General features: G+C 32.9%; 4 protein-coding genes across 6 annotated transcripts; 1 reads left to right on the forward strand and 3 right to left on the reverse strand.

The window, feature by feature from the left end:
* Positions 1-26,519: 26,519 nt before the first annotated feature.
* LOC111384435 (trihelix transcription factor GT-3b-like) lies at positions 26,520-30,046 on the reverse strand. Its single transcript, XM_023008711.1, has 2 exons — positions 29,589-30,046; positions 26,520-28,991 (listed from the first exon to the last, which is right to left on the reverse strand). The coding sequence occupies exons 1-2, from the start codon at positions 29,853-29,855 to the stop codon at positions 28,461-28,463; spliced, it is 798 nt and encodes a 265-aa protein (XP_022864479.1). The 5' UTR covers positions 29,856-30,046; the 3' UTR covers positions 26,520-28,460.
* Positions 30,047-36,093: 6,047 nt separating this feature from the next.
* On the reverse strand, positions 36,094-38,163 carry LOC111384434 (PHD finger-like domain-containing protein 5B). Of its 2 annotated transcripts, XM_023008710.1 has the most exons (3): positions 38,018-38,150; positions 37,366-37,415; positions 36,094-36,675 (listed from the first exon to the last, which is right to left on the reverse strand). In XM_023008710.1, the coding sequence occupies exon 3, from the start codon at positions 36,643-36,645 to the stop codon at positions 36,313-36,315; it is 333 nt and encodes a 110-aa protein (XP_022864478.1). In that variant the 5' UTR covers positions 36,646-36,675; positions 37,366-37,415; positions 38,018-38,150; the 3' UTR covers positions 36,094-36,312. The 2 variants fall into 2 exon arrangements, 1 of the variants encoding a protein (XP_022864478.1); XR_002700905.1 differs by lacking the exon at positions 37,366-37,415 and having other exon boundaries at positions 38,018-38,163.
* A 22,642-nt stretch (positions 38,164-60,805) lies between these two features.
* On the forward strand, positions 60,806-62,299 carry LOC111384436 (rhodanese-like domain-containing protein 10). Of its 2 annotated transcripts, XM_023008712.1 has the most exons (3): positions 60,806-61,325; positions 61,800-61,939; positions 62,018-62,299. In XM_023008712.1, exons 1-3 carry the CDS (start codon positions 60,862-60,864, stop codon positions 62,152-62,154), a joined length of 741 nt encoding a protein of 246 aa, XP_022864480.1. In that variant the 5' UTR covers positions 60,806-60,861; the 3' UTR covers positions 62,155-62,299. The 2 variants fall into 2 exon arrangements, with proteins under 2 accessions (XP_022864480.1, XP_022864481.1); XM_023008713.1 differs by having other exon boundaries at positions 60,808-61,325; positions 61,800-62,299.
* Positions 62,300-64,376: 2,077 nt separating this feature from the next.
* LOC111384433 (phosphoinositide phospholipase C 2-like) lies at positions 64,377-68,087 on the reverse strand. The gene is made up of 7 exons (XM_023008709.1): positions 67,920-68,087; positions 67,585-67,833; positions 66,577-66,806; positions 65,805-65,922; positions 65,505-65,660; positions 65,326-65,412; positions 64,377-64,829 (listed from the first exon to the last, which is right to left on the reverse strand). Exons 2-7 carry the CDS (start codon positions 67,831-67,833, stop codon positions 64,536-64,538), a joined length of 1,134 nt encoding a protein of 377 aa, XP_022864477.1. The 5' UTR covers positions 67,920-68,087; the 3' UTR covers positions 64,377-64,535.
* Between the last annotated feature and the right edge of the window lie 139 nt (positions 68,088-68,226).

The raw sequence follows: 68,226 nt of genomic DNA on the forward strand, positions 1-68,226 counted from the left end.
AACATGTTAAACAATAACATTTGTTTATGTACCAATTATTGATAATTTAAAATTCTATAAACCCAAAAGATTGACAAGTGATTAAAAAAGAAATGTAAGATTTTATACAGTATGGAGACTTCAATATGACAAATAAGAAAAAAATTAAGCAAGATATATATACTTCACATAACATACTCGATACTTAATTGAGTTCCTATTGTTAGTCAACAACTCGCAGGATTAGCACTCCACAAACTGGAGATTATCTATCGTGTAGCATCCTTTAAACCATCTCTAATCGAAAACTGAATAAGAGAATGCCTAAACTTATTCCTCCCTAGTTATTTCAATTATTGCTAAATAATAAAACACACATGCCAAAATTTTGAGAGGACCAATATTAAAACCATGATCTAGTTGATATGTATGATTTGTTTAAACAATTGATAAAACTTTTAATTCTTTTTGCTATAATACTGGCGAGTATATTCTTAATTTATAAAACCAAACATATTTCAAATGTCATTCAAATTTTGTCCAGAGAAAGTTTCTTTAGGTTCTTTCAATAATTGACAGGAATAGATGGCACGTAGTATTAATTGCCTGAGTCAAAGTGACTTTAATATGCACAAAACCCTGTCGGGCACTCGTATGCATGCACAAGTTTTACAAGGAACTTGAACTTTTATGTTGGTAAAAAATCGAAGCACCAATTTCTACTTATTTTTGCTCTACTTATCTGTAAGTTGATTAATTATTTCAACTTATTAGTGTGTATGAAAATTAGTGTTTTTGTTGTTGTATTTTATTATTATTATTGTTGTTGTTGTTGTTGTTGTTGTTGTTGTTATTGTTGTTGTTGTTGTTATTATTATTTTGGTGCTAACACTTAATGGTTCAACCACAATGTTTACAATAGGTAATCAGACATATAACTTGATCATAATATAAATTTATTTATTTTTAATTAAAGTACTCTTAAGACTACTTATCGTAATCAACTTGTAATCTTACTTGACATAATAGAAAAAAATTAGAATCTATTCATATGTTTATGCAAGTCTGACATGAGCATAGGGAAGCCCTCTTATTCGATCAATTTCATGTCTTTTCTTTTAAAATAAAAGTGAATATCATAAAAGGAAAAAAAAATATTTACGAAATAATATAGGCTATATAGTTTCATTGGTTCATAATTTCATAAATATATTTAAAAAGAAAGAATAAATGAAAGTAATTATTTCTTTAATTGCCCATATAGACAGAAAAGTTATTAAGTACCACAAATCACGCCAAATAAAATTAGAAGCGACTCAACCAATGTGGATACTTTAGACAAATTGCTGAGACACTTTCAAGAATTATATAATAATAAAGTAAACACTACCAAAAAGATAGTTGATGGTACTATCATTGAAGATCCTTAGAGAAGACAATATACAGGTCAAAATTCCAATAGAATTAATAACAATCATATTATTGGTGATCACTAACGCACCTCCTCAAGTATTATCAACGATTTTAGGCTATATAATTTCCGATAAAGTTTTCTTGAACTAAGTTTTAGTTTTAAAGGAGTTTTTCAAAATATAATATTAATTAATGGAACAAATAATTGACAGAAAAGTTCACTGGTTACTACGGATAATATTATGATCGAAGATTCTAACACCAACTATTGATATTGGTCGCATTTATCAGTGGTCCTTCGGTTTACCGTTTAAGTCGGACAGTCCTCATTGAAGTTGGTGACTTTGTAATCTTAAATTAATTTCCTATTGTTAACTAATTTAGGTCTCTTTAACTAACATTTAGCCTCTATTTGGGCTCTATTTTAATTTTAATATATTTTTTTCTTCTTCTTTTGAACCACAATTTTTTCATTAGAATAATATTATATGTAAATCAAAAGCTTCTTCTTCTTCTTCTTTTTTTTTTTAACCACACTCTCCAAAAAATTACTATTCTACAATACATTTTTCTCAAAACTTCATTAAAATAGAGTCTAAACAAGGGCTTAAGTTTTTAAAATATTTGTGGTAACAACAAAAAATCCGTTAAATCAATTTTTTAGAAAAAAATAAAATCATTTTATTCGAATATCATTTCACACAAAAGGAGCAATAAATAACGGAATACAATCAATCCAATGATGTATAATATAAGTCGCAAGATTGTGAGCTACCATATTTCCGTTGCAGGGTATAAACCAACACATACCACATCCAACTTGTTTTAATAAAGCTAAAATATCTGAGTAGGCTGTTTTAAATTATTACCAATGCAAAACTTCACTGTTAATCTTAAATTATTATTTTTATAGCTAGTTTAAAGTTGTCAATAAAATTATTTCGAATAAAAATAGGGAATATTACATACATATGGGACCTTACGAGTCATAATTAGATTAGATGTTATGCTGAATTATTGGAAAGGAAAACATAAATGATACTCACAGAGACATGCCAAGTTCATGGGGAAAATCACCCTGGGAGTAAGGAGGATGGGATGGGGATGTTCTTGTACTTTTGTTTCCTTTGAGTGACAATTCATTTGTACTATGAGATGCAGAATTAGAGCTACAAGATTCAGTACTTTTTGCTTTTTGGCTATGGTATAGTGCTCACATCCCAAACCCTACAAAACTCTAAAAGGCTACTTATCATCCTTTTACTTGGCTGCTTCATAGTGCTCTTCTCGTCTTTCAATCTTTCACCTTTTTTTAACATCAATTCTCCAACCCATGTGATAATTGTCGGGAATTACGGTCAATTCCCTTTAATTTGCTTGCACGATCCTTGTTCAAAGAAAAATAATGAGATGGGAAACATATTAAAAAAATAAATAAAAATTACGAACTGTTAAAACTTCATTGTATGAATTTTTGTATAATCTGATAATCATATAATTTTTTTTAACTAACCAAACCTCCAAATTTCGGCTGCCTAAGTTAGAAATATTTCATTTTTCCATACAATACGTTAATAATATTTTATGACATCTATTGTTACAAGGAAAATCAAAATTCTATTATTATTATTATTATTATTATTATTATTATTATTATTATTATTATTATTATTATTATTATTATTATTATATTAAAATAAAAGAATTGATCATTTCCTTGAATTATTGGCACGTTTATGACAATTTCTAACAATAATAGTGTTGAGGAACTTTATGGAAATCAAAATAATGCTGTTAGAATATTTGAATTGAAATGGGAAATTACTGCTGCTGAGTAAGGAGATAAGTCACTCATTGAACACCTTGGTAATCTTAAGAAGATGTGGAACAAATTGAGTATGGATCGTCCACATACGATCGATGCAAAAATCTTACTAAAAAGGGCTGAAAAAGATAAGATCTTTTCTTTGTTGAGTAGTTTGAGACCAGAGTATGAGAATCTTTGGAGTCATATCCTTATGAGTCCTACGCTTCCATCCTTTTCGAGTGTGTGTGCAACTTTGCAAGGAGAAGAAACTCAAAAACAAGGCAATGAATTCAGAATTAAAGAATATACCCGAGTCTTCTCCTTTTACCGTTAAAAGAGATGAAAAATGGAAAAAAATTTAGAACAAGAAAAGACGAGAAGCTCCCAAACGTGATCCATTATCAGAAGCTAGGACACTCTAAGGATCGTTGTTGGGAACTTCATCCTCATCTTAAGCCATCTACTATGAAAGGAGAAAAAAGGGAAGGTGCTGCTGTTGCTGATACTACAATTTCAATGAATCAATTGGCCCAAATTCTACAACAACTCAGTCATCCTGGTCCTTCTACTCCAAAAGATTAAACTCCTTCTAGCACTCATGTCTCCGATAACCTTGAAGCTTATTTCTCTTCGTGTAAATCTAAACATTTGAATACTTGGATTATTGATTCGGGTGCTACAGATCATATGGCAAATGATGTAGCATCTTTGAGAGATTTCTCAAAAAAATCATTTAAACATGTTGTTTCAATTGCTAATGGTAGGTACATCAGTTCTTGTTTGTGGATCTAAAAAAATTAAATTTTTCCTGGTGTTCCTAGTTCGGATGTACTTGTGATTCCTTCATTTCCAACTCAACTTCTTTCCGTTTGAAAAATAACTAACTCCTTAAATTGCAATGTTATCTTTTCTCCTAGACTTTTCTGTTGAAACCATTCGGTGCCACTTCTCTTAATAGTGCTATGCTAAAAAATCATATTGTGCATCAAAGATTTCGACATCCTTCTGGTCGTGTTTTATCTTTTTTGTTTCCATTTATGTCTTTTGAAACACATGTTTGTGACATTTGTCAGTTTTCCAAACAAGTTCGTTTACCATTTAATAATTCGCCATCTATGTCTGTTAAACCTTTTGATTTAATTCATTCTGATTTATGGGGCCCATGTCGAATTGATTCATATGATGGTTTTAAAGATTTTGTGCTGTTTATTGATGATTATTCTCGTGCTACTTGGATTTATTTATTAAAATCTAAGAATGAAGTCTACCCTATTTTTAAGGATTTTCATAGCATGGTGGCCACTCAATTTGATAGTAAAATCAAAGTTTTTTGTTCGGACAATGGAACTAAACTTGGAATGGGTTCCCTTCCTGCCTTCCTTCGCGATAAGGGCATTATTCATCAGACTAGTTGTATTGGTACACCCCAACAAAATGGAGTAGTCGAAAGAAAAAATAGACATATTTTGGAGACTACGAGAGCTTTCATGCTTCAAATGAATATTTCGAAAAAAATTTGGTCGCATGGAGTTCTAACAGCAGTTTACTTGATAAATAAGCTCCCAAGTCGTGTTATCCATTTTCAGTCACCATTGGAAGTCTTGAAAGGGAGAAAACCTGACGTGTCTCACCTTTGAGTATTTGGTTGTGTTTGTTATGTGCACCACCACGCTCTGCATCACGATAAACTTGATCCTCGTTCCATTCGATGCGTCTTCTTTGAATATTGTTCGACAAAAAAAGGATATGTACGCTGTGATCCTCAATCTCAGAAGCTATTTGTATCACGGGATGTGCAGTTTTTTGAGAATGAACCTTATTTTACAGTGCAAAGTTTGAATAAGAATATACCTCAGAGGGAGAGTTTGAATGATCTGCTTTCGCTTCCCACTATATGGACATCTTCTTTCAACATTGCAAGCCCTAACCGAAATGAAACTATGGTACAGAATGGAGATATAGAAAGAACTGAACAAGATGGAAACAGTAGGGACACCGGATGTTTTTTGTCACTAGAACATATACCAGATGCTCCAGAAGAGGTTCCTAAAAGGTCAAATAGAATATCCAAGGCTCTAGAAAATTATAGGACTTTGTTACTTACGAAGCCGTAAATCATCCTATACATGCTCATCTATCATACTCCAATATTTCTGCATCTCATTCAGCGTTTCTAACTTTGCTAGCTTCAACTCAAGAGCCGAATAACTTTGGACAAGCAAATTCTAGTCCTATTTGGAAACAAACAATACAAAAAGACTTACAAGCCCTTGATGATAACAACACTTGGTCGATTGTGAAACTCCCTCCAAGAAAGAAGGCAGTAGGATGTCGTTGGATTTATAAAACGAAGTTTCGAGGTGATGGATCTATTGAATGACATAAAGCACGTCTTGTTTCCGAGGGTTTTACTCAAACTTATGGAGTTGACTACAATGAGATAAAATTTAGTTTTTCATGAACGAACAAAACACATTAAAGTTGATTGTCATTTTATAGGAGAACGAGTCCAAGCTAAGGTTATTTGTACTCCCTTCGTTCATAGTAGTGAACAATTAGCTGACATTTTCACCAAAGGCTTGTCCACTGCTAGATTTCATGAGATATTGTCCAAGTTGGGCTCCATCAATGTTTTCGCACTAACTTGAGGGGTAGTGTTGGAGAAGAGAGATATTTGATGATATTTGAAGGATTTGCTAATATTGGAGAATATTATGGCACAATCACGTTTTGGAAGATTTCCATAATTTGTTATTCTCTTTCCTTGATTGCCTCATCCTTAATAAGGCAACCTTGATGTAATGCGATTATATATGTTTCATTGTAAGCTCCAAACATAAATGAATAATATACAAGCTATCTCTTCTCCCGTAGATGTAGGTTGCTACACTGGCGTCGAATCACGTAATTCTTTGTGTTCTTTTTTAGTTTATTGAATTCTTCATGGTATCAAAGCCTATTAAACTCCAACGAGCGATTCGATCCGATTAAAACTCAATAAATGAGCATACGAATTTCAAGATTGGTCTGTTCAAAAAAAGAGCCACCATCTTGCAGGAGTCTGTTAAGGAATATAATCCCACATCAAATAAAGATGAAAATATAGACCAATTTATAAGGGTTTGGACAACTCCTCTTAACGAGGTTGACCTTTTAAGATGGAACCCCCAAGTCTTAACAAATAGCAATTATAGGAATCTAAATAATTTTGAAAATAGAGCATGTTTGACTAATCTTAAAGGCTGGTTACCCTTAAAGCTTAGCCAAACGTGCTAATAAAAAAGTTATTAGACAGTATAAGACTAAACAATACCTAGCTTATGTTTAGCTTACGCTTATAAATACAGATACATTAAGTCATTTTTTTTCCTTGATAGGTAAATGTAAAATCTATTAATAAAAAAATCATTTACAAGAACACAGGCATACCCGAGCAATCAAGGATCAAATACGTATACATATACATCAAGCTTCCCGAGCAAAACAAACACAAAATACATACAACCAATAAAAATCTATAAACTCAATGCTAGAGACTCAAAATGAACAAAAACATCAGTATACAAAGAAAACATAACTTTGTATACATATGTTTTAATTCGTCTCACAATGCTATGAACACATGGTTTAAGATCATCAAAAATCATCCTATTCCTCGCCATCCAAATTTGGTAGACCGTGCAAGCAAGTGCAATTATCTTGCCTTTAGCTTGCCAAGATGTGCCTCGAGCTTCTTTCTTCATCAACTTTAATGCACTAAGTATTGTCGTCATAAACCTTTTAATTCCCAACCAATCTTTAATATGACCCCAGATATTTGAAGTGATGAGACATTGGAAAAATAAATATTTCCCATCTTCTAGGTTTGAATCACAAAAGACACATATTCTATCAATTTTAAGGTACATCAACTTATCCTTCGTAAGAAGTTTTGATTGTGTAGCCAACCACATTATGAAAGAGTGTTTTGGAGTAATGTAGGGTCTCCAAATATCCCCAGGGATACACTAATATTATTCACCATTTATTTCTATTTATTTATTATTCAAATTGCTTATAAATATTTCCCAAACATGCTAATACAAATATCATGTACCTTTCTTACTTCTTTCATTATGTAATATCTCACTTGCACATTTTTCTTTATAATGGTGGCTTGATAATAAGTTGCAAATTCGTCACACTATCCAAATTTGAAAATGTATATATAGTTCAACCCTCTAATAAAATGTATTTTAAACTCGATAATAATGTGCAATATCACATGGTCACCATCAACACTAATGACATAGAAAATGGCCCCTAGATTTGGGTTGTTATAGAGGAAAATGTGTAGTTAAGTAGATAAAAGATCTCACTTTTTGATAGGTCTAAATAAAGAATCTTGACATTTAGTCAACATAAGAGTGTATGACTTGGCAATAAAAAAAAAATGTTGGTTTCAAGTAATTTTTTATTTGGGAAAACAACACAACTGCCACAATTTAAGAATCACATTTCAAAACGCACAATCTTGTTAAATTATTTCATAATTCAGGTGTTAAGTCAAATTTTTAATATTAATAAGTAATATAAAATTAAAATAATCTACCTACCCATCCCCATCGGCCCATCCCGCTCTACCTTACCAAATATCACTTTGAAATTGTAATTACTTATTTCATTTCTATCTTCTCTCTCATCTCATTCTCTCTCTTACATGTGGAAAACACCATCGATAAATCACCGCTGGAAGAGGAAGAGTTGCTGGAAGACGTTGTGGAGCCTCATGGGCGAAGTCACTGCAGCTATTACGCTGTGCATCGGTCTCTACGAGCTACAGTAGTCGCTGCAGCAGCAGCTCTGTGTGCAAGGAGCCGCGCGCTACAGCCGCATCGCGACGCTATAGTTGCCACCTCGTCGGCCTGATTTTGTAATGTCGTAAAAGAAATTTCGGCTCTGGTTTTATAAAGTTGTAAAAGAAATCAAGTTCCTAGATTTTAAAAACGTTGTTAACCTTGCTAAATTGCATCCCTATGCTAGAAGTGCAGAACAGTAGCTAGCTTGAAAGTTGAACCCACCGTGAACAGCTTTTGAGAGCATTTGGTCGTGTGCTTGGTATAATTTTTGCATCAAGCACTGTAGCCTGTAGGCACCCCAAGTTTTGTTGTCAATAGATTTATCTGGTAGGTAAAATGGAGTTGACGTGATTGTGATGAAGGAAATGGTGGTGAGAGTTGTTTAACGTTGCAGTGTTAGTGATAGTGGTGATAATTTTGTTGTTGGTGGTTTGCTTATTTTCAGCTTGGTGGTGCGACATTTTGGTTGGGGTGGGATCGGGGAATAGGTTAAATGGGGTAAAGAGTGTCCAATATGAATAATTTGATAATTTGTGACTGATTAAATTGATAACCATGATCAATAAATGATGTCACCTGAAAAATGTGAAATTGTGACTCGCAATTTATTAAGCTGTGGTCAAATAATTTGATAATTTGTGATCGAAAAATAACTTGTAACCAATTAATTTGATAATTTGTAATCGTAAAATAAGTTGTGACCTGTAAAATTTACGACTTGTGACTCAAAAGTAACACACTGCCTATTAATTTGATAATTTATGACCGATAAAGAAATTGTGACCTATAAAATTTGTGATTTGTAACGACTTATTTCAATATTTTTCTTTCCTCATTTTAATGCACTCAACATTCTCTTATTTCCAAATTAACCACGCACTCAAAATATCTCCTTTATTATAATCCAAAAAACACAAATCTTACAAAAATTGTAGTTCGAACATCAATATTTAAATAATAATAATAATAATAATAATAATAATAATAATAATAATAATAATAATAATAAGAAATGTGTTCTTTTTTTATATATTAAAATATACTTATCATAGAGACTCACGTTAATATATAAATAGTCACGACCACCAACACCACCATTGATACCACCACTCCCCTACCACCACCACCAACACAACACCACCACCTCTAACCCATTATTCCATCATTTGCACCTGTCCAGCTACACCTAATGGCTCAGAAAGAGGCATAATCACAAGATGTGACTAATTGTGACCAAATATAACTTTAATGTGACTGCTTGTAACCAAATTTGTCTTCAATGTGACTATTTGTGGCCAAGTCAATCTTAACGGTGATCAGGTCATAATCGGTCACAATTAACACAAAGTGGTCACAACCAGTCACAATTAACACGGAATGGTCACAACCTTAACTGTGATGGTATCTAATCAAGTCACAATTGGTCACAACTAACACAAAATGGTCACAGTAAGTACAAATTTGGTAAGGTCACCACAAAGAAATTTGCACACTCCTCAAACTAGCTCTACAATTCACCACTGGTCACCCCACCATCACCTCCAATGCACCACCACTACCACCTTCAACTCAAATTCACGACCATAAATGGGCTAGCAGATTTTAAATATGTCCTCTTGACACAATAAACTCTCTCAGATTGAACATGACCATATTGACTACATAAGAACACATATTTCATTTTTGTCCACAATTTTGGTTGTCCAGCAACCATCACAGCAAAATGTTGCGGAGCAACTCTTTTATTATTCTGGCCTTTGACTATCATTAATTACCTTAACCACCAATGTACCACAACTCTACTCCCAAATTTTTGTGTCACTATCAGTACTAACACATTCAGAAACAAAAATGGGAAAAAGAAACTTTTTTTTCCTATTTGCTCAATGGATAATTCAATCGTCCCTTTTGCTGCTTACAATCAGATATCTAACAAGGGAATTTTCACATGAACATAAACAAGAATGCAAAAGAAGTAAGTAGTCAAAAGACGCGAAAAAAAATAAAAATAAAACTACAACAGTCGGGTCTACAAAAATTGTATCATCAACCTCCTAAAGCACGCTTAGATTGCTCGGGTCTCATAGAGAACTTGACTTCAAACATGAGCTTCAAATCACCTCAGTTCCCCAGCTCCTTGGTGATTGGCATACCTTCTTGGGAAACCAATAGCTCTTAACTCGGGCTCTCAATGATGTTCGCTGGGATAAAAAATATTATGTGGCTTATCATCAATTACAAACACGAGGTCCGCAACCTGGCTTTACATCGATAGTCAATATCTCCATTTTCGGCCTTAAACGTCCTCAACAAATCCATTCAAATAAGGAATTTTTGAGACTTTAACTCCTTGACTTATGCTCCACTATCAGTACTAATACATTCAGAAACAAAATTAGGAAAATAGAAATTTTTTACAACCAACAGAACAAAGTAACTGGAAAGCTCCAAAACACCATACATAGACAAAGTGTAATCAATCATAGCAGGGGGTCCAAGGTAGAAGAAGATGATTGTAGAAATGGGGCTAGTGTTACTTTTTTGGGATGAGGGATGAAGATGATACAGGGATTAACGTGTGTTCAAATGACCAAACGGTGGAGAAAAGATCAAACAATTGTGAATACGGAGTACCTGAAAATGGAGTGGTGATTCCGGATCGTAGATCTGAAAATTCGAAGAAGTTGAGCTACGAATTGCAGACAGCGGTGCTTTCGATGGAAAATTCCCTCGGTGGATCCATTCACCGGAACTACTACCAACAATCGTTCATGCGAGCGTTGCTGTGGCGAAATCCGGTGATGGTAACTAGAGAGGAAGAGAAGCTGATGGAGAAGGTAGAGGAGAGAAAAAAGACTAATTAGCGTGGGCGCGTGGGTGGCTAGGGTACATAAACGCTTTTTATTAATAAATCTTTATTAATTCATTAAATAATTTTTAATTACCACCCGACTTTTGAAATGAAAGTTAATCTCCTTTATTCTTGAAAACTAGTCTTTAAACCTAGGTTTCTAGGTAATTTTCCCTTTTTATTTTCTTATATTTTTAGATATAATACTCTCTTTTTTTCTTTTATTTAAAAAAAAAGTAACTTATTTTAAATGATAGTAACTATTTTATTTCATAATTGACTAATTAAATTATATATATTTCAAACTTACTATCTAAAACATTACATTGTGTATCATCTAATAAATGTTGTAACAAATTCAATTCCCAGTCGGTATGAGCAAGGAGAAAAAGTTTCAACTAGCGCATGTTTGAGTTTTTTTGAAAATACTTTGTTTTGAAGCTTTAGTTTGTTAAACTTAATTTTCAAAAAGTAATTTTAATAGTTGAAATGATTACCTTTTTGTAAAGAGTAGAAAATTTATTTTGCATCAAGTTGAACCAAACTTTCACTATAAACTCAAAGACTACCGAAAAAGGCAGTATATTCAAACACTACGTAAAGAAACCAAATTTTTATATGGATTTTATGACAAATTGGAGCCCAACAATTTTTTACAGAAAGAATATAGCATACGGCCCACAAAGTAGAGGAAATCAGGCAAAATAAAATTAAGGGTTTTGAGAGATTTTGAATTCTAGTAAGAATAAAAAATGTGAATAAGTAATCATAAAAGTGACCAGTTATTATGGAATGTGACTGCATACACTCTCTCTGGGATCTAAAACCCTACGACGTGATTTAAAAAATCATTTCCATGACTATCATAATATTGGTGATACCGATTATCTTCAACATGCCACAAACATATGTTCTTAACCAAAAAAAATAATAATAATAAATAAATAATTCTAGTTTACATAAAGTATTATTGAAGTTCAATGTAGCGTCTTTGAAAAATATTGCAATCTTGCATTTTTATAAGCAAGTAGTCCATTTCTGCAATTAAATATTTGTCATGTTTTGATGTTGAGAGTGTGACTCCAAAGTGCCTGACATTCATTTGAGATATGAGAAGACAAACTTCGGTATCTTGTGTCAATAATATGATCGATTTGTGCCTAACATTTATAGATTAATTACAATCTTATTTTCACCCTCTCGTCTAAACTCCTAAAAGATTGACCATTTATGTCTATGGCTAACATAGCCAAGAAATTGCTCTAAATAATTCTTGCCACATATATTTGATGATCTTGTTTGTCTTTAACATGCCAGGATAAAAAAGTCTTATCCAAAATATAATCCATCAGTTAACAACAATTGCAGGACTAAGAATCTAATGTGACTGATTAATTCCTCTTGTTAGAATGGTCGAAGCTATGTCAATTAGAGCTTGACTTCAAATTAAAAAACAAAAATGTTGTTGCAATTGAACACATGATTGAATTGTATCGATGAGGAGAATTAGAGAACCATAAAACGGAATTGGAAGCCCTTCATGTACTACATATTGGGAAAATGTGTGATTTAGTATGACATTTCTACTGTGTAGGAAGGTTATCGTAGTCTATTTATGTTTAATAATTAATATAATATTTTTCCTTAAACATATGTGATTTGCGATCTATGGTGTAACTGAATTCATCAGAGATGTGTATGGTGAGGGTATAATCTTCGAGTCACAATTCTCTTCTAAATTATAAAAGTTGGATTCATTTGTGACGTGGATGAAGTTTTATGTCATAGAATATAGAAAGATGCACAACATAAAAATATTAATCCAACAAAATATTCCATTATCAAGAATTAAATTTTGATAAATTGCATATTTGGTACCCAATATATGCTCAGAGTATCAATCCGTTTCTAAGCCATCTATAAACTAGAAGAGTCCATCTGGAAAGTCTACTAAGGTGGAATAAAGTTCAATCTTACCTATAGCTTAGAATAAACAAAAGATAAATGGCAATGTTCTAGGCGTAATGCGTAGCAATGTATAGAGACCAAGTTATGAGCTACGCGAACTTAGATGAGACATAAGAATAAAAAAGCGTTAAAAGGCGTTTATTATTTTAATATTATTTTAATTTTTAATCAATCATAAAATTATTTAATAATTAAAAATAATATCTACCTAACATCTAAAACAAATTTATAGGAATTTTATACATTTTTTAAAGTTTCCAATAAAAAGGCAAGTTTCAAATGTAAATATTATATAGTAAAAAAATGGGAATTTTTAGGAGTTTTCTTTTGTTCAAGATTTCAAGCAGTTGCTTTGAGTTTAGAACAAACGAGGTGAAGAAATCAACACTTGAATTTTAAACTAAAAAAATTATAATAATGTGTGCCTAGGAGCGTTAGGCGTCAAGCCAAGTTCCACAACGTATCAAGGCATCGTCTAGACGTGCATTTTAGAGCACTATTAAATAGATATAAAAAATATTTTAAAACTTAAAAGATTAAAAGAATTAAAAGTTAGTTTCTTGATTCTTCAATAATTCGGCCCAACCCTAACTCATCCAACAAAATCATCCTCGATAAAATTAGATGTAGACAACGTGAATTCTTTTTCTTCAATCTGTTTAGAAATACTGATACAATTAATCCTTATACCACATAAAAAATTATTCCATTGCCACTTATTGCTAGTGGTATCATAAAAAACAAATACCGTTTGTTGCATCGTAGAATGTAATACTTTAACTAACTAAAAGAAAAGTCAAACAAAATACCATTCTACTGTACGACTTTTTTTCCCCCTCCCTTTTCACTTCACGCAACCATCCTTGCACGTATTTCTCCATTTTCATACACAACTTCACCATCTCTAACGCCATAACCTTGCTTCCACTCTCTTTCTTACTGTATTGAGGGTGTAATTGTCCTCAACCCTTAGTTTCTCTCTTGATGGAGGCGAAAGAAAACCATCAGGAAAATCAATCAACCACTACACCTACTATCTTCATACTTCTGCGATTTGGGTCGACACTCCTTCATGTGGGTATGATCTGGTGCATGTTTTCATATTTATACCCTCAAATATTTTTCTAATTATTGCCCTTTATTGGTATGAATATTATTTCTTTTGCAAATTGTTTCAAATATTCGAAGTGAGTTTTTGATTTATGGATTTGATTGGTTTTATTTGTTAATTTTTTGTTGTAATGGCAGTTTTGTGTCCCTTTATTACTATTACCAGAAGTATTAGTAAATTATTGTTTGCTGGGATTGTTCACCGCTTCTGTTACTTTAATGGTGGGCGTGACTTGTGCATTCACCAGTGGTAAATGATTCTGTCTTCCATTCATTTATTTATTTCATGTCTTCTTCTATAGAAAATTGCTAATTGAGATAGGGGTTTTTGATATCATCTTGTTATCGTAGTTATAAATTGTTGATTGGAGTATGAGTTGCAAAGAAATTCAGGAATCCTTCTTTTACTAGAAATGAACTTTAAGTTGTGGCTTTAGGACAGAATTTCACCTTGTCATCTTTTGGTGTCTTGAACTGTCTTTGTTTTTTAACTATTACAAATTCTCTTCAAATAATGCATAGGTTAATCATATTTCCTCAGATGATATTTCTAAGCTATGTTGTACTTTGCGTGAAGTGAAAATAAAAAAGCAGAAAAAAAGGAAGACAAAATGAGTAAGAATGCCTCACCGAGTCTATTGGAGTCAGTTATTTGAGTGTGTGCAGGATGTAGTTTAGTGTGACGCCGTGGCAAGTTAGATTAATAATATTAAAGAGGAAAAAGAAAAAAGAAAAAAAACTAATAAACAATCAATGGAGGAAAACAAAAAGTTCTACTCCGCACTGTGCAGAGATTACTAATGCCAAAAAAAAAAAAAAAAAAAAAAAAAAATTGCAACTTGTGCAGAGTCCCAACACAAAATGTGCGGAGTCTTCGCACACTACAAGTGTGGAGACTCTGCACATTTGAAAATAAAAAAAAAAAAAAAAAAAAAAAAAAAAAAAAAAGTTGCACATTTTGTGCAGAGTCCCAACACAAAATGTGCGGAGTCTTCGCACACTACAAGTGTGGAGACTCTGCACATTTTCTGCGGAGTGTGCGGAGTCTTCGCACATGAGGAGAGTTGAGAAAACTCTTTGCCTAGTGCGGAGAGTTGGAGAAAACTTTTCACACAACGTAGAGAGTTTATTTATTTATTTATTTTATATTGAAATTCTAAATTACTGTATAAAAAAATAAAGAAAATTGAATATTGTAATTTTATATCATATCATAATAGTAATCTTTCACTTTAATGCATCTTTTTAAGCTAATAAAATAACAAACTAAAAAATTGTAGAAGGCAAATTTCAATTATTATAGACAAATATTAAGTTGCATGATTTCTAGCGCAAAAAAAAAAAAGGTTGCACATTGTGCGAAGTCTCTACTTTCTCCACACATAGGGAGACTGTGTACGGAGTCTCCGCACATGGGGAGAGTTCTCCGCACAGTGCGGAGGGTTGGAGAAAAGTCTCCGCACATGGGGAGAGTTCTCCGCACAGTGCGGAGGGTTGGAGAAAACTCTCCGCACAGCGCGGAGAGTGTTTTTTTTTTTTTTTTAAAGCTAGCATCTACAATAGAATGCTTGCATATGAAAGTACCAATGAAAAAAAAAAGTTATATCACATTTATAAAACAATAAACATGAACCAACCATAAAATTAGCAAGACTAAATGCTCGGTATTCCAAAATAAACAAATTCACCATATTAACATTAATTTAACCATGTATGAGGAGAAACATTCCTAAACACTGCTTCATGTACACTTCCAATATGACAACAAGACATGACACTAAGACACAACACCTGCTCCGGTTAATCTCGACCCAACAGAAAAACAAAACATGGATTCAAGGATAGAAGTGAAGGTCCATCAAAGATGATCAAGTGTATCAGATGTTAACTCGATGTGGTGGAACGCTAAAGGGCTTGGAAGCAATGACATAAAACATATGGTTAGATCCATAGCATAAATGGTTCGTTTATCCTTAGCTTGACTAACAAGGAACTTCTCTTCAGGTTGCGCACTGCTCCATACCACACCACACTTTGTGCGGAGCAACTCCGCACACATTTTTTTTCCTCGAACAATTTTTTTTTTAAAAGTAAAAATATGAAATTGCTGGTAGAAATTTCGTGACCTCAAGCATAATGCTTGAAATGTAGATGGAGAAATTGATTAAAAAAAATTGAATATAAAAAGCTCTGGACTCTGAACGCGGAATCACTTTTCCAATTTCCCTCCGATCAGTCAAATTACATCGGAGTGGATTCAACTGATTAATTTAGGTTTCTATTCTTTTATTATTATTATTTAAATTTGTTGAAATTGCGTGATTATTGTCAAGCATGGCGGACTAAGGTTGTTCAATTTCGAATTCTCTGTTGTTCAATTTCGTTTTGACTAGGAATCGATCTCTATCTATTTTTGGAGCATTAAAAACTTGCTTTTTTTTTTTGGGCATTTCCATATGATATGTTTTATGTATCATATTAGTTCGGTGTGATTGACTTTTTGTTCAAATTTTGAGAAATTTTTTGTGAATTGAAGAATTTCAAATATCTGAAAGTGTCAGAATTAATTTAAGTTACAACATGTTGATTATGATATTATTAAAAATAATTAGCCACATGTGATGCTCAACTTTTGTATGGTAACTTATTTGTTTCTTTGTGAGCTAAATGCAGAAAAGAGCCCATTCTAAAGAACATATGCCGCTTAGGTTTGTTTAGTTCATCTTTCTCCTCGTGCATTCTAATGGTAAATTCTTTGAAAACAGTAATTTTTGTACAATTAGTGATATTTTAATTTTGATGCGTAGTAAACTGTTCATTTTGCTTTAAATTTAATGGAGTCTTGGTGGAATGTTTTACTGAGTTTCTTGCTTCCTCAGTACCTTCAATACTCATACTTTTCCCTATTTAAATTACAATGCTAGACAAATTGTAGTAGATGCACATGTAGCATCTTTCATTGCCAAGATCTGGCTTATTGTAGAAGAGGATTATACTCGGTAATATACTCGGATAATCATGCATGGTGCAATCTCTTTACTGACCCCCAAATCGGTCCATCTTATTCCAAATGCATAATGGTGTTAGGCAAAGATGACCAAACTTGAACTTTTTTTACACAGATGGGTTAGGTTTTAGCTTAAATCAAGTTGTATTGTATTAGAGTATTAGGCAAATATGGTAGTGTATTAATTGATATCGTGGTAATTGTGTGTATTTTCACATTTCTTCTATCTTGGATTTTTCGTTAATTGCAAATTGCAATTTTACCTTACAGGTTGTTGATCCTAATGTGGAGAATCAAGACACATTGGGCCAACATATCATGGAAGGTTTTCTATCTAACTTAGCAAATGCTGTTGTTGGAATTGATATCAACTATAATTTCCACTCTAACCTTTGGCACTGTTCTTTCTAGACAAGAGTCACAATTCTTTGTCGTCAACTATACCAACGTCATTTAAGATTTTCCCCATTTCTTTTCATTCAACATCTCCATTGAATTGGAAAGAAAAAGAAATTAATAAATCTTAAAATTTTTCGTTTACAAATTACTTTTTAACTTGATTTCAGGACTATGGAAGGAGTTCTCTACTGCAGATTTAACTACATAGGTGATTTTTTTTAATCGTTAAGATTTATCTGTTAATATAATGTATATGTTTTAATTGGTTAATGTCACTTTTAGTCTTATTTCCTATTTTAATAGCATATATATGGTTGTGTCTATTCTTTGATTGTTTAATAACTTCATCTTCGGTCAATGGAAAAATAATAAAAGATGAAGAGGGAACACACGAGTTTTGGTCAGTAAAATTGTCAAAAAGCGCAGTACAATTAGTAGTTTGTTGATGGGCTTCCGAATGACTATACTGAACAGAAATAGGTTGTATCATTGCTATTGTACTGTGGTTAATGTTTATCCTAGTCTCGTTATATTATTTTTTAGGTTTTGTTTATGTAAGTAATAAAGATCTACCTATAAAAAAAAATGATAAAGATCAAGTGTTCCATTAGGTTGGTTTTATTCTCTGGTTTTTGGACTTGTTTATTTGGAAGAAGAATTCCATGAAGTTGTTCTTGGTACGTTTGTAAGATCAAACTTTCCCGTGTGGTTGTAATGTTCTCTCCTAATAGTTAGTTGAAAACAACGTTTTGAGGGATTTTTTTTTTTTTGCAACCAGAATCTTGTATAAGCTTCTACTTTTCCTTTATGTTTAATTTAACACAGGACTCTACGATGTGAATATAGGTTCAGTATTGATGTTCTTTGTCTATACATTTCAAGTGGAAGGACAAATCACTTTAGTATTCCACTTGCTGGCATCAATATTTCCTTAAATTTTGCTTTGAACAAAATGTGTAGTTGTTCAAACTCAGCTAAATGGTTCTAAATTGTTCACCCCACATGTAACTTTTGCAGGAGTGACAAAATGTATTGTTCTTGTAGCTTTTATTCTGTTCATCTTATGTAGATCAGCAAAGTTCCTTGCCTATTTCACAAAATTGTTTATTATCTTCGTGTTTCATGGGATGCATTTCTTTAAATAAATGGGTTTATTTATATTTGCAGAGGTTCAAAAATTTCGAGAAATTGGAAAGGAAAATGCTCAGATGAATTATTCAATTCAAGACTTCCCTTCAAAGTGCACTCTCCACATAATGGAGAGTGTAGTAGCTGCCAATTCTGACTAGAATGGGATGGTTGAGGAAGAAGAGATTGAACCAATGATAGATGCTAATTATATACAAGTAGGGAATTTTGATATTTTCATGATTGTAGATTTTCTTAATAGTTTTTCATTTATGATGATTCATTTGAATTAAAAGATGTATCTTAGTGAGATTTATTTGTGGTTTCTTATCTTAGTGAGATTTTTGCTATTTTTGGTTGCAATTCACTTCCTCGCAAGGGACTTGCTAATAATTTCTTGGGTTTTCCTAGGAACGATATTTGGGTACCTTATCAATAGAGATATTGTATGTATCATTTGTGTAGTTTTCCTTTTGAGTTGCAAGTTCAACTTGTTGTTTTTTTATAGTCTCTTGCAGCAATTTCACATTTGCTCCCTTGTGCCTTTTTATTCTTTCCACTTTGTTCTCTTCAACCTAGGAAGAAAATAGTACATTATATACACACTGTTTTAGTAAATGACGCAGAAAAGAGTAGTGACATTGATCCACAGGTAGCTCAACAAACTCTTGAAATAGCCATACTAAATCAATTTGTAATTTAGATCTCTTTGCCTAACAATATGCTCTAGATGCGTGGCTTGGTTTAATAGTTTCTAGTGCAGTACTATGTTTTTTTCACTTGACTTCTTCCCAATTTTCTCTTAAAAGAAATTGTTGATGGAAATCTCATGTTTGTGAATGATTTCCATCTCGATGTGGTGTAGATTTTTGTTTTCCCCTTTCTATCGTCCATTTTGCATTAAGCAACCTAATTCATCCAGAGATCGTAGTTAACACAAAAAAATCGATAAAGTTTGAGTTAGAAAAAAACCTTTTTTTGTTAAATTGAAGGATAAACCTTGAGAAATGGTACTGAAGGAAGTATTCCACTAGATACGCTCTTTTCAGGCCTTGCATTGTTTGGGAAGGTATATTTTGTTTACAACTAAATCTATTCTTGAACAATTGGACATGATTAGTTATATTGTCATGGTACAGGAAGCTATGCAGAGGAGATTAGTTACTTCCGCAGCTACAGACGAAGCTATAGAAGAGGTATTACAACAATGTCTGTTGTGAAGAGCCTAAGGTGATAATTCATTTCTTTCAGTCTCTCTCTCTCTGAACACAAAGATATTCTTGGATCAAATGTTTAAAAGTGTTGTACATATAGTTATTCATAGGAAATCAAATGCAGATCATAATTGAATTTGGTTTTAGACTCTGGTTAAATTAATATGCTCTCACCTCTGCTACTATATGCAACTCCATTGACCTGTGAACTAACTTGCTCAATTTCATTAGCACAATTTTATTTTATTTTCTATTGATTCCAAGGTCCTATTAGAAAGTGTTGAGTTTATAACTGAAAGAGCATCAAATCAACTGTAAAAGAATAGAATTCCTTCCCAGCTATAAATTTAGTTGATAGTGTTGTTTCTAATTACAGATATAACAAGTCATAACATATGATTCATTTCACAAGTCATAATAGATGTTTCTATTATCATGAACTGTCATGTTCTACATACACATGATGTCTTCAATTTTATTTTTTGGTGAGTTTCTTTAAGCAATAATATCATCTTTTGAAATGATCACTTTGTTGGATAGGGCATTAGCGATGCCCAAGCCTCTTGAATAATGTAATAAATCTTCAACTTTTTTTTTCCTTTAGCATCTACAATTTCTACACTAATAAAAACACAATAAATACAACATTCGTGCAGCACACGTTCACCGACTAGTAATATGTATATCCGCCAAACTCAAACAAATCTATTACACAACAAATCTATCCAAATCCATTTCTTACACACACGAACAACCACAACCGAGAGAAGCCGAAGCAAAGAGAAAAAGGGAAAAGAAAAAAGAAAGGAGAAGAAGAAAAGAAGAAGAAAGAAAAAAATAGAAAAACTTCTCCAACATGTTAGAAAATAAGTTATTCTACTATTAGGCTCGAATTCTTCAAAGTAAAGATAAGTAAAAAGTTAGGGTTGTCAAATGCTTAGTTTAAATTCAATTTTATTGATAGGGAATTGTTGAATTAAGGATAATAAGATTTGTAGTTGAGTTAAATGGAAGAAAAAATAGTTTAAGTGATTAATGAAGCTCTAGAAATCGCTTAAACGTGGAAGGATTAAGTTTTGGTATAGCCTATATAATTATTGAAATTACTTAAAATAGTTAATTGTTAACTTAAAAATTATATCATATTTCAGGTAGCAATACAGATATCGAGACAGTTTATCATTCGAGTTGATTTTACGTATGAAGTTCTGTGAGTGGAAAAATTTATATATTTTTAAATATTAATAAGGTACTTATTCTATTATATTACGTACGATTATGTGAATTATTTGTTCAATTACATGATTAATATGGAAAGGTTCTTTCACTATGATATGTGCAGAATTTAAAGTTTGGATATGGATTATTTGTGAATTGGAATGCGAGACAAATGTGATATTGAGATCTACCAAAAAAGTACTCATGACTATATATTTCTTCTAGTTCACTGAAGGGTCTTGACTGTATTCTATATTACACTGAGGGGTTTTGGACTGTTGATGAAGGGGTCTCAACCGTGTACATGTAGTTCACTGAGGGGCATTGACCCTATTCTAGAATTGATTACTAGAGGTCATAAGACAGTCTTTAGTTCATGTAGGGGGCTAAAGGTCCATGTCGAAAGTTCTTAGTTCGAGGGGCGAATTAAAGATTTCGGTCATAGTGTATATTTTTGGTGGATTTTCCAATATATTTGATGTGATGAGATTATAGTATGATTACTGGCTTATGTTCATATTATGAATTGAGATGATATTTTACAACGTTATGTGAATGTCTCACTTTTTTTGCTATAATTATATGATATTATCTTGTGAATTATTAAATGATATGAGCTTGATTTTCGATAAAAATGTATAAATGAAAAAGTATATTTATTTTTAACTTCTCACTCACTGAGTTATCTACTCATATATTTTTCTATGTTTTTTTTATCAGGCAACAGTTGAGTATCTATGCATCTTTTGGAGTTGAATCTTTGATTTTGGAATCAGAATCACACGGTAGAATTTGTTAGTATCACTCACTTCATAGAGCATGTAGTCAATGTTTTTGGACGTATATTTATATTTAGATGTGATTTTGCATCACTTGTAAGTAGTTAGGGGTCTCACTATATATTTTGTATCTATATATACATTTCATGTTATTTTCTTGGTAAAAGTTGAGATTTTGGCTTATCTCCATTGTATTGTGTTATAATTTGAGATTTGTGTGTAATTGATCATAGGTTGGTTAGTCCTGTTTACATGGGAGATAATGTCGAAATTCTGTATTAAAAAAAAGATTTATAAAAAGTGACATATTGTCTTTGTAGTAGTCTTGATAGTGGATCCGACTTCGAATTGATATCTATTATCGGTGCACATCACATGGGACGGGGGCAGGGCGTGTCATAGAACTTGTCTAAAATTTGAATACGTGCATAAATCTAATCTGGATTACAAAAATCTTCATATATGAGCACTAATAAGTGTACATATTACACTTATCTTGACCATAAAAAACAAATACTGTTTGTTGCATCATACAACTTGCATAAAATCTGAATACCTACATAAATCTCATCTCGGTTATAAAAATCTTCACATATAAGCATTTACAAGTGTAAATATTACACTTACCTTGATCGTCAAAACATGACTTTTGAGAGTAATTTTATAAATTAGATACTAAACTTTATATGTTTTTTGATTATTTTGGGAGAAAACTCAGGATTGGACGAAAACGGATGAAAATGACCAATAACTAATAAAAAAGGAGTACAGTTGAACATAGTTTGGACATTGGGGTCAAGAAGTTACATTTGAAAGTTGAAGGACCTTAGTTGTAAAATTTAAGGACTCAATATGAATTAAAATATGAAACAAAGACCCAATCACACAAGGAAAATTTAAATTTCAACAATTCAAGATATCCTACTTGAACTCAAATGGTGCTTCTCTATCCTCATAGACTCCATTTTAGACCTAAATTAAGTCTATAAATAGGAATCTTTCACTCCAAAATAAGGATAGTCTAGAAATACAATCTTGAGACATAATTATATATCCAAATACATTGAATCCTCAAGATTTGTATCTAAATTTGGAATTTGAAGATTGAAGAGCACACTTGACTGTGAGCTATACAACCAATCAATGAAGACTTGAATATCATTGTTGGAATTTGGATGCCAAAGAACAACAATTGCTTGGATTAAATTCTTTATTCATTGTATAGAATCAAGTGATGTTTTTCATTCTTTTGTTATTTAATTTAGCAATTATGATTGAAACGGTATAATTTAGGTTTAATATTTATTTCATTCTAAAGATTTCATGCAAGTTGATTATGTGTTTATTATTTATTGTGTGTTTAATGCTTCAATTGTTTGATTACCAATTGGTTGATTTAGGGATAGTATTGAGATCGAGGGGTCATATATGATTCTTGCTCATACAATAAATAACATATGTATTATAAGAGATAATTATAGCAATGCAATCTATATAGAATCCCTGTAGGTTAAAGTGTTCTTATGTGTGTGAATACATGAACAGGATTAGTGTTATTCGAGAGAGATGACTAGCTACAATAGGTTAATTTGATTGTTGGCACTTATGAAAAGGGATTGAATAAATTTGAATGGAATGAATGTTAAATTGACCTAAGTGAAATCGAAATTCCCAACTACTTAATCCCAATAGTTCTCCACAAATTAGGTTGGTTAGATTAATTTAGTTTAGGTTACTATGACTTAGTTAAAACATAAACCTTTGATTTGTTAATTGGTTAATACATCAATTTAGATTGAAACGATGTTGGAACAAAAATTGATAATAATATTAGTATTTGTGGTAACGATATTTGGACTTAAGAATTTCACTTTATTACTTACCATGATCCATCAAAAAAGCACAAACTAGCTACTAGATCGAAAGAAACATTTCAAGGAAGAAACTTCTTAGAATAGTCAAACGTGTCATAAAGTCTTATGATCTGTACCATTATTGTTGACCTCGTTATTTGTACCGTTGACGTGGACAACAAAGCACAGCTCCACTCACGTCCACACAAGCTTGTTCCTATATACTTGGACAAATCTTTAGTTACAAGTGGCCTACTCCAATAGTGGGGGAGGCGACCTCGAACACTCTGATGGTCAAGTCAGTCAATGAAGTAGGTGTGGAACATGCTTTAAACATGAGCCACTTATGCGTTTGGAGATCAATGACATATATAGATGTATGAGGAAATGAGACAGTGTGATCTTACAATCTTTGGTATTCAAAGTTATTTCCTGCAATGGATGTAGGTTGTGAGTTTTTATAATTATTTGGATGAAGTGGCAATCGTTAAATGAAGTATGTTGCTTCATCCTTACGGTTGAGGCATCGCCTCTCAAACGTCAGGTCAAGTATCCTAAGATTTGTGTCATTTAATGTTGTCTAAAAAGTAACCATCTTGTGGTCTATGTCTGTGCACCAATGCAAGAGACTGACAATCTTAACATTATGTTGCTGCAAGAATTCACATCAATCACCTTCACTAGATCTTTTGTGCAGAAGATCTTTGGGAAAATGTGGTTGCAAGAGATGCTCTTCATTGGCTAGGAGATATCCGTCTCGACATTGTAAGCTTCGGGCTTTACATTGCACTTCGGATGAAGCGGTGGTTGCATCTCTGAGTAGCTTGCAACAAAAGGTGTCTTCATTTCAGTTGAAACGCATCCACTTTGGCTAAAGTGCCTCTGTTTCGTCACCTTTGATGACGATGTGTGGGCCTTTGTTAAGTTGAAGTAATCACAAATCAGCTTTCAAATGTCCTGGGTATGCATTAATTTGTTTGCATCTGTTGCTAAATTATGAAGCATATTCAAGTGTATTAATATGCTAATAACCATAGAAGATTGCAGATTCTTCAACTCTATTATACACACAATGTACATGCAAGAGCACAATGAAAGGGAATTTATAGTTGGAAATTGAGGTCAATTTTCTTTAATGTTGAAGAAAAATAATGAGATAGAAAAAAATAAAAAGATAGATAAAATTTAGGATTTTAAAGTTTTCCACCATATCACTACTAAAAAATAGCTTTTCATTTACAGAAAATTACAAACGGATTCAATCCGTTGGTAATTAGAAACGGATTATCCGTTGGTAAAAGTTATTCGCATTCAGCTATGATAATCAGCAATGGATTTTTCGTTGGTAACGATGATATCTCTTTACCAACGGATATTCCATGACTCATGTAACCGTTTAACTTTTGTATTTTTCACCTACGGAACATCTGAAGGTGATGTACCGAATATTACCAACGGATTCAATTCGTTGGTAAGTAGAAACGGATTATCCGTTGGTAAAAGTAATTCACTTTCAACTACGATAATCAAAAACGAATTTTCCGTTGGTAACGATGATATCTCTTTACCAACAAATATTCCGTGCCTCATATAATCGTTTAATATTTGAATCTTTCACCTACGAATATTCCGTTGGTAAAAGTAATTCACTTATCCCACATCGAAAGTTCACAACAAAATCTTTGGAGTTGTCCTTTATAAATTAGTTTGTGGTTCAATAAGTGGTTAAACAATATTTTGGCCTTTAATTTGGTTGGCTAAAAGTTAAAAAAAAATTAGAATTATTAAATAAATAATAATAACAATAATAAATTTATTTATTTTTTTTTTATTTTACCATGTCTCATACCTATGCGACTATTTATAACACTGATTTTTACCAATTGTAATGATAGACAATCACCAACGAGAAGCCGGTTGGTATTGATTAAGATTTTTACTAACGACAATTTCGTTGGTAAAATGTTTACTCTTTACCTACGACAGGATTCGTTGATAACTATTAGCGACCCTCAAATTAGCAACATATTTGTGGTTACAAATATTTCGTTGGTAAAGCGTAATAATAACGGATATTAAGGTTTCAGGAACGAAAAATCCGTGCCTAAAGCCATGTTTTTTAATAGTGTATGAAAAAATGTAAAATCGTATCGAATTTTCACCCACCAAATCCTTCAAGCATTGTAGAAAAAATAACTGAAAATTTACCTCATCCACCAATTTCTACTTACAAAAGAACAAGAAAAATCTGAATGCTAAATTTACAGTTTTCTTCTCAAATCAAGTTTCGGAGAAAAATAAACCACGTCAATTTATAGTATACACATACTAAAATTTGACTTGTTTTTCTTCTTCATTTTAGCTGCCCAAGGCGTGTCTGACTTCGGAATCTCAATCAATTTTGATCACCAATGTTAAGGGTTGTTTGACAAAGTTTTTATAAAGTAAATTTTGATAAAATTTGATATAATATGTAGTTTAAAAAATTGATAAAAATTACGTGTTTCATGAAATATGTGATTAAAAATGCAGTTGAACCAATTGAAAAATAAATAAAGTTGTAACAAAGTTTCATCAAACAAGCACTTACAATAATATATGGCATCCTTGTTTCAAAAAAGAACGAAAGGCACGTATAAATTTCACAAACTAAGAAATAATATTTATTTCCTATTTGCAATTGATGCCCTTCTGGTTTCCTTTCTTTTTTAATTTGAGGCAACAATTCCAACTCCCACAGTACATACTATTATATGACCGTTCTCGTACAAAGGTTGTTCTTCAGTGACAACCAAGGGGTTGTCCAAGGGGTTTAGCCCCTCGTACAACACTTGATGAAGCCTACAACATAGTTAACAAAGTATGAAAGCAAATGTCAACACGACAAAGTATCTCAAAGAAGAATTATTCTACTTGTATATTCATTATGTATATCATGGTTGACATTGTGTGATGTATAAAAATCAATGTCATTAATTATTTTAAGTGTTGTTAAAATCAATGGAAAATAATGTACTACATCTCAAAATATTAAAAAAAAAATTGTCAACCATAATGTACACCAAACAAAATTGCTCAACGAATTAGTCGGGTCCTCTTAACTAAGTGAAGACCTAATACCATCATCAACGGTATTACCTCGGCACAAGCTCGAACTCCAAAGATTTCCTCCCTATGGAGGAAAGCTATTTTCATCCTTGGGAATGCATGCTAGCACATGTGATACGAACGTGAGAAATGTACTTATTCACCAATAAAAAATTATGAAAAAACTTGGGGGACAGTAGGATTATGATGAAAATGTGACTCGCATGTTTCGAAAAATTTTGACAACCGTCCAATTCAATGAATAAGAATCGAAAGGAAAGACCGAAGTATCAAATTCGAGAGCAATAAATGCAAATCTTAACATGACATAGAATGGCTCAATGAACAACTTGGTCATCTCAGAAGTAAAATACTAAAATCTACTTATCCAAAAGCCTGTTGAAATCATCTCAAACATTTTTTCTGACTCTTCGGCTGTTGCATTCAAGCAACTTAATCGAACAAAGTTGTACTTGTATTACGCGACATTAGACTTCATATCAACAATATAAAACATCAATAAAAGGGAAAACTCTCTCTCTCTCTCTCTCTCTCTCTCTCTCTCTCTCTCTACATGTATGGGGTGGCTCTTTGGCAAGCTACTTACTTATAAGCGAAATCAATATGACAAATTACTCCATGTTGTTTAATGATTTTTGAATAACTAATTTTTTTTATACAATTTGCCTGTATTTGGGTAAAATTAATTAGTAACTTAGAAGGAGGAATAACAACAAATCCTATGAAGTGAATGGATAATAAAAAAAAGTAGTAGTAACGAATATGTGGTTGAGATTAGCGTTTGAATTTCACTGAAAATTATAAGTTACTAATAATTTCAGTCAAATCATACCATGGTACTTATGTTTGAGAGCTTGTTTTCTACCTTTTGGCTAAAATAAGTGTTAAGGGAATAAATTTCAAATCGGTTAAATACCAAAATATTGGTCAACTTAAATAGATCTTGAGTCACTCCTCTTAATAAGGTTGACCTTATTAATATGGATCTCAAATCTTAACATAATATCAAAGCCTAATAAGCTCTAACGAGCTATTCGATCCGGTTAAGTCTCAAAAATGAGTACACGAATTTCAAGATTAATCTGCTCAAAAAGAGCCACCATCTTGTGGGGGCATGTTAAAGGAATATATCTCACATCGGTTAAATACCGAAATATTGACCAACTTAAATAGATTTTGGATCATTCCTTTTAATAAAGTTGACCTTATTAAGATGGACCACAAATCTAAACAATAAGCTTGCTATTATTAAGAAATAAGACCAACATGTCAGCAATGTTTGGAAAACATGCTAGTAAGTGACAACAATTGCATTATCTGCTTACGAAACCTAAAGCTCTAAATCATAATAAAAAATAAGCCAAATAGTATGAACCATGGTACTTATTTTCTGCCTCTTGGCTAAAATATGCTTGCTATTTTTTAAGACCGACGTGTTTAGGAATGCTTGGAACTTGTAAGCCACCCCCATACCAGCTAATAAATGATAACAGTTTCACTATCTGCTATGTAAACCTAAAGTTCTAAATCATAATAAAAAAAATGGGACAGCAAAACTAGAAATTATTTCAATAAAACATGAAATTGGAGTACTAGTCAATATTTCAAAATTAGAGTTCCAAGCCAAACCTCTTTAAAGTCTTTTCCCCTCTTGCATGCAGAATTTGAAATTTTGTTCATTATATCGTCGGCAATATTAAAAATAAAAAATAAAAAGAAAAAACCTGAAATTTTGTTCGTCATACTGTCTTCCAATTTTGTGTAACACTTACTGATACCAAATGTGCACTACAAGTCTTCTCTTGTTAGCTTGTTTAGGATAGTTGTAATAAGAAAATCCATCTTTGTAGCTCTTGTCTCCTCTCTAATCCTCCTTTGTTCTTCTATCTCTCTCCATCTACTGTCCATCATTATTCTCTCGTTTTCCAAATCTTCCATTGTTTGTCTCCACTCCATCTCCTTTATCCTTCTCTCTTCTTCTCTTTCCTCGTAGGCTTTAATCCACTGATTCTCCATTTGTATTTGTTGCTTCATGAAATTCTCCAATATTTCTTTTATATTAGTTATATTCAATTTCCCAGTACTACTTGAAGAACCACTTGGATTTGCATTGCCTTTAATCTTTCTCTTCTTCTTTGCCCCATCGCTATTGTTTTCTTCATCTGAAGAAATTTCTTGGACTGCTTTCTTCTTTGAATTTGACCCGTCTTCTGCCTCAAAACTTACCATCCTTTGCATCCTTGCAACAAATATAGCATGAAGTTCATTGTAAAACGGAAACTGTTGTCTCATATCTTCTGCTTCCATGGTTGCATATCCCTAAATTTTTAGAACATAATTTAAATAATTACCCTTTAGACGTACGCTGCAATTCAATTTAGTATTAGAGATCCAAACTTCAAGCCATCTATCTATACTAAAATTATGCATGTTCTGCAAATTTGATTTAATAAAAAAAAAAAAAAAGATTCAAACATGCAAGCGAGGTGAGTATTAGACACATATTTATAGAGTGTTTGTCTCATGTTTATAAACGGTTTACAAAAACTCAAGTCACTTTTTGTATATATATTTCAAAGGATTTATAAATACTACTCACTTATTCATCGTTCTATTCTATCTATTCTTAATTTAAAACTGTTTATAAACACTTCTAAAGCATTCTCTCATAAGTTTGTCCTCTCTAGCTTAAGCTTCCACCTAAGAGGTGATTTAGGGTTTTGATATATGTGCATTTAATATTTAAATCCCATTACATGAAAATAAAACATTAATAGATTTAAATTATTAAGAAAAGGGGGCAAACTGAGAATTAAAATACCAGAAATTAATTTGAGAGTTAACAAATTTATCTGAGAAAGAAAAATCTGAAAAACTTCTATTTTTCTGCTGTTGTATGTATATTTGTGTCTATACCTTGTATCGAGTGACTAGGTTTTTCCATTTGCACTTGCACTGCTCAGAGCTTTTATTGTAACCTTTTTCTTTCATTTTCATAGAAATCAATTCCCATAAAAGCTTGTTGCGTTTGGTTTCCATGAAGTTTTGGTCGAGCTCGCCACGAATCATCAAGAAATTCAGGGTTTCTTGAATACTCCATTGAGGGAACCTGTCGCCGGCGGTGGCGGAGGCAGTATCTATATTCACGGTGTAGTGATGACGATATTGTGCATATCCCTCCATTTAAAAGGGATTCAATTAACAGAAGCTGCTAAAAATCTAAGGGTTTTATATGAGAAGTGTATGGTGTGAAAAGAAGCTGTAAATCAGTGAATTTTCAAAGGAAAAGAATGATTTCATGGCTTAGGTGTCAAAGATAGGGTTTTATCTGTCTTCTTCATGCAGAGTCTTTCCCAGTCTCATCTCTTTACGCGGAAACTGATTTCTCTCTCTAACTATCTCTGTAGTGTTTGTATTTGAACATCCACATTTGTTCATATTGCGTTTCACTTTCGTCATGCTTACCAGGAAGAAGAGAGGTGAGGCTTTAATTCCTGGGACCAGATGTATTAATATATTTGCTGGACAAGGTTTTTATTCTATTGAGTTGGGGAAATTCGCACAATAGTCCCAAACCTAAGGGCTTCATGCGAAATCAGTCTTGATTTTGTACATTTTGTGCCAAAATAGTCCTTGCAGACGGATTATGTCATATTGAATTTTGCCTATGTTTGATACAGATTCTTTAAAACTCAATTTTCCTCAAACTCATTGCCAATCAAATATTATGTTGGGTTTTTTTTTTTATCCAAAATATGAAATGATACAAAAAAAACTTTTCAGGTTTACACAAGAAAGCAGTAAAAACACCATAAAATGTTCACTCTGGTCAACGTAAAGGCCTAATCTGGGAGGCTCATAGGCTAACTCGTCACTATGTACAAAGATGACCTCACAAGAGAGTACAACGATAAGAGCCAAAATCAGAAACAAGATTCGGTCACTAATCTAGAAGGATCTACCAAATCATAACCCTAATCTACACAGCAACCATAACCCACAACTTTACCAATCCTATAGATCAGATAGCCAATATTACAAGCCTAATAACACGGAAGCAGAGCACTTTCTCAAGGGTTATACAATGATTAGGATCTCATGGGAGATCAAATAATCAGATGAGGAATAGGAAAGAAAACGAAGATTGTAGAGAGAAAGAGACCTGAAAACTCAAAAGCCAAGAATGAAAATCGACTCGTCTCTCCATAGTCTCCCAAGTCCCAAGCACTATATTAAATTGGGATTAGTCTCGACCTTTGACCAATAAAAGAACGGTCCATATTTCAACTCAACTAGCACAATCCGTGTCAAGATAGAACGGTCAATTGAAGGTTTCTATGTGGCCATCCACATCCAAATGACCAACATATCCTTATTAAGGAGTGATTTCATAAACACGTTATACATATTATCCCAATAACATAATTTTGCATGTAAACCCTCTTTTTTTTTTCTTTTTTTTTTTTAAGCCACGTATTTTGGAAAAAATAGTCAGTTTACTCAAAACCTATTCTGAAAAGATCAACATCAAACTGCCCCTTTATATTTTTTTCGTTATCGAAGTTTGCTTAATCATACAAATCTTTCAACACTTATGAAGGAATAATACTATTTACCATAACTATTTTTCAATTGAGCTTATGTAATATGAATGTTCATAATTTTTTTTTAATTTCTTCATATATTTGAAATATCTTATTCAACTTAAAACAATTTAATTACACGATACGTCAATAACAAAAATTACAAAGAAATAATGATAATACGAATAAATAAATGAAAATTAAATGATGATAATATAAAAACACGAAACCAAACTCTTTCGGTGTTGTTATGTGTACCCAATGTATAGGCTCCCTCACAATGGAGGGCTCGCGACTTTTTTATTGGACGTGACCTCCTAATTATGAGAAGACCATAGATCAAGGTGTCAATTTCTGTATATATATAATTATATATAGCAAAACCCAAATTCTTTTTCATGAATCTGCAACGGCCAAAACCGTAAAACAACTCCAGTGCGTACGCGGCAGTCTATCATGTCCCACGTTTAGCCTCCAACCTTGTCAATGCACGTGGCATAAAAGGACCCAAAGGACACGGATGTGTGGGACCCGCATCTTGCTTGTTCACACCATAGCCGACAACATAAACATACCTAGGCGACGGCTTTAGAACCCTGATTTGATATCGGTGTTTGGTGGACCAGGTACACGAGGAAAGGACAGTGGACTAGTGGAGGTATAGAATTTGATTCAAATGGTTGAGTATGATTTCTTTTTTTCTTTTTTCTTTAATTTTCTGTTTGGGAATATAAATATTATAGTGGAGGTTCCCCAATTTTTTAGCATTGTTAAAGTTGGTCCCAAACCTCGGGCAATTGCAAATACATTATTAGGGGTGGCAAACAAGGCTTTTCCGTGAACGGTTCGGACTCGTTTTGGGATAGCCATGGATCAAGCTGGTCACCCTTTTTTTCACAAATTGATTGGGGTCATCTTGCAAAAATCATGAGCCAACTTGCAGATTCATGAATGGGTCGGCTTGGCCCAAGAGGTTAACGATCGAAGGTCGAATCGAGTCAAATTTTTGGACATGAGCCGAGCTTGGGTGTCCAAGGGCTGAGCAAGCTCGACTCAACCCATTACCACCTTTATACGTCCTATAATCTTTTGAGTTTGTAGCACTTTGATTCTTGCAAAACGAAGTTTCAAGGTTGGGATAGAATATAAGAGACATAAATCGCTGTTCAAGACCATCTCACATAGGTGAAAGTTCCTCCATAATTTTATTATTTTTAATAGTTAAATATGTAATGTGTGTGTATATTTGCAGAAGGCCTTGTACAAAGTGGGTCTTCGAACTTTCCAAGTCGATCTGACAAATTTGTTATTGTACAGATTATGAATGGATTTTGCGTTTGATTAAAATGGTAGAACAATCGTTTAAGAAAAAAATTATTGTTGGAACTACATGAAACCTAATATTTAGTATATTTTTTGTAAAATAATAACAACTAAATAAATTTAATTTTTGTACAGTCAATTATATAAGTAAACAAGTTGAATAACTTTATATGAATATAAAAACTGAAGAACTCATACAATTGTTGACAAGATTTTGTTCCCTGGATTTTTTTATTTTATTTTTTTATTATTATTATTTTTTTTATATTAGCAACTAGTATTGACTTTTGAAGTTTTCACAAAACCATAATTACCACTACATTCTATAATCACGCCACATGCTTTGGCCCTGTTTGCCCCTATTTTTTGAAATGAAAATGAGTGAAATAGTATTTTTTGAAAAATGAATAGTTAAAAAAAAGTTTTTAATTTACGTATACCATTATTTTATGGAAGATTGTATGGTTGAAAATAGGATAAAAAAAAATGAAATGTAATTTAATAGGACCAAATCGGGGCTTGTTAACTACACACATTTTAGGGAAATATTATTTTTTAAAATAAATGATAATGGTTAAATGGATGACGTTTTACCCTTTTAAATAATGTTATCTGTGAAGCACGCACGCACCTATTTAATAGAACAAATGGATGATAAGCGACAGAAAGGGAAAAAATAAAAGAAGCAAATAAAATTCAAAAACCATCTTCTTTTTCAAATTCCCACACCCAACCCACCACCTCTTTGGAGAAAGATGGTTTTTGGAATTTTAACTTACTCTTTTATTTTTTATTATTTCTATTAAATTTAAATTATAAGAGTAAAATGAAATGACATTTTTACCCCTCTAAATCATATTATTTATAGGGTACATGCTTATTTTCGAAACAAATGGATGACAATTGATTGAAAGGATCTTTTGCATAAGAATATATTGATCTGAGGTGTAAATGTCAAAATTATAAAAATAAGAACTTCTGTGTCGATTACTCTTTTAATTGGCACAAAAGTTAAATATGCTGAATGTTAAAGTTGTCAGTACTCCCTAGGCTGTCCATTTCAAATTATCATCTGGATTGTATCCTCAATCAGATGAAGACATTGACTATATGTATCGGGTTCCTTAATCCAATGCAATTGGTTGCTTGTGTATATTGTGGTTTGTATAAGATCAGATTTGTCACATGCAATTAGTGCAGTTAATAGGTACATAGCAAATCCGAACAAGAAACATTGAAAAGCAGTGTAATGAATATTCAGATACTTGAGGGGCTCTACTAATGCTTGTTTGCATTTTGATAAAAATACAGATAGAGTCCTTAGATATGTGAATTCAGATTATGTAGGGGATCTTGATAAGAAGAGATCACTTACAAGGTATGTGTTTATCTTTGGAGGCTATGCTATTAGTTGAAAAGCTATTTTACAAAATACAGTAACTTTATCTATAATAGAGGTAGAGTACATGACCATTATAGAGGCATGTTAGGAGTCCATGTGGTTGAAGGGGATTAATTGGTAAAATCAGTAAAGACTTGCAGATTTCTACAGTATATTGTGATCGGCAAAGAGTTATTTTCTGATTAAGGATCAGATGTTCCATGAGATGACTAAGCACATTGATGTAAGTTATCATTTAGTAAGCAAGGTTGATAAATAATCTAATGAGTTAAGCATTGGTGACATGACACACCAATTAATTAGTAAATCATTAAATTCATGAGACTTGCCATTAACATATTTACCAATTAACTGGTGTGTCATATTATCGGTGCTTAACATTTAATATTATAAACATAATTACTATTGATTATAGCGAATTTTTCCTTCTCTATCTATGATTTTTCCCATCTTGAGTTTCCACATAAATTTTGATGTTTTTATTTTGTTCTCATTTATTTCATTATTGTGATTATCTTACGATCGATTTATAATAGTTTTTAATAGGACAAAGAATTTTAAAACTTTTCTAAAGCTTTTATTTTTATTACGTTTGGTCAATCCTATTAAATTTAAAAGTTTAAAAAGTCGAATAGAAATAATGTCTTTAATGAAATATGAAAAGTTTCATTATTGCATGTATAATGGTCGTAGGAGATTTTCCAATGCAGCCAGTAGAAATCGTAAAATACTCATAATAGGAATATAAAAATATGATATAAAGAAGAAAGAAGGAAAAGGGTAAAAACATTCCCCTTTCCCCAGCAGAACTTTCGACTATAGTTATCAAATTTGACTCCGACATCGATCCGAATAAGGAAGTGAAATATCGGGTTATTGATTCAACCATCGGTCCAGACCAATTCGAATTTTATATATCTTTACTTATTTTTAAATATATGATGAAACAATATTATTAATCTATTCAATACAGTCGTGAATTACTTTGTGGCAATGGTACCTTAGCTGACTTTCTGGTGGCAAAGGTTAGTAAGAATATTTTCAGACTTTTCCTAGAAGAAGGGCATTATTGATATTCACGGGGTGACCGCACCTTGAGCATATTTTGCTAAGCTTAAAAAAGAGGAAAATTTGCTTTTTTAAGTAACTTTTTGTTTTTTAAGAAGATTTAGGTAAGTTGTTTTTTCTCAATTAAAAATAGATGTTTATTTTGAAAGTAATTTTTAACTTACTAGTCACTTATAAGTAAATCTTTTAAACTCAGCCAAACATGCACCTAATCCTAGGACTTACAGTTTGAAGTACTGTAGAGTCTTGACTTTGAACTAGGTTCTTTCTTACAATCTTTTGGAACTTACTCTTAATTTTTATTTATTTATTTATTTGGTGGTTTGGAGCCTATCTACACATAAGAAGGTAGATATGACATCAACTCCGGAAGTCATCAATTCAAGCCTTGTTACCCTTAAAACCAATGTGAGTTCTTCTATTTGGATTTGCTATTTTAAGCCCGCTGCTCCGAGCAATAGGAGCCATCTGTAAAATTACACTCGAGAACTCATTTTCAGAATTATGTTTCACGTTGGCTGGTAGACTAACATGTAAAAGTTATCGCAGAATTTTAAAATAAACAGAAATGGGATTCTTATAAAATATTTGGTCAAGAAACATGAGTTGGGTACTTGATGTTGTATAGTTCGAAACAAATTGAAATAAACAATATATCGGGGTTTGATTTGTTTTTAGTCAGAGAAATTGCAGTTATATGCCTACCAATTTCTCAATTCAAAGCACTATAAGGGAACCTAAGAGATGAATATTTCCACTTCAAATCACAATGTGCAAACCTAAGCAGAGCTATTTAACCACAATAAGCGAACCTATTTCAATAACGGAAACTAGGACCTGTTAGGAATGACTTTTGAAAAGTCAGATGGCTTTAGAGATAAAGAAGATGCTTTTAGACCTAGTTGAATGATTTCATGACTGCTTTGTTTCATTAGAATAGCTGATCCAAGGTAACTTCCATAAGAAACTTTCCTACATGAGGCAAAAGCAAGAGCTATCTCAATAAGCCCATAAAAATAAGTAGAAAGTAATATGTACTGCGAAATAGAGAAAAAGTAGACTCCCATTCAAATAAGACTTCAGTATGGTGATCGATGAAGATTAGGAAGAATATCTCACTCAAGTACAGAACTGAAATTCAACAAGCACAAGCATAACTTCAATCACATGAATCTGACAAAATTCAGTGTTTATACATATACTAGAATGTGATCTAACACGATAACAAGACCTAATCCTCGCCCAAAAATCCTATTGAAAGGCATCATCTTTTCTTGAATCCATATTTCTTTCGTTCATAGAACAAATCAGTTTTGGCACTTCCCAAATTGACGATTTTGGGACATCCGTCCCGATCTTTTTCCTGCTGAGTACATTCTTTGCAATAGTAGGCATCAGAAATCCCCACCCCTCCACAGATAACACAACGTCCTTGGAACGATCCATAATTGCACTCATCACATACCCGCACAAGGGTGCAAGGACGCACATAGGAATCACATATCACGCACTTACCATCGCATTTCTCACAAAGCCTTCCTATGGCTATCCCTGGTTGCTTCCGACACATAATCAAGTCTGGATGATGCTTAGCCATACACTCTTTGACACTTTCTTGGAATATTCACTGCATAATATTACAGATTTTGAGTCAATTTGGAATCTCTGAGAGATCGAAATCTCAGTTTCATTGATAAAAGCACAGGATAAGTTAGCATTTCCTCCACAAATGAATTTTTAAGCTGCAAAAAGCATAACAAAACTTGGCATTGTAGTTAACTAATATTCACCTTATGCACCAAGTTTGCAGCCTAAAATGACATCTCATCTAGTTTGCTTTCCTACAAAATCTAATTTTGTAGACAGATGCAACCAAGAAACTAAAAATAATTACATGCAATTAAAAGGGACAGCTCAACAGTAAAAAATAACATGCAAAAAATAAGAGAAGAATCTTTAAAAAAATATATAGATAAAAGCACTTACAAGCTTATTTGGACTTCTGTTCTTAGTTCCAAAGTAACAATCCAATATAAATTTTGTCCCCTAAATAGAAATTTTGGTAACAACTATTTGATCTCCCTTAAAATTTATTTAGGGTGCTATTTCTATTTATCATGATATTCGTACTTCTCTAATAATTGATCATGAAAAGAAGACCTCCTGAAATTGGAAGCTGTCTAAAGTTAGCATGTTTGGTGACTTTCATCTTGCAAGCTTGAAAATGAGGTTACCGGAAAATTATTGTGGTATTTTCTCCATCAAATTAAACCTTCAGGTTTGTACGGTGCCAATCATGTAAAATTAGAGATCTTACCAAATGAAAAGATGACTGCAATAATTCAGCGTCTTCTCATCCTGTCTTCTCTGTAAAAGAGAATAAATTACTTGTTTTCATTTTAGTTGTCGTCAACCCAACCTATATTAGCATCACCTAAATAGTTGTAAAGTAACACAAGCTTCCATTCCATTTGATGACACGGAACTACTGGGAGTTGGGATCGGATTACTTCAAAAACACTTTGAATTGAAGGAAACTACTTTTAATTTCAATTCCAAAACCCCAAGCCCATGCTCCAAGAACTCAAAACTTCAATAAAATCTATTAAGCAAAACACAAATTCATAGCCTTGAGATTCATGTTAATACATCCTCAACAAGTCTATTACCAGCAACATATAGTTTCACTCATTATGTACCCAATATCAGGGGCGGAACCACCTGGGGTCTGGTGGGCCAACTGGATTTTGGTCCTGGATTTCACCTATTATACTTGAGGGGCGGCCAGGCAAGGAGAAAATCATAAACAACCGCATCAAAAATTCAAGAGAAATGTTGACTTAGATAACCATCAGGAAACAACAATTTTGGAAAAATAAATAAATAATAAGGAGTTGAGCTGAAATTAAATCATTCACAACAATCAGATCAAAAGCGATTTCAACAAAACTAATAAACTCCAATATTACCTTCCAATTTCTTTGATGAAGAAGATGAGTAGAAACCAGTGCAATGGCTCCCAGTTTGCCTCTCCCCCAATTTTTAGCGCAATACAGAAAAAGAAGACCTTAACCACTTGTCCCCTTTGCTCTTGATTAAGAATTAAACAGGCCTGAGATAGTTGGATATGTCTAGCTTTTAATTGGGCTTTACAAGATTTATTCCCATTGTAATCCATTTTTCAGATGAGCCTCGATATGTAATAAATAGAAGAGTAGAGTTTATTTTATTCATTTTTAAGAACCAGGGTCAGGTGATAAATAATCTATTTAATATATAGTATTATATATATTAAATTAGATTCTAATTCCTAAAATCAAACATTCAGTTACACATGTTTCCATTCCAAACACGACTCTCCATTTTAACAGTGACTATCGAACAAAAAGAGAATCTACAATGAACTAGTTGGAGCAAATAACTTTGATTCCTACTATCGAAATCTGGTTAATTAAAACCCGTAAGACGATTGAGGTTATAAGTTGAAATTTTCGGCACTGTGTATCATAATTTTTTAAGGCAACAGTCACAAACTGAGGTTAAATTAGAGTAGCAAATTGAGATTGGTGATCATCTAGAAGTAGATTTGAAGGATTTTAAAGTCACAGTTGGTTGTGTATAACATTATATTGTTGTTGGATCTTTCGATTTTTGAATTTGCAAAATCGTGTTGAAGTTCCGATCGTGAATTGTTGTAATGAAAATTGAAAAATCTATTGACTTGTAAATTGTGATATGGAAAAGATTTATTAACTTATAAACTGAGAGTCGTTATGAAAATTGAAAAGATACATTTGTTACCCGTGATGGTCTTGACCAGTTCTCTATGATATGAAACTTAGTAATATGGATCTATGAATTATGCACTATGACATGTGACATGTGAACTGTAAGATGTGACGTATGAACATAAATTAGTAATCTATGACCAGTTCTATTTGATATGTGGTATGTGGACATTGACATGTGACCCTTAACACGTGATATATAACAAATATATATTGAACTTTGATAACTAAATTATATCTTGTAACAATGGACATGTCACTAGTAACATTTAACATTATACTCTATGAATATGTGACAATCATCACTACCACTCAAACTATGATCAAAATAAAGGGAGAAGTAGCGATTTTAATTTCTACTACCAACCACCAACAAAAATCACAGCAAAACTCCAACTAATTAGTCATCTCTATCGACCACCTAAGATAAAAATACTACAAACAAGATCGATTCCGTCGAATTGTACACAATGGCCCCCAATTGATTTTGCCAGTTTGTGGTATTTAGAGATTAAAAGAAGATCGATTGAGAGAATGGAGAAGATAGAAGATAGATAGAGAGAGTATTTAATAATATTATTATTAAATATTAAAAATTAAATTATGACATGATTTTTGAATAAACAAACCTTAAACTAAATTTTTGAAGTGTAATCTTCAGAAACCTCCCTTCATGTAATTTGTACATAAAAAATTAGACCAATTGAACATTTTTACTTTTGACAAACTAAGCTATTAATAAAATAAATCTTAAATGATATATTTAGGAATTTAATTAATTCAATTTTTTCATGATTTCGATTATAATTTTTTTTTTTTTACATAATTAATATTTCTTGTAGCTGTATTTATGGAAGGCCGCAAGGCTCTCTCATTGAGTTAGAGATTTATTTTGATAGACAAAGGAAGAAAGGAAGAGAATCATACCATACGAAGTAGGTGAGTCTGATTGCTTAAAAAGCTCTATTTAGGATAAAAGACGCCGTTTCCAAAATTATGATAATTTAAGCGATATGTTCTATTTCTTATCATGATATAGAAGGAGAATAAATTGTTCATTTGATTTATACCATGAAAAGAGAACTATGATTTTTCCATTTAGGGATAATAATCCAAATGTACATTGCCAGTAGAACTTTAAAAATCACTCAATTAACTAAACATTGTAATATGTAATCCCATCCATCACTGTTTGAACCGCCGTTCAAAAAATCGATGAAAATGTTGACGTGACTGACGGAATTGCGTAAGTGGCACAATGTTTCCACTGGTGGACAACAAATCAGTAAGTTGCTACTCACGTGGAGAGGTGTTATTCCAAAAACGTTTTTTCAGAATAAAAATAAAAAATAAAAACACTATTTTCTATATTGTAGGGATATATTTAAAAGAAATAAACTGTTTTATATATATATATACATACTCATTCTCAAAATGTAATGTTAATTATAGGAATTATCAATTTTTCCTTATAAATATTTATCTATTTCATTATGGTTCGATATCTAATACAGTAAGTGACACTATTATAATAAAATAATTGTTCAAAAATACGTTTTGACATAAGCTTTATTAGAAAATCGCTAATAATTATACTAATCCGCACCAAATATATAATATATGTTCATTTGGAGGGGAAAAAAGGACTAACAAAGGTAATTAGAAATGAAATATAAGAGGGATTGGAGGAGAGAGCTTTGAAAAGTTGAAATCGGTAGGATGAAATAATATCGAAAATGTGATACTAACACAACAGGCTCTAATCCAATCCGTCTCCACCATAAGAACTAGGGAAAGAAAATGTATGAATGTAAACAAGTTAAAATTAAGTGATTCTCATGTTTTCTCCATCAATTTTGCCCATATACTCAATTAATATTGAATTAATTGTGTCATCGTGAAATTTTTAAAAAAAAATTATGTTAAAAGAAATGCTAATTCCTTTTTTCATATGATTATTGTGAATTTTCAAACAAACCAACTTGATTCAAAAGTGGTTACTTTGAATATTAAATGAATCAAATTGAATCGATAGTTTGTGGTTTTTTTTTTTATGATAATAATTATTTAATCATAATTTAAATCTTTAACATTATATTTTATTAAATTATTCTAAAAGAAAGAAGAGAGATCAAGGAAATTCGTAACTGAATATTTCATTTAACAAGATATAAGAAACTTGCAATGGTTGAATAAAAGTTATTAGAAAACATATGAAAAATTATCTAGAGAAAAAATATGAACCATAAAATAAAAATTAATCTACATTGTTCATTTAATAAAGTGAACTAGAAAAGGTCAAAGAGACCTCATTTCTAATCAATCAAATTAGAACTCAAGTAACCGTTAAATTTTGAAAGCAAGAGTTTTAAAGGTACATTATGATTCAAATACGAAGCAACATAAAATAAACCAAAAATGTAATCATGCGTTTTAGATTCAAATTAGGTAATTATATTTTATGTCCCACTACCAAATTGCTGGCCCTCCCCTACCCAATATCGAAAAATCTCATAGCCTCTAAAAAAGTGAGGAACGTCTTGGTATATAATATGCAATAGGATCAAAGTTAAAATTAGCTAACAATGTACGCACTCGACTTATATATTTGAGAAACCCTTTGAAAGATTTGTGGAAAGCTTTAGAAATATCGAGAAATTTTGTTTGAGTATTCTAGAATAAAGAAGAGAGATCAAAAGGATTTTGTAACTAAATATCCAATTTAATAATTTATAAGAAACTTGTAATAGTTGAATAAAAGTTTTTGAAAACATATCTACAAAAAATAATATAAAGAAAAAAATATGAACCATAAAATAAAAATCAATCTTCGTCGTTCAATGTAACGGAGTGAATCTATAAAAGGAAAGGATGCCTCATTTATAACCAACCAAACTAGAAGTAAGAGCAAAATACTAAAAGTAAGATTTTTAAAAATAATATTTTTAGGACTCTGCCTTTTTCCAATATTGAAAAATCTCAAAGCCTTCAAAAATATTAAAGGTAGTTCCATACAATGGCATTATTTTTTTAATTAGGTAAAGGAGGAGAAATAAACATTGGAAAAAATATAGGAAAAAAAAACTAAAATTTTAGTAATTTACGAAGCAACAAGAAACCTAATTTCTATCTACAGCAATATTAATAATATAGAAATTAAATGTCTTCATCCTTATTTTCTTCTAATCATTTACTAATCAAAAAGATAAAACATATATAACGATAATCATACACATCAAAAAACAAATTCACATAAATGGTGTGTGAGTGTGTATGAGAGAGAATAATTTTGCCACGCCGCAGGATTGGGTTGTATAGAGAAAATGTACACTTAAATGTAGAGAATTATTGTCGAGACTTGAGATGAAACTTTAGGGTGGAGGCAAAGCGATAAATCTTGTGGCCCAATTATGATTAGAAGTGCAAATTGGACCACCATTTTAGTAATATTGTTTAAAGAGGCTCAAGTGTGGGCTAGTAAAAATATATGAGCAGAGTCAAGTCTACCAATGGCATGTAAAATGCCACTTAGAATCGATGCATTAAAAATCAAATAATGTGTTAGACTCATATGTAAAATGTAAAGGATTGAAAGATTAAAGCATTAAACATAAGTAAAATTGAAATTGAAAAATAGCCGTTGATTTGAGCTAATCCTTTGTCGATTTAATTATGTTTAGAAATGTTGAGCATGGTTAATTGTGATAATGCTTAAAATATTTCCCACTTGTGTTCACTCATAATGCTCGAATCAAGAACCTCTTTTGGGCCGATGCAATTAGTAGGGCAGCTTATGAGAAATTTAGTGATGTGGTTACATTTGATGCAACGTACTTGACTAATAAGTATGACATGCCATTTGCACCTATTATGATTACTATGGACAATCAATTTTATTTGGATGTGGATTACTATCAAGTGAAGATCCTACTATGTTTATTTGGTTGTTTCGTACTTGGCAAGCATGCATGGCTAGCCGAGCATCAAGTGTCATAATTACAGATCAAGATAAAGCTATTCAAAAAGCAGTTGAGATTGTGTTTCCAAACAATCGACATCACTGTGTCTATGGCATATAATGAAAAGAACCAGAGTGGTTAAGGGGCTATAGGTCATATGAAAAAAAGAAAAAAAAATGTGTTGCATAATGTTGTATATGAATCATTGAAGAAAGAAGAATTTGAAGTAAAATGGGCATAGTTTATTAGTGAGTTTAATCTTCATGAAAACTTGATGTTAGGTCATTTGTATAAAGAGAGAAATCATTGGTTCCTGCATTTGTAAAGGACACATTTTGAGCTGTTATGTCAATTATACAACGTAGTGAAAGTTTGAATGCATTCTTTGATGATTATGTAAACTCAAAGACAATGCCTAAGCAATTTGTTGAGCAATACAATAATGTTTTTAAGAAGCATGGTGGAAAAGGAGAGCCGTGATGATTTTCACTCTTTTGCTACATGGATTCCGTGTAACACATTCTAAAATAGAAAAGCAATTTCAAAATGTATACACCAATTCAAAGTTTCAAGAATTTCAGAAGGAGTTGTGTGTGTGTGTGTGTGTGTGTGTATTTCACTAATTGTTATGGTGAAGGAAAAAATGATGTTAAATGTGCTTGCTGAATGTTTGAGTTTCAAAGGATTTTATGCAAGCATACATTATTAGTTTTCTAAAACTAAACATTCAGAAAGTTCCAGAAAAGTACATTTTAGCACGTTGGAGAAAGGATTTAGCCTTTGTTTGGAGGGAATTATCGTCAATTTTTAATGAAACATTGGATCGTTGGACTGAAAGTGGGCTCCTTCCAGTCATAAAAGTCTGACCCTCTTAGTTGAATTTTCATAAATGTCCTTCTTTTAAAATTAGTTTATTAGATGTCACAAGGGTACATATGTAATTTTGTATTTCTTAGTCAGTAATGACTACTTTTACTGTGTAACAATAAAAGAAATTCTAAAAATTTGCTGAGAATTTCCTTCAAAACAAGGGCTTAAAAAGATCTCACACAAGGGTTAAAGTTATTTATCATATTTGGAAAGGAGACCACACGGCTCAACGTTATCACAAGTTACAAAAGAAATTAGATAAAGTTGTTGAATTGGCCATCATTTTTTATGAAAACTATGCACTACTATGGAACATGATGAACGAATTTCAATTAAAAATAAGCAAAAAACGAATCAACTTTGAGGTGTTATTCTTTGAAAGTACGAATTATTGACCTACGGTTGACTTCTCGTTTTGATTATAATAAACAAATTATGTTTAACAATTGTATTTGAGTAATTACAAAAGTTGTGACAAACGTCAACAAAGGACGCTTTTGGAGCTTTCGCAAAAATTGAACAAAGTAGAAGTTGAGCTACACAATAAGTCAACAAGCACTTCATCAAGTCAAACAATGAAGAAATTAGACTTAGACACCTTGATATCAAATATAAAGGTAAACCACTTTAGTATTTGACAAATTCATTTGAAGCTCAAAAAAGTTTCTTCGCACAATAAACACGATTTCTTGCATAAATAATCTTTTTTTAAGGCATGAACATAATTATACACTTTAAGAAATGTCAAAAATCTTGAGAATCATGTTAGAAACATCTTTCATGAGATTACACCTTTCTAAAATATTAAAAGAAGGAAAATTCTAACTGTCAGACGCAAACTAGCCTAGAGGACGCGTCCTGTAACTCTAGCGGATGCGTCCAGTATGGCATGTTTGTCCAACGGTCTAGAAATTGAATGTTCTGACTTCTGAACAAAAAAGGGTTAGTTGACAGTCCGGTAAGCTAGATGACGTCCACTAGCCTCGCCTGATAAGATATAACTTTTTACAATTTTACTGCTATAAATACCAGATAATTTTGCATACAAAAAAGACCTTTGTGAGCATTAAAGTCAGACATTATTGATCTTAACTACTCAATCATTTCTCTTATCTATCTTTTCAACTCATTTACATTAAAAAAAACTTTTGATTGATTCAACGTTTGAAAATCATTTCAATCATCATAGTGTTTCTTATCTAACACTTGAGCTTCAATTATTCTACTTACTAAAGTGTTAGTTAACTTCTCTTATTGTACTCAACTCTGAATATATCATTCATTACAAGAGAAGCCTCTATTTGTAAACTCTGCCAGGGATGGACCTGGGGGGGGGTCATATAAGGTCAACTAACCCCCCAGTTTTTGGGAAAAAAAAAAGAAAGGAAAAAAAATATGCTTTTTTTTAATGTCAAAGTTTTGAAACCTACATTATAAATATATAATGCAAGCGACAACTCCAAACTCAGTTTTGTGCCTTTATCTTTCTCTCTCTCTCAATCTGTCAACTACGAACTGCCATTACCATTTACGGTTTATCCACCATTTGAAAGTTTGATTGTGACCCTCGAACTCAAATTGTCTAGGTCCGTTCCTGGCGTCCGCCCAAGAATCGAAGAGTCTCCAATGTAGAGAAGTATATTTTTAAGAAGAAAGAATGTGAAGACAAAAAAACCAGAAAGAAGAGAGTAAACACGAGGTAATATTATCTTCTTGTTTTATCTAGAAATCTTATTTTGTTATTGTACAATGATTATATTATTTGAGATATACATTTTTTTATTTCGCTTCCATGTTGCTGGGGCTTTTTTTGCAGAAAACACAAGTATTTACATCTTATAATTCCCATATTAGATAATTGTCAAGACTTCAGTAACATGTACCTTATCAATACGTATCACTTATACTTACAGGCCTCCAATTTTACCAAATTCCGTATTTATTGATCAAGGTAAGTAAAAGTTTCTTGTGTACTAGAATCTAATGTTTTCGTGTGTGTGTGTGTGTGTGTGTGTGTGTGTGTGTTTTGTTTATTCATTAGGTCATGTCGTGCATTATTATAATCTATATATGCAACATGAAGAATGAAATGGCTTGAAAATTGAATCAAGCAAATGTAATTTTACTACTAAAATTACGGTATAGGCATTGCATATATGTAAATGGTAAATTTCTTATAATCAATTTGCTTTATTGTCACTATTTTCAACATGCAGTGAAAGATATTTTTGGAACAGGAAAACATGTTAAATTTTTCATGAAGATGAAGATGAAGATGGTTCAAGTGCAGTACATATTTACTAGTTATTACTGTATTGTTCTCAATCAGCTTTGAACAACCCACTTAAGTAGGTTGTGCAATCTTTAAGTTCTAACCATAATTCAACCTTAGAGACAAAGCTTGAAATGATAGTTCAATGGCTTTATCAATCAAGTAGGTTGTGCAATTTTCAGCAGCAGCAAGAGGTTCTCAAGATGCTAGAAGACGAATTTGTATTAGGAATGCGAAACTACATTTTAACTTCTTTAGAAAAACGCAAAAGATACATATTGATGAAACCAATTAATAACTATTACTTTCTACTATTATAGGCACATCAAAACTCAATTAACTCAACATTACAAAATTCAACTGATGGGTATTGAACAAAAATAACCTTAGAAACTCAAAAACAATAGAATTTTCACCTTGAACCTATAATACATGAGCCATTGCCAAATCATTAGCAACTGAAGATTTCGATGAATGTGAAACTGAATTACCTTCAAGAAATGCATCAAAGAATTCGTGGGGTATACGGTCTCTCCATATATTCTCCCATATTCCTGACAATTCATCGTAAAATTTTGCTATGGGATGTACGTGTTTGGATGAGAAGATGAAAGTGTTGGAATATAGTGGTATTAATGAAATCGGATTATCACATACCATATATATAGTTTAGATACTGGTTTTGAGCATACTGCATATGCAATATACAGTATAAGCAGCTTACTGTATTTGTAGGTAGCTTACCGTATATACAGCTTAACATATTTGCAGCTTACCGTATTTGTAGTTTATCGTATATGTTGCTTACCATATTTATAGCTTACCGTATATGTTGTATACCGTATATGCTCCCTACCGTATATATTTTTCACCGTATTTACACATATTTTCTTTACCCTTTTCATATATGTCGTATTTCCACATACCGTATTTTTACATACCGATTTTGCTCATATACATACCAAAATTACAAAAAAAAAATTCAGATTTTCATTTTTAACATAAATAGAAATTAACGTAGATTAATTTTAATAAACATATATAGAACAATAATATAATAAAACTGTAAATTATATGAGTCACACGAATAAACGCTAAATAATTAAATTTGCAAGAATAAATTGCAAAGGTGTAATCGCAAAATAAATAAATAATGGATTAATTTTGAACCCAAGACCTGTGCGAACACAGTTTCCTTAAAACAGATTCGCCCCTCACTTTAAGTGATTGAGGTCTAATCCGAGCGTCTGTCTTCCAAGATATAACGGTAAAACCCGTAAAATCTGAGCACCATAGATACTTCTCCGGCGAATTGACTAGTATCCGAACAATATCACCACAATGACGATGCTGAATAGAAATCGAAATGCAGACAGAAAAAATTGCAGAATGTTTTTCTCTTATTTTCGTGTGTGTTTTTGTATGTGCTGGAACTGTTGGAAAAAATGACCTTTTTATATAAGTTTAAAACTGCCTATTAACTCCATAGCAATAAGTTGCTTCAATTTCTGGGAGTTTTGGCAGTTTCAGAAAACTTAAAGTTCAATTGGAGAAAGCAAAAAATTGTAAAACGTGGACACTCCAAACGAGACAATTTTTGCTCCGTTCGATCCGAAATTTGTTTACGCATGTCATGCCCGCACACAAGTTCAAAATTCGAAAGCTATTTGGATCCGTGATTTGCACCCCTCTGCGCGCGCACATGGAGAGAGTTTCTATGTTACACATGATTACACCCTTCCAATTGCAACAATATTTAAAGTGGTTCTTACTTTCATATTTTTCTTATGTGGGACAAACATATTTTTTCCACATAAACTATCTTCCAATGGTCATTTTTGAGCTTCAATTTCTCATTCATCAATTTTGACAAGTAAATATCTGATTTTGATGCTCTCACGGAGAACGCGGATCAACTTTGATCTTCTAAATTGGACCAATGGGTCCCATCGAAAATCTTACCAAAAGTGAGTCATTTACTTATTTTTTTCAACAATCCCCTACATGAATGAAAATTGGTAGACACATGAGACCAAGAGACACAATAGTTAATGACCGTGAGACTCAAGACTTAGTGATAAAGTTTAACGGTTAAAGTCTGCATAGGATAGGTAGGTATTACCCTTTGAACCTTCTCTTATGAAAGCATATTTAATTTACTAGCTGACCAGTAGACGTGTTGTCTTTGAACTATTTTGCAGTTTATATAAACGATGATATACTTCACACCAGATTCTTCCTAACATAATTCAGTTCTCATTATTATGTTCGTTTTGATCTTGAACATATGTCTGGTTCTGTGAGAGTTCTTAAGAATTGAGCCCCACACAATTCTCTTCGAAGTAGTCTCACTTTTCTCTCACATAGGTGATTTCTAATTACAAGTAACCCGCATTACTTAGCTAGATTTTCAACGCAAAAGAATCATTAAAAGTCTATTACTTATCTTTCATCCTTACAGGCATCACTGTTACATCATAGAAATAGACAAGAAGTAACACTCCCACAGTGATTTTATTAAGTCTTTACAATTAGGTCCTCCCTTTGAACCTAGGTCTTGGGATCTCCAGTCAACTAGGTTGGGTTTACTTTGTCTTGACTTATCCATTCAAAGGCTTAAGTCTCATTCCTTTTGATGATTTTCCAACTAACTCTCTATTCAACCATTTGGTTAGCGGATCCGTAGTGTTATCTTTTGACCTTACGTAGTCAATAGTAATAACTCCAGTTGAGAGTAGTTGTCTTATGGTATTGTGCCTACGACGTATATATCTAGACTTAACATTGTACATGTTACTCTATGCCCTTCCTATTATTGATTAACTGTCACAGTATATGCAAATTGCTGGCACGGGTTTTGGCTATCTTGGAATATCTTCTAAGAAGTTGCGCAACCACTCGACCTCTTCATCACATTTATCTAGAACTATAAACTCAGATTTCATCTTAGATCTGGCTATAACTGTTTGCTCGGAGGATCTCCACGATATGTTAGCACCTCCCAATGTGAACACAAATCCACTGGTGGACTTTGAGTCTTTTTATATCAGATATCCAATTCGCATCACTGTATCCTTTAATGATCGTTGGATATCTGGCATAATATAGTCCATAATCACGAGTATATCTTAAGTACCTAAGTATTCTTATTATGCCTTTTCGGTGATCAGCTCTTGGATTACTCATGTATCAACTCAGTTTACACTGTGTTGCCTATGTCTGGTCTTGTATAACTCATTAAATACATTAGACTTTCAATAACTCTCGAGTATTCTACTTGAGAGACACTTTCACCTTTGTTTTTAGATAGATTTTGACTTGTATCTATCGGTGTTCTAGCTAAGCCAATATCATCCTTATTGAAGTTTTCTAAAATTTTGTCCATATTATGTGACTAACTTAGAACAAGCCCATCTTCTTGAGATTTTGACTCCAAGTATAACATCAGCCAAATTCATATATTTCATGTCAAATCTCGAATTTAACATATTTTTAGTGGATTCAGTCATCTTATTGTCACTACCAACAATAAGCATATCGTCAACGTAAAGATACAAAATGGCATAACTATCTTTAGTGTCTTTGACGTAAACACATTTGTCACACTCATTGATTTTAAATTCACTCTCTATCATGACATTATCAAATTTTTCATATCATTGTTTGGGTGCTTGTTTCAAACTATATAATGACTTCACCAATTTGCAAACTTTTTTCCTACCTTGGTGACGAAAACCCCTTGGGTTGTTCTATATAGATTTCATCTTTTAAATCTCCATTTAAAAAGACAGTTTTAACATCCATTTGATGTACTTCAAGATTTCGCAAAGCGACAATCGCAAGTATCAACCTAATAGAGAATACGTATCAAAGTAATCAAGACCTTCTCTTTGTTTGTAACTCTGGCCTTGTACTTTTCGATAATTCCATCTGCTCTCATTTTTCTTTTAAAAATTCATTTATAGTCTAGTAGTTTGCTTCCTGGAGGAAAATCCACTAGCCCTCATGTATGATTTTACATTATGGAATCTATTTCACTTTTAATAGCATCCTTCTATTGAGGTCCTTCCGAGGAATTCATAGCCTCTTGATAATTTTGAGGTTTACTTTCTATTATATAGGTCAAAAAATCAGGACCATACGATTTTTTTGTCATTTCCCGTTTGCTACGTCTAACCTCAGTCTCCTATTATTGTTCTTCATCATGACTATTTTTGTCATAGTCTCATATGTTCATTTGGAGGAGCTTGCTTCCTCTTTGGACTTGTATGAAAATACATGTTCAAAGAATAAAGTATTTCTTAATTTCAATATTGTGTTTTTGTATATGTCTGAAATTTTAGAATTATAAACAAGAAATCGATAAGCATTACTATTGTGTGCATAGCCAATGAAGATGCAATCTACTGTTTTTTGCCCGATCCTTACCTTCTTTGGTATTGGAACAACCACTTTAGCAAGACACCCCACACTCTTAAGTATTTATAGGAAGACTTTACTCATTTCCATAACTCATAAGGGGTCTTTTCCATTTTATCTCGGGCCACCTTATTTAAAAGGTAATTTGTTGACAGCACAGCCTCCCCCCACATTTCCTAAGATAACCCAGAGCTTATTAGCATTTCATTCATCATTTCCTTTAAAGTACGATTTTTTCATTAGGCGACACTATTTTGTTGCAATAAATAAAGTGCAGTGGTTTCATGTATGATTTCATGTTGTGCACAGAATTCAGCAAATGGTGCTTCATACTCACCGCATAGATCTCTTCTTAACACCTTAATTTTCCTATTAAGTTGAGTTTCAACTTCATTCTTATAGAGAACAAATTTCTCTATAGCTTCATCTTTACTTTTTAGCAAATACACATAACAGTATTTGGTGTTATCGTCGACAAAAGTAATGAAATACTTGTTGCCACCTCGTGTTTGTACCAGTTTTAAATCACATATGTCACTGTGAATTAAATCAAGTAATTCTATGTTCCGTTCAATTGATTTAAACGATGACCTTGTCAATTTTGTTTTAACACAAGTTTCACACTTATGTTTGGAGTCAATGTGGAACTCGGGTATGTAATTCAAGTTAGCTAGTCAACATAAAGTATCATAATTAACATATCCTAGTCTACCATGCCACAAATTGGAAGACTCAAGCAAATAAGTAGAAGAGTTTGCTTTATTCATTTTTTGTTTAACAACCATTACGTTCAGTTTAAACATACCATCGGAAATATAATCTTTTCCGACAAACATTTTACTTTTCAATAAAATAACTTTGTCTAACTTAAATACAATGCGAAAACCATGCTTATTCAAAAGCGACCCAGACAATAGGTTCTTCCGAATTTTCGGCACATATAGCACATTATTAAGAGTCGGCTCCTTTTCCGAGGTCATCTTCAGAACCACCTTTCCCTAACCTTTAATTTCAGAAGTTGCCGAATTTCTCATAAACAACTTCTCCCCATTCTCAATTGCTTCAAACACTACAAACAACTCCTTATAAGAGCACACATGCCTCGTAACATCGGTGTCAATCCACCACTCTTTAGGGTTTCAACCCACCATGTTCACTTTAGAAATGACGGCTGAGAGATTTAGCTCCGACATTTCTTGTGCCATGTAATCAACCACATTTGCTTCTTTCTTTTTCTTTGACAATCTGCACTCCGAACATTTGTGGCCCACTTTGTCACTGTTGAAACATTTTCCTTGAAATTTCTTCCTAGAAATTCCACCTTTAGGTTCTTGTTTGGTCATTTTGTCATCGGATAGCCCAGACTTGTTTTTGTAAGTCTTACTACTTTGACCATCGTTCACAACATTAGCTTTAGCCATAACAAGGTTGAACTACTTCTTTTCACAGAGTTTTTGTTATTTTCTTCAATTCGAAATCTAACAATTAGTTTTTCGACATTTATTTCCTTTCGTTTTTGCTTCAAATAATTCTTGAAATCTTTTCATGCAGGGGATAATTTTTCAATAATTGCAGTCACTTGAAAAGTTTCACTATAAATCATTCCTTTGGTATGAATTTTGTGAAGAATCACTTACAGTTCTTGCACTTGACTGATAACTGTTTTGGAGTCCATCATTTTATAGACTAAGAATCTGTCGACAATGAACTTTTTAGTTCCGGCATCCTCAGTTTTATATTTTCGATCTAAAGACTCTCACAACTCCTTAGTAGTTTTCATATTACTATACACATTATATAGTGTGTCTGCTAAACTATTCATAATACAGTTTCGGCACAGAAAATTCGAATGGTTCCAAGCATCAAGTGCACTGATTGCTTGAACATCTCCCTCACCCTCATTGAATTTTGTAGCAGTCTCAGTCAAGAATCTCACAAGATTCAAAATGGTCAGATAAATAACATTTTCTGCTACCACCTTTTGAAATTCAAGCCATTGAATTTCTCCGATTTTTCTCCATGATTAACCATAACATTAACGACATGACCAGTTGTTGGAGTCACAGTTTGACTCACAACATGACTTGGCAATTTAGCCACAGTTTGAATCGCAACAGAGCTTGGCTATTGAGCAACAACAAAGCCCTGCAGCCTGATTTTCAGTAGGCACATTTTGAGTCACATCTATGTTGGTCATTTCAGTTGCCATTTCTGAAAGTCAAACAAAAAAATTAGTTTCTAAAATTAACAGTATAAAAAACCAATTTTTTTTAGGAGTGTTTTAAGTTTGTTGGAATATAATCGTGTTAATGAAACCGGATTATCACATACCTTATATGTAGTTTAGATATCGATTTTGAGCATACCGTATATGTAATATAGCGTATATATAGCTTACCGTATATGCAGCTTACCGCATTTGCAGCTTACCGTATATGCTTTTAACCGTATTTGCATATATTTTCTTTACCCTTTTCATATATACCGTATTTTCACATACCGTATTTTCACATACCGACTTTACTCTTACACATAACAAAATTATAGAATATTTTTTTTTCAAATTTTTTTTTTAACATAAATAGAAATTAACGCAGATTAATTTTAATAAGTATAAATAAAATGATAACATAATAAAACTACAAATTATATGAATCACACGGATAAACGCTAAATAATTAAATTTGAAAGAATAAATTGCGAAGGTATAATAGCAAAAAAAATAAATAATGGATTAATTTTCAACTCGAGACCTGTGCAAACACAGTTTCCTTAAAACATATTCGCCCCCTCACCCTAAGTACTTGAGGTCTAATCCGAGAGTCTATTTCCCAAGATACAATGGTAAAATCTGTAGAATTTGAGCACCACAGATATTTATCCGACGAACTGACTAGTATCTGAACAATATCACCATAACGACGACGCTGAACAAAAATCGAGATGCAAACAGAAAAAATTATAGAATGTTTTTCTCCTATTTTCATGTGTGTGTCTCTATATGTGCTGGAACTGCTAGAAAAATGACCTTTTATATAAGTTTAAATATGCATATTATCTCCATAGCAATAAACACTGGAGTTGCTTCAATTTCTGGGAGTTTTGGCAGTTTCAGGAAACTCAAAGGTCAATTGGAGAAAGCAAAAAATTGCAAAAGGTGGACACTCCAAATGGACCAATTTTTGCTCAATTCGGTCCGACATTCGTGTACTCAAGTTGCGCCCGCACACAAGTTCAAGGTCCGAAGGTTATTTCGGTCCGTGATTTGCACCCACTGCGCACGCACGTGGAGAGAGCCTTTATGCTATACAAGATTATACCCTTCCAATGTGCAACAATATTTAAAGTGGTTTTTGCTTTCATATTTTTCCTATGTAAGACACATTTTTTCCACATAAACCATCTTTCAGTGATCATCTTTGAACTCTAATTTCTCATTCATCCATTCATCAATTTTGGCAAGTAAATATATGATTTTGATTCTCTCGCGGAGGAGAACAATGATCAACTTTGATATTCCAAATTGGACCAACGAGTCCCACCAAAAATCTTGCTAAAAGTGAGTCATTTACTCATTTTTTCCAACAGAAAGGTCCAAAACAAATAATTTTTTAATTTTTTAATAAAATATAGTGCCAACTAAATTCCACAACGTGTTCTCTATTTTAAATAGTCGATCTTTAAAATTATACTCTAAGAGATTCAAAGTATTTCAATTTTCAATAAAAGAAAATAATATAATAATTTGAAAGGAAACTAGTAAAAATAAAAGATAGGGAAAATGTTAAATATATTTTTGGAGTAGTAAAATTAAGTGTTATATATAAAGAGTATATTGGAATACTTACAAAAATTTACTCTCTTTAAAAAGCATTAATCGTATTTAAAATGTTCAATCAATTAATTGAAAACTACATTGCTAAATACTGTAAAGTTGAATAATATTATTAAAATGACATTGAGCTGGATTTGATTACGGAATTCTTTCATGACAACTCGATAAATTCAATAAAATGTTGTACTTAAAATATTTGAGTTTAATACAATATTGTCAATAGCATCATAAAAGCCATTAATATTCAGTAAATATCATTTAATTTTAGGCTAAAAAACGTTGTTAACTAAATGGATCACAAAAGACTATTTAAGTATATATGGGTAAGGTCTAATTTGGTTTGTTCTCTAACAACGTCTTTTGCCTATATTGGAAGACCTAAAAAATAACTTATAATTTATTTTTTAAAGTCAAACTTCACAACTAAATATTCACTTATCTATAACTCATTTTTATCACATGATAATTGTAATAACATCACAATTGATATTTTAAGTAGAAGTGTTAGTTGTTAATATCTACGGCAATGACAATATTCTTCACAAACTTTCTAGGCAATTTTAAATGTATTTTACGAAAAAAATTTAAATATAACTAGCAAAAATATATAATTTTGCATAAAAATAAAAATGAAAAAATTATGTAATTATATAGTGGTGATAGATGAATGGGAAAGGAGAAAAAAAAATTTAGATGAAAAAAGTAATTGAATTTTTGACAAATAAAAATAAAAAAAAATAGTTAAACATTTGGTACGTAAGTTGTTTTATTTAACTGTTTTTAATGACAACTTTTTTCAGAAGTGAAATTCTAAATCTTCAACTTATTTACATATGTGAAATATTGATTTTAGCGACGCACGTGACTTTCACATTACTTAAAAATTTGAAGGGCAAAACTATCAAACCACATAAAGTTCAATTTTAAACCAGATGAAAGTGGCATAAAAATTTTAATGTCCACACGGATATACACGAGTCACTCTTAATATTCATACACACAAGCAGGAAACCCAATTTACAAAGAAATCACATTCATTTATCCCTTGTTTGACAACATTTAAAATGAGTTTTTTTGGGGAAAAAAGGATTTTGGAATATTGATTTTTTGGAGAATTTAGATTCGACCACAAATGTTATGCTTACACACAAGAACTACCCCTTTTCCCGAAAGCTTCGCAAGGACCATTTTACGACGATGGGCAAAAGTACAACTACTATGAGCTCCCCTTTTCCTAGAGCTATGAAAAGACTAGTTCGAAGAATCCTAAAAAAGGTCCATAGTAAAGAGTTTGACTTTTATAAATTAGAGTTGGTAGTTGGCTCTTTTGTTTGTTCATGAGTGGTTAAAAAGCAAAAAAAAAAAAATTAGATTTAGATGCAAAATATTTTATTGTGAAAACGTAGAGTTGAAAATGAATTTAAGAAAAAAAAATGTTTTAATGATTGTCAAACAAGGGCTTAATTCGTAATTATTTTCTTAATAGTTTTTGGCAAGTAGTCCTTCTCTTGGTGCCCTTTGGGGTAAAAGCTTTTATCTCAAAGACGGTTTGATTGATTTTTTTCGATCAAAAATAATATGCATTGTTAGGATTAAGTAACAAAATTGAATCCTGCAGGGGCTGTTAATATCACCAACAGAATCGACATTACATAGCAGTGAATTTCCTGAATTTAAGGAATGTGTATATACAGTTAGACATGTGTCACTAGTAGATAGGAAGAAGAAGAATATTCTATTTGTATGTAAAGTGTATGTATTGAGATTTTGGTGTATAAATAGAGAAAGAAAGAAGAAGCTAATTGAGCTGAAAATTCTCAAAAGGCAGTAACGTTCAGCGCTAATTTTATCTTGGTATCAGAGCCCTAATGGCTAACACCAATTCTGGAAGACAAACTCCTCCAAGTGAGTCGAGCACTGCAACAACCTTTCAGTCTCCTGTGAATCAGACCTCTCCTTTTGGGTTAAACCTCATCCAGACTCCATCAATAAAGTTGGATAGAGATAATTTTTTGCTGTGGCAAAACATGGTTATGCCCATGATCAGAGGGCATAACCTTGAAGGATTTTTGCTGGGAACGAAGCCATGTCCACCAGAGTTTTTACAAACTCAGATTGCTACTAAAGAGGGAGAAGCCATAGAAATGGTTCAAAATCCTGATTACAGTAAGTGGTTTTCAACTGATCAACTATTAATGGGATGGTTGTATTCATCCATGACCCCTGAAATTGCAATGAGAGTAATGGGGTGCACTAGTTCATGTAAGCTGTGGAGTGCAGTCAAGGAAAGCTATTGGATAATGAATAGATCCAAAGTTATATTCCTCACTGGAGAGTTGCAAAGGACCAGGAAAGGATCAATGACCATGGATCAGTATCTTACCACCATCAAACAACTGGCTGACAACTTGCAGATTGCTGGAAAAAACATAGATCCAAGTGATTTGGTAACTCAAGTTCTATCTGGACTGGATGAAGAATACACACCTATTGTGGTGCAACTCAATAGCAAGGAGGATGTATCATGGCATGAGCTCTCCTCTGTTCTCATGACCTTTGAGAGCAAACTTGAATATCTCAATCAAATTAAGAATGACTTTGGCACAATAAATATCAACCAGACAAGTGTGCAGCTAACACAGAGGACAAGTTCTCCTGGTGGTAGAAGTTTTAGACCTATTAATAGTGGGAGATTTTCCAACTTCAGGGGAAGAACAAGAGGCAGGGGTAGAGGAGGTAGGATGAATGAAAGCCGAGGACCCTGCCAGATTTGTGGGATGAATAACCATTCGGCTAAATGGTGTTTTCAATAGATATGATGACAGGTATATGGGCAGCAGACCTGGGAACCAGAATATGCAGAACAATTCATCACCTGCTGCCTATGTTGCTTCACCAAGAACCGTTGAGGAGTCGGCATGGTTTGCAGACTTTGGAGCAAGCAACCATGTCACTGATGACAAAGGTAATCTAAATACCATGATGAAATACAGAGGTAAGGAAAAATTGCTTGTTGGTAATGGGAATTCTTTGCATATTGATAATGTTGGCAGAAGAGACCTTATTACATTGAATGATAAGACCCTTGCATTGAATAAATTACTTCATGTGCCTGCGATCAAGAAAAATTTGATTAGTGTCTCTCAACTAACGAATGACAACAATGTATTTATGGAGTTTTATCCTAACTATTGTGTTGTTAAGGACCTGCAAACGAAGGAGATCTTGCTGCAAGGGATGCTTAAAGATGGATTGTATCAACTGAAACTACCAAGTCCCAAGCCTAAAGTCGCCACTACAGAGTCAAGCTACCGAAATAACTCCAACCTTGCAGTCTTCTCAGCAAGCTCAAGGTGTAATGAGTCAATCAAGAGTGTCAAGTTACCTAAGTCTGAGTTAGATACCTGGCATAGAAAGCTAGGTCATCCTTCAAGTTCTGTTTTGAGTGAAGTCCTTAAGTCTTGTAATAAAGGTGTCAAAGTTAATGAAAGTCCAGACTTTTGTGAAGCCTGTCAATTTGGTAAATCTCATGCTTTGCCCTTTAACACATCTTCAACTCATGCATCAAACCCACTAGACCTCATACATACTGATGTCTGGGGACCAGCGCCAAGGGTTTCTACCCCAGGGTTTAGGTACTATATCCTATTTGTGGATGATTATAGCAGGTTCACATGGTTATATCCAATGAAACACAAATCCGAAGCCTTAAGTATCTTCATTCAATTCAAGAAGTTAGTAGAAAATAACCTTGAAAGAAAAATCAAAACATTACAATCAGACTGGGGAGGTGAATTTAGGACCTTTGATAAAATTGCCTCAGAATCAGGAATTAAACTTAGGTATTCTTGTCCTTATACCTCTACACAAAATGGTAGGGCAGAGAGGAAACACAGACACATCACCGAAACCGGTTTAACACTTTTGGCCCAAGCACAAATGCCATTGCACTACTGGCTAGAAGCTTTTCAAACAGCCACCTATCTAATAAATAGACTACCTACTCCTGTACTTCAATCCAAATCACCCTTTCAAATTCTATATAGAAGAAACTTTGATCACAAGACATTAAAAACATTTGGCTGTGCTTGTTACCCATGTCTAAGACCATACCAAAACCATAAGTTTAATTTTCACTCTCAAAAATGTGTTTTCCTCGGCTATAGTAATTCACATAAAGGATACAAGTGCCTAAACTCTACTGGTAGAATGTATATCTCAAGGCATGTGGTGTTCAATGAAGAAGAATTTCCCTTCAAGTCTAATTTTCTAAACACGCGTAGTCAGCCAAAATTCTCAAAAATTGTCACCAACCCTCTTCCTTTTGATACTGAATTAAGCCATCAGACATCACCTCAAAATGTAGTTGATACAACCCATCCTGATGCAACACTTGCTGCAGGCTCCTACAAGAGTGTGGAATATGAAACAGAGAATGAGTTGAATGAAAATGAAGGAAGTGGTGCTGAAATGAACCAAGTGGTGCCTGATGAGTTTGATCAGGATGATCAGCAAACTGAAAATGGTGAAATTGATGCTAATATTGATGATCATAGTATAACACAAACTGTTGGACATCATATGACCACCAGAAGTAAATCAGGAATCTTCAAACCAAAAGTGTATACTAATCAAATTAAGGATGAATTGCTTGAAGTTGAGCCACAAAGTACAAATGAAGCATTGTTAAGTGATAAATGGAGAAGAGCCATGCAAGAAGAATATGATGCTTTGATGAAGAATAGAACATGGAAATTGGTGCCTCCAAAATCTGGAATGAAAATAATTGGAAACAAATGGGTCTATAAGTTGAAATGTGACTCTGAAGGCAAGATAAGGAGGTATAAAGCAAGACTTGTTGCAAAAGGTTTTCTACAAACACCTGGAGTTGATTTTAGTGAAACTTTTAGTCCAGTTGTTAAGGCATCAACGCTGAAAATTATATTGACTCTTGCTGTGACAAGAGATTGGGAGATCAGACAGGTTGATGTAAATAATGCTTTCTTGAATGGTAAGTTGGAAGAAACTGTGTACATGAATCAGCCACAAGGTTTTGAAGATCAAAGAAATCCTGATTTTGTATGTAAACTGGAAAAGACACTTTATGGACTTCGACAAGCACCAAGAGCTTGGCATGACAAGTTAAAGGAAACTCTACTGGAATGGAACTTCAAACAATCCAAGGCAGATAACTCGTTGTTTTTCTCAATGGATGGAAAAAATGTAGTGTTTGCATTGGTTTATGTGGATGATATAGTAGTAACAGGAAACAATGGCCAACACTTGCAGATATTTATTGATAAATTGAATGCCTGTTTTGCTCTTAAAGATATGGGAAACCTCAGTCAGTTCTTAGGTATTGAAGTTTACAGAGACACAACTGGGCTGTATCTAACTCAAACAAAATATATAATTGATCTGCTGAAGAAATTTGGTTATGAAAACCTGAATTCAGCCTTAACACCTATGGCAGCAGGTAAGTTAATATCTAAGGATGCAGGGCAAACTATGAGTGATCCTACTCTTTATAGGAGTGCAGTTGGCGGTCTTTAGTATCTTGCACACACAAGACCTGATATTGCCTATTCGGTAAATAAAATGAGTCAATTCCTTCAAACTCCTACAGATGTTCATTGGAAGGCTCTCAAGAGAATTTCAGATACCTAAAGGGTACACTAAAACATGGTTTGGTTATTCGAAGGAGTGACAGCTTAGACATTACAACATTTGCAGATTCAGATTGGGCGTCATGCCCAGATGATAGAAGATCCACAGCTGGTTATTGTGTTTACCTTGGTGATAGTTTGGTGTCTTGGTGTTCTAAGAAACAACATGTTGTTGCAAGATCAAGCACAGAGGCCGAATATAGAGCACTGGCTCACACTGCTTCAGAAATAGCTTGGATTCAATCCCTAATGAATGAGTTAAGTATACCACACAATGGAATACCTAAAATCTGGTGTGATAATTTGAGTGCAAGTGCACTGGCATCAAATCCAGTGTATCATGCTCGTACCAAACATATAGAACTGGATGTCCATTTTGTGAGAGACAAAGTTTTGAAGAAAGAACTGGAAGTGCATTTTGTTCCCTCCTCAGATCAAACAGCTGACATACTGACTAAACCTCTTTCTCACTCAAGATTCATATTCCTCAGAGACAAGCTTGGAGTAGTAGAGACACACTCCACCTTGAGGGGGGGTGTTAGGATTAAGTAACAAAATTGAATCCTGCAGGGGCTGTTAATATCACCAACAGAATCGACATTACATAGCAGTGAATTTCCTGAATTTAAGGGATGTGTATATACAGTTAGACATGTGTCACTAGTAGATAGGAAGAAGAAGAATATTCTATTTGTATGTAAAGTGTATGTATTGAGATTTTGGTGTATAAATAGAGAAAGAAAGAAGAAGCTAATTGAGCTGAAAATTCTCAAAAGGCAGTACCGTTCAGCACTAATTTTATCTTGCATCACAAATTAAGGACCTAAATTCACATATTTAAATATGTTGGGGGAAATATAACCAAACCACCTGAAAGATTAGGGACCTGACTTTTAAATATTGATTTCACTAACGATTGAGCTTAGCCAAATGCGTTTTACAGGAAATTCCAAACAAGTTAAAAAGTGTTGAAGATAAGGAAGCTGAGAGGGAGAAACAAAGAGATGGCATTTCAACTGAACTTGCTTCAGACATCAAGCTTAAACTATGCTAAACAACCTCAGCCATCTTCTTCCATTACCGTCCCTACTCGTTTATCATCTTCAAGAGTGAATGCAATTTCTGGGAGATCGACCCAAGAGTTGTTACAATCCGGTACAGTCCGCCCCATATTACCAAAAGATGCAGCCTTAGCCATGGAGTCTGAGGGCTACTTATTGCTTGACATTAGACCCCAGTGGGAGACGGAGAAGGCACGCGTTTCAGGGTCTCTGCACGTGCCACTTTTCGTGGAGGATAAGGATAATAGTCCTTTAACGTTGTTGAAGAAATGGGTGCATTTTGGGTACATTGGAGCATGGACTGGGCAGTACTTTACCATGATAAATGATGATTTTGTTAAAGAAGTGGAGAAAGAGGTTCCTGATAAGGAGTCTAAGCTACTTGCAGCCTGCGGTGAAGGACTCAGGTAATTATTGGCTCTTCCAAGCTCTCGTGCAACACTTAGCTCCTCAATCTTCCTATCCAATCTCGAGAATTTGGGAAAATAGTAAACAAACATTGTATCGTTCATTGTTGGGTGTTTTGAGACATAGTGACGAGCTTAGATGCAAGATTAGAGAGACAAGCCTCAATTATTTATCGAGCATCGGAGAGTGAAGTGCTTGTTATTGAGCACCCTTAGCACTTAGCACACTTGCATTGTACATCTGTCAAGATTGTCAATCTTAATCATTGTAATAGAGATCAGACAATCTAAATTGGCTCGTTTGCAACTCTTTTGTAATGCAGCTTGGAGTTTCACGATTCAAGAAAAAAGCTAAAAGTTACTATTAAGCACAGTCAAACATGTTGTACCCATTGCTCGAAATATGAGCTTTTACAATCTTACCATCTGCAATAGTACTTTAAATTAGTTAATTTTGTGGTTTTATGCGTGCAGGTCTATGATGGCTTTCACTAAATTACACCAAGGAGGATACAAGAACTTGGGATGGTTGGCTGGAGGCTTTAACCGCGCTTCTGATGGTGATTTTCCGAACGTTGAAGGGACTGAAAAGTTGCAATATGCTACAATAGGAGGTGCGTCATACTACTTCCTTCAGTTGCTTATTTTGTTACAAGTTGTTGGGAAAAATAATTGATCACTCTGTTGATCAGACAATCCGGTCGAGAAGTTGTGGGTGAAATATGGGATTACACGAATATCTGAGTTTTCATGGATCAGTTGGATGGTTTGCAAGTATTGTTATCACCATGTAAAAATCCCATTTGAAATAGGATTGTTTGTTCCTTAGTAATTCAGTGTTTTACTTTTCAATGATGAGTGACGAAAAAGGATTCATTAACAAACGCTATTTATTGAGAATGAGGCGTAGTTGTTCTCTTGATGTTGTTGTATGCAATTGGTTATATCTGACAGGAGAAATTTGAAGGTCCCAACTAGGAAGAAGTCCCATAAGATTTGTTTAGTAAGGTAATGTGAAATAATTCTTACCAAGATTTTCAATTGATGTGCAAATCAACAATCCAACACCAACAAATTGCTCAACGCACAAATCACCCTATTGGTTGCCCAAGTATAAATATAAACCCACAAAGGATTCAATCTCACAAAGAGGAGAGGAAAGAAAGCACAGTTAACTCACGTCACTGAGAAGCAATGAGAAGAAACAGCTGCTAGTTTTCTCTCTTTTTGCCACACGCAGTTTCAACACATAAGGGATGTATATATAACACTAGGGCTGCCAAGTGATGGGCTAATACATATACAAGGGCCATCCATCTAGAGGTTGGGCAGTGAGTAACCATTACTTAAAATGTTGCTTCAAATGACCTACTTAATTTTTCAAGTTGAGCTACAGAAAGTGGTGTTGATTTCATATTTCAATCATTTGCCGAAGCCTATGAATAAATTTAAACAGTTAAACATCATCACCCCAAGATATTTTAGGTATCAACCGAAAACCCAACTGGTAAATTTATGTTTGATATATGGTATTGTAATTTATGTTTGATATATGGTATTGTTCTGTCTTACTGAATACTGATAATACATGATAGGTGTATTTTATACATTTATTTGGACAAAAAAATATAGACATTTAATAGTTCTTTTGAAAATTATAGCCAGATTTATTTTATATTTCGTTTATTAGGTGAAACTCGATGAATGGAAGTAGAATTGAAAGAAAGAAGCAAAAAAATTGGCAAAAAGAGGCAAGATCCAAAGTTTGCAGATGAAACTGTAAATACTTAAAAGTTATGTCGAACCTTACGATGAAAATTTGAGAATGCTAGGGGCCAACTAGATGCAATTAGAAGTCAAAATGAGTGAAATATCATCAAAATATTTTCACAAATCAATTTTCAAACACACAAAGATGTTTCAGATTTTCAGCCGGAGATTGAAACCCATTTTTGGCTTAGTAAACGTTCGAAATTGGAAAATAGCTACTTCTAGTAAAGTTGTAGCTCTTTCAATTATTTTTACAAACCAATTTGAAATACCTCAATCGAATATTAGAAGTGAAAGTTAGGATAAAAATACTAAACGAAGTGTAGGCAGACTTTCACCAGTAAGCAGCACACCAACATGGCGCCGAGGTACCACCAATACAGAGTTGAGGAGCCGCCAAGGTGTATCTAGGGCTCTTTTTTACTTTTTTGAAGCCCATAAAAATAATACATTCGACACAAACATAGGGAGGATTATAAATACAACTTTTTGACAATTTTGATGGAGTTCCACACAATTTGGGGGAGAAAAGACAAATAATCATCAAAATAAAATAGCAAAATCCAGTGATTGAAGACTTTTGAGGTTGAAGAAGATTTTTGGTGCAAGATCCAATTTTGTCTATGATCAAGATTTCAAAACTTGGTTATAAACTCTATACTTTTGCTTTTCTTTCATTACTATGAGTAGCTAAATTCATAGTAAGGGAGAACAATGTAATCTATGTGCGACCCTTTCTTTCTTTTATTCAAAATTCAAGTTCTTTAAATGCATGTGTTGATTTTAATTATATACTTAATGCTTTGAATTTTTTGGTTAATTATTCAATGATTTTATGAATCTATTACGAATCAAGATGTGAGTTATAAATTTAGACAACGTATTAAAATCCGAAAATTTTGTATAACATGTAGAGATACCCATACTAATTATTGCAGTCGTTAGGTAAATTCTTAGAACTAATATTTCCTTTAACTAATATTGATTCGCATGAAGATATGAAATTAAATTAGTTAAATAAACTCAATGAAAACTCGAGAATCGTAAATTGAATATACACTTTAGAAAAAATCGACCAAACACTACAATTGTAATAAATTTTGATTGACGTATTAAAAGGAATCAATATGTAATATTGTAAGTCTTAGCATCCATATTCATAATTTTAAAACCCAAATTTGATAATTTGTGTGCATTAGATAATTTATTTTAGTTAGAATAATTTAGACACGAACCACAAAACTTATTATTTGTTTTCAATCAAATTAAAGTTAAGAATAATTGAACCAACTGTTAGATAGTAGTCATTGTGGAAATAATATCCGGACTCATGGGTCCAATTTATTGCTTGTTACAATCCGTACACATCACACAAACTACTTTTTACATAAGTATGAATACAAACATCGATCATAAATCATAGGACTAGATGAAAAAACTTTATACGAAGTTGAAGCGCATGAGTAATTTGACAGATTTGTACTTGTCTCCCTTGTGATTATAAAGAGGCATGGATCGAATACCTGTTTTCAACTCTGAAACTGGAATACAAGTTTGTCCCCCAAAATCGTCCTTATCTGACACATCAAATTCATGAACTTCGACTCGAAGTAATGCCAACTCTGGAACTGTCAATGGGAACTCAAACTCTTCGTTCCATGTCGGGAACCAATTGTCCTCAATGACCTTGGTTTTCTTAACTAATGTATCAGCAAGAACTCCAGCAATCCCAACCTGTAACATGACATAGATATGCATGTTTTCATGTTGGAATTTAGAGCTTATCATACTATTCATTTATCCTTGACCGAGAATTTTTCTTGTTACAGAGATATATTGGACACTTATCTCTACATTAGGTCGCACCCATTTCCTATCCTATACAAAGGAATGCGAGGGGCCGTTTTTCTATAATATAAGACACAGATATGAAAAATAGAAAAATAATAATAATAATAATAATAAATAAATAAATAAGTTGTTATCTACTGAGTGTGGTTTAATTTCTTTACCGTTGATAGACATAGCTCTCACATTAATGATGACGCTTTCTATTTTTCATTTTTTTCATTATAAACTAATCCTTAGATTCAACTATAGGTAAAATCGTTGTGAAAATGAATGTCAAAAAGGTCGTGAAATGTTTACATCTACTGTGATGGTTAAAATTACTTGTACATTTGCACACTCTTTGGGAATAAGGCAGGGACGAGAGAGTGCAATGGATTACCTTGACGTAGAAGTCTGGCGGGGAATATAGATCAAAGTGTGTGCGCTTAAAATCCAAAATCCAACCTTCTCCCATGTACACCTTCACCTGAATACAGACTCACATAAATGAATGAGAAAGATTTGTCGGAAAAGAAGCTGAAAATGTCAAAAAAATGAAATTTTTGAGTTATCAATTACCTTCAAGATTTTCTTCACAGGTAATCCTTTCTTTTTAGGATCGAATACCTCGTTATCCGGGCCTACCTTAAGTAACAAATCTGGTTTTTTCACATAACCACACCCACCATTTGCTCTGAACATCCCTTGCATCAACCATAGAGACTTGTCATGTCCCTGGCATAGACACACTTGTAAGATGCAATTTTTAAAGGAGATTCATGGCTCTAGACAAAATTTGAGGAGATTTGGAGTTTTTGAGTTTAGTACTAAAAGTATGTTAAGGTATGTAATAATAAGAAGAAAAAAAGTTGAAGGAACCTGCATATTAAACGCGACCATCTGAGCTCCGTAGATCCACCCGATTAGGGGGTTGAAATTTGATGAATCAATCCTTGAAGCTTTTGGGTATACTCTCATCAAGTTTCTCTGTGTAAATCTTTAAACAGGAAATATTTCCAGTTCAAAAAATGAAAATAAGCTGCTCATTTCTATCTGAAAAGCATTCTTCAATTAACGATGAAGATATTATCCAAATTTATGGCATGAATATGAGGTAAATTTCTTGATGTAGAACGGAAAACTCCAATCACCATGTACTTGTCGAACAACTAAAAAGGTTACTCGATCAGAAATATTGATCATATGTAAAGGAATAAGCCCCTTGTACAGGGGCTGAAATCGCAGCCCCCTGATTGGCAATTTTTTTCCCCTTTTTTTTTCAGCTGCCAATGAAATTTCAATTATGCTGCATATACGTAATAGTATACATACATATGATGTGGTTAGATATGATTGAACCAAAATTTCTTCAACCAAATAAAAATAATTCTCCACTCCCTTTTAACACCTCGTCTGTATGTAAATCATTATGTAATTCCTTGTATACAGATAATATTATTAATGAAAATCTGTCAAGTATGTATTTGTACAAAACCCCGGCACTCTTCCTGGCAATGTAGCATGGTTCTTTGTAAAAGTATATGATATTATTATACGACCTAATAGACAATTAAGTACTATGTACTGAATGCCTGAAACAACAATAATAAGTTAGCTATTAGCTGAGATTCAAAGAAAAGCTCATATTCACCTGACAATATCAGTTCCATGAGTTTTGACAGCATTTTCGAGCTTTTCTTCATTCAAGCTAACACGATGAGCCTTTTGAGAATCGACTCTCAGCCATGCTTTAATTCCGCCTTTCATTTTCTCTGCCCGGATGGCAATTAATTGCTTATATTCAGGTGCTGCATTATGCTGATTAGGATTCTCATCCAGTTGGTCTTCCTCATCTTGATACTCTCCATGCTCCAAGTCATTCTGCCATCATTTTGAAACTTAGATGTACAGAAAATTGTAAAAAAAGTCTCAAAGAAAAGGAGGAGGAAAAGAGATGGGAAAATTTATATTTCTCTGTGTCTTTGAGTAACCTAATATGACGATTGTTATTGTTTTGTGAGTCTAGGTTTCAGTCTCGGCTTTAGTTCGAGAGATGTGTGAGCTTCAGCTTTTGCTCGAGAGGTTATTTTGTGTATTCCATTATTCATTGCCTGTTTGATTTGAATTAAAATCTGATTTTAATTTAAGTCAAAGTCAAACAATCAATATTAACTATATTTTTCATGGGTCTCACAACTTTTCAACCACACATTTCAAAAACTTGTATCACAATATACTAAAAAAATCTAATTTTAATTCCACCAAATACCCTCTAGACCCTGAGCGACTTTTGTCCCATTTTTAGCAAATTGTTTACCATTGGCAAGTGCGCATGAGTCCCATTGCTGTATTGACTACCTTATAAAAATTTTACCAGAAGTGTCTCTCTCAAGAATAATGAATTAGATGTTAGACAGGCACATAGGCCATTCTACTTGGTCCAGTCAATAGTTGTAACTAACATGAACTGACATACACTGTATAATGGTAAAAAATTTGCTAAAAATTGGATAAAAAGCGCTCCCAGACAGAGGCGTAGGATTGGCTATGAATCCTTTCCCGCCACTCCATCGACTGGTTGACTTTACGTTAATGATGTATGAAAATAGACATTCTAAAGAAAAATTAGTGCAGAGCTATTTTTACAAGTGAAAATTACCTCAGCATTGATTTTCAATCTATCAATATAATCGGAGACTTTATCCTTTCCCCATGCTGCTTCCTCTGATGATTTCTTCACTGTCGAAATGCCATTTTCTTCGTCTTTTCCACTCTTCGTTTCAAGATACTCTTTGGGTGGTTTGGTCGAGAGGATAACCCGTCTCTTCAATGATTCTGGCGATGGGAACTGTGACAAGCATTCTGATGTAGTCGATACAAGTACGTCTCCAAATGTTTGAGTAACCATCTAAAAATTAGTGACATATATATAAGCTTCTTCATGAAAGTATTTAAATTTTTGAAACAAGAAATTTTTGGGAAATGTGAACTTACCTCTGCTACTTTAGCTTGAAGATTTGGAGTAAGATGATCTTCAAGTGTTAAAATTAAGGGATATTCAGAAGCTACAAAAGCATGGTCTCTAATTGATCCCAAACATTTGATGAGCGCAACTGGATTTGTTAGGGTCCTGCCTATGAAGAACTATTTAGTGAAACGTATTCTAATAAAAACTCCAAATAATTTAAAAATAAAATAAAATATATATATATATATATACACACACACACACACACAATTAACCCTACACAAGAGAGCAGGTAAGTTTATTTATTGATGTCATAGTTGTGTATCCAAATAC

Source organism: Olea europaea, unplaced genomic scaffold (assembly GCF_002742605.1).
Source record: "Olea europaea var. sylvestris unplaced genomic scaffold, O_europaea_v1 scaffold2911, whole genome shotgun sequence".
In the NCBI taxonomy this organism is placed as follows: Eukaryota; Viridiplantae; Streptophyta; class Magnoliopsida; order Lamiales; family Oleaceae; genus Olea; species Olea europaea.

Bases quoted from the DNA above. Each gene is read 5' to 3' on its own strand.
- LOC111384433 (XM_023008709.1), bottom strand. From the start codon at position 67,833: ATGGTTACTCAAACATTTGGAGACGTACTTGTATCGACTACATCAGAA. The intron at 65,923-66,576 runs GTGAATATGAGC...TCCTGTTTAAAG, and splicing joins CATGGAACTGATATTGTCAG to ATTTACACAGAGAAACTTGA. The intron at 65,413-65,504 runs GTAATTGATAAC...GTCTGTATTCAG, and splicing joins CTGTGAAGAAAATCTTGAAG to GTGAAGGTGTACATGGGAGA.
- LOC111384435 (XM_023008711.1), bottom strand. From the start codon at position 29,855: ATGGAGGGATATGCACAATATCGTCATCACTACACCGTGAATATAGAT. The intron at 28,992-29,588 runs GTATAGACACAA...CTAAAAATTTAG, and splicing joins ACCTAGTCACTCGATACAAG to GGATATGCAACCATGGAAGC.
- LOC111384436 (XM_023008712.1), top strand. From the start codon at position 60,862: ATGGCATTTCAACTGAACTTGCTTCAGACATCAAGCTTAAACTATGCT. The intron at 61,326-61,799 runs GTAATTATTGGC...TTATGCGTGCAG, and splicing joins GCCTGCGGTGAAGGACTCAG to GTCTATGATGGCTTTCACTA. The intron at 61,940-62,017 runs GTGCGTCATACT...TCTGTTGATCAG, and splicing joins GCAATATGCTACAATAGGAG to ACAATCCGGTCGAGAAGTTG.
- LOC111384434 (XM_023008710.1), bottom strand. From the start codon at position 36,645: ATGGCTAAGCATCATCCAGACTTGATTATGTGTCGGAAGCAACCAGGG.